At 34.3% G+C, this 72089-nt stretch overlaps 2 protein-coding genes across 5 annotated transcripts; one reads left to right on the top strand and one right to left on the bottom strand.

Moving 5' to 3' along the window:
• Positions 1-23160: 23160 nt before the first annotated feature.
• LOC18434374 (uncharacterized) lies at positions 23161-26252 on the top strand. Of its 2 annotated transcripts, none has more exons than XM_011625110.3 (8): positions 23161-24100; positions 24273-24449; positions 24544-24609; positions 24693-24761; positions 24852-24935; positions 25191-25382; positions 25503-25586; positions 25706-26252. In XM_011625110.3, exons 1-7 carry the CDS (start codon positions 23708-23710, stop codon positions 25584-25586), a joined length of 1065 nt encoding a protein of 354 aa, XP_011623412.2. In that variant the 5' UTR covers positions 23161-23707; the 3' UTR covers positions 25706-26252. The 2 variants fall into 2 exon arrangements, with proteins under 2 accessions (XP_011623412.2, XP_020522915.1); XM_020667256.2 differs by having other exon boundaries at positions 25503-25591.
• An 11252-nt stretch (positions 26253-37504) lies between these two features.
• Positions 37505-59401, bottom strand: DET3 (vacuolar ATP synthase subunit C (VATC) / V-ATPase C subunit / vacuolar proton pump C subunit (DET3)). 3 transcript variants are annotated; one of them, XR_966673.3, is made up of 12 exons: positions 59186-59401; positions 58876-58944; positions 58447-58574; positions 58209-58308; positions 56474-56541; positions 56101-56242; positions 44369-44485; positions 43524-43649; positions 42430-42513; positions 42257-42336; positions 37960-38116; positions 37505-37837 (listed from the first exon to the last, which is right to left on the bottom strand). XR_966673.3 is itself a non-coding variant. In XM_006844446.4 (11 exons), the coding sequence occupies exons 1-11, from the start codon at positions 59297-59299 to the stop codon at positions 38020-38022; spliced, it is 1125 nt and encodes a 374-aa protein (XP_006844509.2). In that variant the 5' UTR covers positions 59300-59401; the 3' UTR covers positions 37505-38019. The 3 variants fall into 3 exon arrangements, 1 of the variants encoding a protein (XP_006844509.2); XR_966672.3 differs by having other exon boundaries at positions 37964-38116; XM_006844446.4 differs by having other exon boundaries at positions 37505-38116.
• Between the last annotated feature and the right edge of the window lie 12688 nt (positions 59402-72089).

Raw genomic sequence — 72089 nt, 5'->3', positions numbered from 1 at the left:
TCTATAAAAACCTCACCCTTTTGTAAAACAAATGGTTAAATTTAAGGAAAAAAAAAAAGAAGAAGATACAATTGAGGGGCTATCTATCCCAAAATTTTAAACTTGAGGGATAATAAAGGATTTTGGGGAACCCAAAGGTCTAATAGGATGGAACATGTAAGGGGGTACAGGTTATTTTCCCTTTTTTTTGTAAAAATGTTATTTCATGAGTTCATAATGAAAGTACACTGACATATAATAGTGATATATGTTCATATGGTACACCATTTTAATATTGATCGTCCATTCCATAAAGCAGGTGATGGACATCGACCTTACATCTTCCTAAATATGGTTAGTCTCTATCGTCTTTTTTTTTTTTTTTTTTTTTTTTTCATAAGTTTCACGTTTGATTGGTGGAGCAATATTTTGACGGTGAAATTGCCTTACACATGTTTGTAAAGGTGAGAAAGCATATGCAAGAGAAAACCATTGTAAAACATTTCACCATTAAATGATCAAGTTTAGATGAAACAAAACCATAGCTCGACCTATGGGGAAGCATTTCCCAAGTTTGACTTTTACACACGGACCCAATAATCACTATTCACTAATTTCAGTATAATATATTTACATTTATAAACACTTTTCAAAAAAAAATTTGCAAATTTGTTTTTTACCATGGTTTGTTAACACGTTTAAAAAGCATTGTGTAATGAATTACATATGTTTGGTAACTTGTTTGGTACTTAAATATATTTTGTAAATATATTAAATCTATACATTCAATATTTAATAGTTATACGTAATATTTTTTGTAATATATAAAGAGTAATGATCCTAAGAAACCCTCCCACTCATATATATAGAACCCCAAAGGATCATCATTAAATTTGACACATATCTCTAGAAAAGTTATCACATGGTTGTGGGACTTGACTTTTCTAAGGATCTGTGTCAAATTTAATGGCGATCCTTTGTGGTTCTACATACATAGATGTGGGAGGGTCTCATAGGATCATTACTCATATATAAAAAATATACTATATCTATATAATATATATCTTATTTTATAATATATTGTATATTTTATTTATATAATAGATATTTATATTTATGGAAAGCATTTAATGGAACCATTTACCTTTGATAGAACGTGATCACAATAATCATGACCATTAGAAGTGAAATTAAGTGACTACAATTATCCCATTGACCAAGCTCAATTTTTTTTTTTTGACAATGTTATGTAATTTATTAATGCGAAAAGATTACAAAAAGATCAAATGAAAATAACATCTGAAATAACCAACTCTTGCATCCCACCCCCCTCTTGGCTAAAGCATCAACTATGTCATTCCCTTCCCTATAGATATGTTGGAAGGTAAATAACATTTTTTGGGTCAAATCAATAACTTTAAGCCATATTGATCTAAGTTTCCTAGGTGGTCTAAAAACTCCATTACCCCAATGCATCGCATTCAAAGAATCACATTCAACTACACTGCACTCTTGCAAACCACGCTTTGTAAATATTTTGAAACCTTGGACCACAGAAAAAATTTCTGCTTCATTCATTGTTTTGACATCACACAGACCTGCAAAATAGAAAATACATTCACCAAGATAATTCCTCAATACACACCCAATTCCTGCTGGTCTCGAATAACCTAATGAACTGCCATCACAATTAAGTTTGAGGCAACTCAAAGCAGGCACACCAACGCCCTTTATGCCGCACCTTAACAATAATCTGTGACACCAAACCTCTAACATTGATCTCCATATCCACCTTAGAGAAGCTCAAACTTCAAAAGAAATTTTCTCAAACTTTGTGATACATCCATGCTATCAAATTTCACATCAAATGGTTGTACGGAATTGTGACGACCTTGTATCAAAAGTAAATGGTCTCATTGTATACAATCCCTTATATTTATATTTATGTTTTTATTATTAATATATATATATATATTATTTTATATAATATTATATTTATATTAGGGAAATTATCCTATAGGACCCTCCCCTACCTAGGTGTGTAGGACATCAAACGATCACCATTAAATTTGGCACAAATCTATGGAAAAGTCAAGTCCCATACCCATGTGATAACTTTTCTAGAGATCTGTGCCAACTTTAATGGTGATCCTTTGGGTCCTACATACATGGGTCGGGGAGGGTCCTATAGGATCATTACTCTTTATATTATATATATTATTTTATAATATATAATAAAATTAGTTTATATAATAGATATTTACAATATAATATATATAATATATCTATATTTCTATTATTATTATTATTATTATTATTATTATTATTATTATTATTATTATTATTATTATTATTATTATTATTATTATTATTATTATAATCATGATCAGTATTATTATTATTACTATTATTATATAATATTATATTCATATAATATATATTTTATCATATAAATAGTATTTAAATAAATACGACTATACATTCATTTTTAGTTATATTAAATAACTCATGTTTACATTTAACATATTCATGAAATATGTTAAAATTTATTTAAATATATAAAATATTTAAATATTATTTATAAAATATATTTAAATTAAGTTACCAAACATATGAAAATAAACGCGTATTTACAAACATGGAGAAAGGAAAGTTGGCAAAAAATTTTGTTGCAAAGTGTTTACATATATAAATATTTTACAAAAAAAAATATTTACACACCAACCAAACATACCCTAAGCGAACATAAAAGGTACGATTATGGTACATATATTAAATGATACTATGGTGCATGGAATACTTCTCCTAAAAGAAAATGAACCTTGTTGGAAGTATAATGAGCATGATGTAGATGAAGGAGATCTATCCCTTTTGAGACATCCGATAAAATTGGAATGGTAACCCCTGCATTAGGATGAAATGCACTAATTGAGAAATGGTCCAAATGTTTTAAACAAATCTTTCTCTCTGTCAAAAAGTTCCATAAATAATAATAATTCAGACAAAAAGAATGTTCCCGAACTAGTAGAATTCAAGAAAACAAAATAAAATACGTTTCTATTTCTTTTTCCACTTTTTAATTAGTTCAACCATAGTTTTCAAATTCGTTTATTTTTCTTTTAGGAGATTAGAGCGCAAACTTCAATAACAGGATTCCAAAAGGTTCAAAAAATGGCGTTACAACAGCCAATTGCAACACTTCATAGACGAAAGGGAGGATTTCAAAATTGCGGAATGATCCTATAAGATCCATTGTTATATGACATGCCTAGAATCATCTCCACCCTCCGTGGTAGGACATCGAAGGTGGAGATAAGAGAGTTCTACACGTTTCGTGAATGTCCATGTCTCGTATGATCTCCAAATAAATCACGGTGTTATCTTTATATAATGGCTGAATGTCACCCTTATGTTGGCTTATAACACTTTTTACAAGCCTTGTAAAAATTTTCATTAATTTTTCCTTTTCTCACCATATGATATGGGGGAGAATTCCAGACTAAATTTGTGGTTGGAAATAGCATAGACATGATAGAAGAACAACGAATACCTCACGCCTTACTATAAAAAGTGAGGCTACACTCCTTAACTCTCGTTCAAATTGGAGTTTTGATTGCTAGCGAACTTTCAAATCAATCATCTCGATCTTGAAAATTATGAATTTTAAGGGGGAAAAAAATAAGCCTTAAAAATAATGTCTATTGCGACGCATTATCTAGACTATCCACCTTCAAGTATTCACAAGTCTACTAGATGTCCGCTATTTTTGGAGCTTCAAATTTAAAAATCAAGGACGGACATAAACTTCTAAGCTATTATAGGGGTTTCAGATACTAGATCAGCATTTTGTCATGAGGTTTTGATGTGGGGCTTTACTTTTTTTCGTGAAGCCTAGGACTCGTGCTAACCCCACCAATTAAGTATTATTATAAAAAACAAGTATAAAGTGAGGCATTTATTATGGCCTTTGAATTTTTGGACAAATATAGCCAAGATACTACCATGTTTGTCTACCGCTGCAATGGTGCAACCCACCGTCCCACATGTAAAAGGGAAAGTATATAATGAGACCATTTACCTTTGATATAAGGTGGTCACATTAATCTTGACTGTTAGATGTGAAATTGGATAGCTGCAATTATTCCATTGACCAAACTCAAACTTCAAAAGAAATTTTTTCAAACTTTGTAACACATCCAAGCTATCAAATTTCACATAAAATGGTTGTAAGGAATTGTGACCACCTTGTATCAAAGATAAATGGCCTCATTATATACGATCCCCATGTAAAGTATAAGGCTTATGTTTCTAACTTCCCAATTTTGTTAGTATGGTGACCAAGTAGAAAAACTGCAAAACATAGAAAACATTGGGTTGGTTTTATCGGATCCAAGATGGCATGCCAAGGCAGTTGTAAAATACCACAGTTTCTTCTTCTTCTTTTTTCGGTGGAGGATGACTAGTGTCCTTATGCACCATATTATTTGCATTACGTTCCCTAAAACACATGCGCACGAAATACTATATAAGTATACTTAAGACTCAGTCTTATGTAGTACACACCGTACGCAACACAAGCCACTCAATGTATACTATTCATGCACAAAGTGTAGTAATGTTGCTCGCATCTATGACAACCATTGTGCTCTTATGCACGTACAATATGTATGATGTTCCCCAAAACACATACGCATAAAGTACTACTAAGCGCAACTTAGTACTCAATGCACAAAAATCTACTGGTGTCTAATAATGGGAATTCAAATTTGTAAGGAAAAAGGCAAAATAAATTATTTGGAAGTTACTCATGAGGAGGTCATGCATTCACATTTGATAACTGCATAAAGAGTATTCAACACAAACGCTTTTACCAAAAATTTAGTCCTTAAGTCACGCCAGCCTATTTTCCAACAAAACATTCTCAAATTTTGGGCACTCACTTTTAAAGGAATGAAAACATTCACTAGTAAGTAGTAAAGCTTTTGACCTAATTTTATACCCAAATTTGTGCATGGATTGCAAATGATACCACGAATTTCATCTGAGATTTCGTAGATTTCGGCAGGAGGACCAATATTTCCAAAGTCAGAGTAAAAAAGGAAGCCCAATTTTCCAAAACCTTTCTCTCGTTCGAAGAAACATTGGCTTTGGCCTGAAAGACCGAATATTTGCCGAAATCCGAAACTTTGAAACCCTGGAGCCGCAGAGCCATCCCAAACGAGATGCACGTCTCAGTTCTATCAACATAGGCACGGTTTGATCAGGTAAGGGCAGGGCGACGATGAAGCCTGAACCTTAAATACTGGACTCATTAATTTAACACATCCTTAAAATAATAATGATGTGGGAATGGGGCTTAGGTTATGTTTGGTAGCACGCCTCATATTTTAGTTGCACATCGTCCTTGACGGCTTCAAAAACCTAATCATTTAAAAAAGGTTGCGGTTTTTATAAGGTTGCAACTTTAAACAATCCACCTTCAAATTTTATCATAACATGTAATTTTGTTATAAATTTTTTTTAATATTATCTTAAAATCTCTTTTCATACTTAATTAGAAAATTTTAAAATAAAAAAATGGTTAAAATCAAGTAGATCTATAAATATATGAAAATCTTGAAAATATACGGTTTAGATAATGTGTTGCAAGATGCACTATTTCCGGGACTCAAACTTTTTTTTTTCCATATTCATACATCTCAATGTCGAGATGATCGATTAGAGGTTTTTTTCAACATTAAAACAATATTTCCGATAGATTTTTGAGGTGCACCTGTGATTTTACATTTTAAGGTTGCAACCTTATATAAACTTTTCCCTTTAAAAAATGGGTAGGGGCTTGAGCCAAATGACATATCAGAATTAGCATAGCAGACCCCAATTAGTGCGGAAAAGACTTTCAGGATGATGATGTCTAGTTAGGATGATGATGTCTAGTTAGTGACCCACCATAACAATTTGGCTGGGGCCCATAATTTGCCACCTAGGGTGACATGCCCTACCCTAAGGAGTTTCTATTTTATGGTGTTCAAGCTCTAAACCTTGAGGGAAAGAAAATGATGTTTTAGAAAGCTTAAGCCTTTGAGAAAATTTTGAAATAAATTTTGGTATGTATGAGAAGGTTTATGCATAAAATAAGAAAAGATAATATTATCATATATTAATTTTTTTTTGAATTAATTGATGAGAAAATAATTTAGGAAGTGGGGAATAATAGCTCCAGCACCTTCTATATGATATTGATTGCTTATCTATGGAATGGACGGACACGTCACCTAAGATCAATGGTATATATTCAATCTCAAATGAAAAAAACAAGCCATATAAAACCCTATGAAACCCTAAAACCCCTTGAACACTATAAAAATGGATGGACCTTACCTAATATTATCTATACCATATCTCTTACACCAAAAATTTCTCTCTCTCTCTCATGCAAAACATAGGGGGCACACCCCACTTAAAAAAAAACTCTCACTCTCTCACTCTCTCTCATATAAACTCTATCTCTCTCTACTTTATAAAAAGGGGGCACACCCCATCTCTTATGTCTCTCTCTCTCTCTTGACCAAAGTAGGGAGCACGCCCCCACAAAGAAAGTCTCTCTCTCTCATCTCCCATCCCTCATGGCCTAAAGGGTTAGGGTTTAGTAAAGAGATGATATCTCTCTCAACTAGATTATCAAAAGGGTTCACTTAAGTTTGAGATATGTAATTAAAAGGGTGTTCACGTTCCATTGGTTTGACTTTGCCTAAACTTGGTTTTTCGGAAAAGATTGAAGGTTAACCATTGATCCCACATCATCGAAATGTGTTGACTCGGTGTAGGGTGTAAGAAGTCCGATTGAGGTAATCTTCGGAATTTTTTTTCTTTTCTTGCATATTTATTTATTGTGCCTTTTATTTCCAAGCATAGATTGTATCTTTTTTTGTTATTAAAAGAAAGGTTCTGAATGGCTTCAAGTTTTTAAAATTCTAATTGTATTCTTTTCTTTATTTTATTTGAAGTTGATTTATTGTAAAAAGACTACTTGCAAGTGATCGAAAGCTGTGGAAAAAAAAACAAAAACAAAAAAAACAAAAATGAATATATACTCCGGCTAGAATAAGCAAACAAAATACTCGAAAATTTTGCTCTAATTGTGAGTAGTCTAGGTTTGATGCGACTAGGGTGAGTGGGTCCCCACGTAGGTCTTGGCTACCTGTTAAAGGAATCAGTCAGGTCCTACTGTATGTGGAGTTGCTTCGAGGATAAAGATTGCAGAGGAGCGCTCATTGTTAAAGTTACACGAATCTCAACCACCTCGGCTCTCAAGGCTAGGTTTCCCTCGTGACAATTAATGCCGGATTTTGAGGGTTTTCAAAAAAATTTATTGGTTTCCCGGGCTTCTCCGGTCTGTTGTGTGTAAGAGTGTGTAAAGAAGCATGCAAGTGAAAAGAAAATAACAAATAAATAAACACACAATGCAAGAAAGAAATGTGAGCACTTGACATAAATCATGCCAAGTGAGGTGTGCTTCGAGTCGGATTTTAACCGACTGAGAGCACAATTGAGGTGTAGGGGTGGGCAACCCCTAAGAAGGTATAAGATTAATAAAAGTGGAATTGGGCACTGTCTGTGCCTACTTGAGCACATTCCAAGTCAAGGGTGACTCGATCAGGGCACAATTAGAGAGAGAGAGAGTGCAGGTGACCTTCGAAAGTTTCTATTTATTTTCTTGTTCTTTTTTTTCTTTTTCTTTTGATGAAAAGATAGTAATGGCAAATGTTGAATCAAAAGCAAAGAAATGAAACCACGAACTTTTTTTTATAAAGTTTTTTTTTTTCTTTTTTTTTTTTGTAAAGAAGAATAGGTTTTTAAGGTGAATTTTTTTTTTTTTTTTACTAGAGATTCGCTTCTTCTTCTTCTTCTTTTTTCCCTTTGTTTTGGGAAAATGAAGTTTCTTTAAAAAAGCAAATTTTGAAGCAAGAGTGAACTTTTTTTGTTTTTAAAATCGAATAGGCCTTAAAAGTTTTTTTTTTACTTTTTTTTTTGCAAAGCAATTTTTTTTTTTTTCAAGGTAAGATGTCCTTAAAAATGTTTAGTTTTTTTTAAAAAAGCAAGATACCCTTAAAAATTTTTAGTTTCTATTTTTTTAGACAAAGAGGCCTAATAGAAGTGCTGATTTTTTTTATTTTTTATTGAGATAGAATGGCCTTAAAAAAAAAAAAAAAAACTTTTCACAACAACAAACTTGTTTTTTTTTTTTCTGAAAAAGATTTTTTTTTTTTTTTTTTTTTTTTGAAACAAAGAGACTTCTAAGAAAAAAAAAAAAAGGGTTTTTTTTTAAAAACATTTTCTTTTTGAAAATGAGAAAGGCCCTAAAAAATTTTTTTTTTTTTTTTTACCAAGATTCCCTTAAAAGATTTTTTTTTTTTTTTTTTAAAGTCAAAGATGACTAAAAGATTTACTAATTTTTTTCTTATGAAAGTAATTTTTATTTTAAAATAAAAAAGATTAAAGATATATTGTTTTAGTGGATAAGAAAGATGACCTCAAACACCCACTTTCTTTCTTCTTCTTTTTTGTGTTTGGAGAAAGAATGTCCTTACAAAAATAAAAACAACTTTTTCATAACCATCAACCTTTTTTCTTTTCTTTTTTGGCAAAAGTGATTTGTTTTTTTTTATTTATTTGAAGCAAAGAGGGTTTTTTTTTTTTTTGTTGGAAATGGCAAAGGCCAAAAAAAAAAATGCCTTAGCTGAATTTTTTTTTAACTAAGAAAAAAAGGAAAATAGAACAAATAAAAGACCAAAATTTTATTTTGGAAAGCAAAATTACCTCAAAAGTGATTTTTCAAAAAAAAATAATTCAAGTGCTAAATTACAAGAGAAGAAATTAATCTATTTTTTTTAATGCAAAAATTCCTTATAATGAAATTTTTATTTTGACCGGAAATAGACCCTTTTTTTTTTTTTCTTTTTTTTTTTTTTTTAAAGAAAGGGACTTCTTTAAAAAAAAAAAATATTTTTCTAATCTAACAAAAAAAAAAATTGAAAATGAAAAGGCCTCAATTTTTTTTTTTTTTTGTTTCTCTTTTAAAGGAAATTCATTTTTCTTTTTTCTGTTTTTCTTTTTTTGAAGGAGAAGATGCATTTTTTTTATTATTTTTTTTTAAAAAAAAATAATAATAATAAAAAAGCTTTTTTTTAGGAAAGAAGAGAAAAACAATGACTCGAACTCTTATCCCTTTAGCAAGATAATAACAAGTTAACAAATTTTGGATGGAAAGAAACACAAATGTGTGATGGCCATGAGCAAGAGATCAAGAGGCTCTTTTTAGGAAGAGAAAGAAAATGACCACAATTTTATCCTTTGAGCAAGATAATAACAGTTAACAAACAATTTTATGGAAAGAAACATATATAAGTGTGATGGCCATGAGCAAGAGATCAACAGCCACTTTTTAGGAAGAAAAAGATAATGACTAGAATCTTATCCCTTTAACAAGATTATAACAAGTTAACAAAAACAATTATGGAAATAAACATAAAGGCCTTATAGGAGTGAAAGAAAAAAAATAGCAGAAGTGGCACGAAATAGGGAAGATTTTATTTTATTATTTTGGAAACTATATATATATATATATCTCACACACACAAAAAATATTAAGTGAGATGAAAACACAAGGAAAACATGAGGTCTGAAAATTTCCAGCCAATTAAAAAGAAACATACAAGACTGCCTGAAACACAAACAAAGTAATAGGAATGGAAGACCAAAACTTATAAGCAAATTGGAGTATGTAGAGAGAGAAAATATGAACAATGTCTAGGGGTCTTCGAGTGCCCCTGTTTTTTAATTAATTTTTTTTTCTTTTCAAAACTTCTCTCGAAAGAAGATCTGGATATGTTTTTATTTTTCTTTTTTTTCTTTTTTTTCTTTTTTTTTTCGTGCACGGATCTACCTCAAAATGCCCCACGGTAGGCGCCAAACTATTTACGATGCAAATCGGAAAGATCTTCATATGAAGATCCCTCAAATATGTACTACAAATTGATTTTATAAGTGATAAAGAGTGGGGAAAATTAAATTATGATATGAGGCCATATATATTAAAAAACGAATAGATCCGCACTCAGATCAGTGGCAGAGCCAGCATCGATCCAACAAGCACAAAATATTGAATAAAAAAAAAATCATAAATCTAACAAAATAAGAAAAAAATAGATGATGAAGAAAATACTTAGCCAGGCCAGTTGGCCCAAGGCACCGGAGGCCTCGCCCGTATCAAAACCACGGCTGTATACGTATGTCATATGTTGTTCTCTCTTCAAACTTTATGATGGTCTATGGTTCGAGGGTTTACTGGGATAGTGTGGTCCTAAGTGTTTAAGAGTATCACAGAATTTGTCAGTTTTTAAAATTGGGGTGTCTACAAAATTACTTTGAAACAAACTTTTCTTTTAAGCTCTTTTCAAAAACCTTTTAAAAAAAATGCTATTTGGTGGCATGAGCCTAAATTGCCAACCAATTTTAAGAGAAAAATCTCTCATTTCAAAAAAAAAAAGTTCAAAAAAATTGCTCTTTGGTGGTACGAGTCTAAAACTGCCAACCAAAATCCAGTTCAAAACATGTAGCCCCGTATGACGTAAAAGGTTGGGTGTATCCATTTCAAAATGCTCCTTGGTAGCACGAGTTTAAACTGCCAACTTCCAAATGAAATTCATTTTCATTCAAAATGTCTAACCCCGTATGACGTTAAAGTTCGGGTGTATTTAAAAAACGTCCAACCTTGTATGACATAAAAGGTCGGGCGTATCCGTCTAATCCCGTATAACATTAAAGATCAGGTGTATTCATAAAATGTCTAGCCCTATATGACATAAAGGTCAAGTGTATCTGTTTAACCCCGTACGACATAAAAGGTCGGGTGTATCTGTCTAGCCCCATATGACGTAAAAGGTCGAGTATATTTGTCCATTGCTGCATGACGTTAAAGTGCTTAGAGGGTTCAATGATTGCAGGAGTCAAACTATTAACTAAAACTTTGTTTTTCGAAATATCTTTCCCTTTTCAAAATTTTTTACTATATGTCTTGTGTTTTCAAAAACATTAATTTCCTTGTTAAAAACATACTTTTGCCCAAGCTCCTGGTTCTATTTCAAACCTCTCCTTATTTTCAAAATTTTCTAAAAATGTCTTCTAAAAAAAGAGTTGGGTACCTGCATATGATGATTATCGCATCGCTGCCTCATCTCTCTCTTCAGATTTGACCGAGAAAAGGTAAATCATTTAAAACCTTAGGAAACCCAGAAGAAAATCAAGCAAAATGTCAGATTTAAATATTTGAAATTATAAAAAACTTCTGAAGTTAAGTGGCATAGCCAGAAAGTTCAATTCGAGTTCCACGCTTGTGTAACTCATCGGAACATCTTACACTTAAAACCCTAGGATGAAAATACCCTAAGTGGGTGAGCGGTGAGCACAATATCTTGGAGGAAAAGGCTGATGTGCCCTCTGACCATGAAACATCATGATGAATTTAAAATGTCTATTTATCTACTTCTTTGCCGCTCACCTGTCCCTCAAATGACAGAGAGTGCCGAAGAGGGGCAACTGTAGACATCTTATTTTTAAAAACTGGAAAATTCCATGATTTTCCTAATCTTAGACAACCCTTAGGACCATACTAATCAATAAAATCCCTGAACCATAAAACATCATAATCCATGGTCCTCATTTCAATATATAAAAACATATTTTCATGCTTCTTTTAGGGTTAAACCATCTTAAGCTAAAAGAAAGTTGGAAACCCTAGACAGGTAGAAACCCTGAGCTTTGAAGGGACCAGAGAGAAAATCATGAGAAATCCTAGATCTAGATAAGCTCTAGCAAAACCCTAACCATTAAACCTACAACCTAGCCATTAAATCTGCAAGTGTAAGCTTAGATCAGATCCAAAAAAATCATTCAACCAAGTCAAGGCTTGGTCAACATTGAAGAGAGACAAGAAGATCCCCGGGCTAAACATAACCGAGTTCCTGATATGGGCAAGACCTCAAAGCCTCGGGTTTGTTGGGCAACCTGGCCCGATCAGGTATTTTTCTCATCCTCTTTTCCTTTATTTTTCAATTATTTTGTTAGATCTAAGATTTTATTTATATTTCATTTAATATTTCATACGTTTGGATTTCTCATTATGTTTTCCTTTATTTTTCAATCATTTTGTTAAAGCTATGATTTTATTTGTATTTCATTCAATATTTTATGTTTTCGGATCAATGTTGGCTTTGCCACTTATTTGCGAGCAGATCTGCTCATTTCTAAGGAGATATAGTCTCATTAGAATTCGATTGACCCCACTCTCTATCATATTTTTAATAAGTTTGTGGTGTTTAGATTCGAGGGATCTTCCTCTAAAGATCTCTCCAATTTGCACGGTGAACAAGTGGGCTCTAATTGATTGTTTAGAGCCTCAGCTCTATGTAAGCTCTTTCCAAAAAAAATTTGGGATAAAATTTACACAGGTGCCCTTATACTTTTCAAGTACGGCACACCTTAAAACCCATTGGAGAAGGTTGTTTCGATCAGTGTTATTGGAATCGGACTAGCCACTGAACTGGGCTTTAATGCAGTCAAAACCGATCAAATCACTAGTCAACATTTTGGAAAAATAAAAAATAAAGAAAAATATATATGATAGTTTAAAAATATAAAATGTACTAAGAAAATTTGCCCAACTTTATTTAGTTGGTTGAATCAGACAAAACCAACTCGTCGGACTAACAAAAACTGATCAAACATTGATTTTGACAAATTTCAACCAAATATAGTTTTATTTTGGACTAGACTAGCCAAGGCACCGATAAGCTATACAACTGGTTACCACTAGTTCGATGCAATCGTGATAGTATGGTATCAATGTTGAAATACCCTCAAATTGATCATCTCAACCTCAAAATATACGGATATGAAAAAAAGAAAAAAGAAGTCATGAAAATAGTGTATCTTTTAATATATTATTTAGACCGTCTATTTTTTAAAAAAATAATTGTTTATCGATATGCTCGTCTACACTATTTTTTGGAGCTTTAAATTTCATAATTAGGGGTGACAATAGATCTTCACACCCAATAATAGGCTTTATGGCACTAAAACTACATCTTTCGACACAGTTTTGAGATACACCTTACTTTAGTGGTTCAAAGTCGATGCATTATATAAGCCTCACACCAGTTTTTATTCTTTTAGATTCTTCTATTTTTAGAATGCCAGCTTTACATTAAAATAGTATTGTTTGCATATTTATCCTTTCATGACCAGGTTCAATACAAAAAAAATGACATAAGATTATAGCGGCATGTTTGATTGACCAAACTTTTAAAAAGTAGAATATCCTAGTTGCATCAATAGTGACTAGAAACATGCACAAGCATGGAAGAAGGGCAAGCTTCCATGCTGCTTTAAAATCAGCGTGATTTGTGGAAGCCGCCCCCTTTCAAGCTAAATGATAGAACTGGCAGCTTCTACTACAGCCCCATCTCCCACAATCACATACCTTAGGGAGTTTTGTGATTATGGTTTGTAAATTTTTTTTGGGTAAGTGATTATGGTTTGTAAATGTTAATGGTTTCATTGTAAGCAAATACTTCTATACGTTATAAAATTTTAATTTAAACGTCATGCTTGTTCTGAATTGTGATCGTTAATGGTCTCATAGTAAGCAAATAATACTATAAGCTATGACATTATAATTTGAAATGAAAATTATAATTCTAAATGTCATGCCTGCTTTAAAAATGTTCTATAGTATTTGTCGTTTAAGTTTATATTTTGATCCATAAATTTTAAATTAATTAATAAAAATAATTATGATTATTATTAATATTAGAGACAAATTTATATAGAGCCGAGGCTCTAAATAATCAAATTAGAGCCTACCTCAAAAATTTCAGTAGAAGAGGTTGTTTTGATGTCTACATATCCTCAAATTGATCATCTCGACGTCAAGACGCATGGACGGGAGAAAAAAATGGATTTCAAGTTTTGAAAATAGTGTATTTTGTAATGTACTCTTTTGCCGTCAATTTTCAAGATTTTCAAGTTTTCATAGATATGTCGATCTACACTATTTTTGAAGGTTTAAACTTTATAAATAACGATAAAAATATATTTTAAGGCTATGACAAAGATATCCAGTATTAAAACCACATTTCTCGACACTATTTAGACGTAGGCTCTAATTTGATTGTTTAGAGCCTAGTCTCTATACAAACTGCACCCTTAATATTATTATTAGTACGGTTTTTGTTATAGTTATTTTTATTATTTATTATTACTATTGATAACAATAACAGCTGAAGACCTCCCTGAAAAGTGACAAAATATTTCCCCTTTCAATCAAACAGTGGTCCACGGTCTTTGGAAGCAGCCACCCTTACAACATAAAGCAAGAGCGGCGATATGGAACTTGAAATTTTTCGAAGTTGTTCTCCTTTAAAATAAAAAGTCAAAATATTTTATACTCATGTAGGAGTATACTGTCTATTTATTCCCTTAGATAAAACTCCATCTAGGATTAATTTTAGGACCCCGGATTTTGGGGATGTAATCTGTTCAAGTCATAGGCTAATCCCAACAAAAAAAAAAACATTTTGATTAAGCTCTCTATGTTTTTTTTTTTTTTTTTTTAAAATCTCATGATTGAACACAGACCATCCAATTTTTAGAGAATGAGATCTAAGAAAACTCAAAATTCTAATTTTTTCTTTTGAAAATAATTATATAGTAGTTCTTAAGTGATTCCAAAAGTTCATATTAAAAAATATGTTGGAAATTTTGGCCTTTTATGCCCTTTTATTCAAGATATCTACTTATTATGGGCATAAACGCATTAGTTAATAATATCATGGTATTGACATGGAAAGAGTTATACCTAAATATAAATAGTACTAGGTCATTAGCGGCCTAATTAATTCTAATGGGAGTTTCAACTTGTAGGTGACAACTTGTCAAAACTCCGAATACTTTTTAAGGTGATTAAAGATAGGAGTTGCAATTTGGATATCAACTCCTATAGACCATTAATTATTAAATAAATGAGTACGGACTTTATAAAATAGAGGGTTTCTTAAATAATTTGACGAAAAAAATGAAAGAAGATTATTTTCTCGTATTGTATACCCGTCACCATGAGAACTGACCTAATTTGGATTAGCACCCCACGCTTCTTGTATAGTTTGGGGACAGATCCAAGTATCGGTAATCCTATCAGTGGATTCTCTTTTTTTTTTCTTTTCTTTTTTTTTTCCTAGTTTTTTCCTCTTTTTTTTTTGTTTTTGTTGTAGGGACCAAAGAAGTATCCCAAAATGGATATTCTGCCAAGGGAGTAAATTACACTATGCTCATCGAGGAGCACAGTAAACGTGATCATGAAAAGGCCAATGAACAGGAAAACTGGCCTTGTTTTCTCCCATAAGGAGATATCCCCCAGCATGTGGTCATACATGCCGTGGGTAACAAGTAGTAGCACTTCATATTGTGGAAAAGGGGTTTGATACACTACCATCCTGACCACCTAGCCTTGAGTCCATACCTAACAAGAAGCGGCACTCATGTTGTCGCATCCTGACCACCTAGTCTAGAGTCCAACCTAACAAGAAGCACCACGTTGCCACTAAAATTAAGTCGTCCTTCCTGTGTAATTTCGAACTTTCCCTTTCAGAACTTTCCCTTTCATTTTAAAGCTACAATTTCGGTGTGCAATTAATTAAGATTTAGGCCAGATGCATTGAAGGGATTGAATTCTCAACTATCCATCGTAGAAACTTTTGTTAGATGATGAAAATATTATATGCCGTATGTACACCACCGGTCATCTTCCCTTCTTTTCCTTGTAACGAATGGTAGCGACTATTTGCATCTTTCGTGTATGGCAATAGTAAAGTGTGTGGATAAGTACTTGGTATTTCACCTTTTTGATGAATTTTATATATCTAAAAGAAGGCATTAAATGTTAAAAGAAAATGTATATAAAGTGTCTATTTACTTTTTGTACAATCAAGTCATAATCATTCATGTCCCTTAAATTTCAAAATATATGGTTGTAAGAGTATCACTTAATGCACACAAAGTTTCAAAAAGAGGTTTTTGGACTTCATGACACATCTGAAGCCATCCAATTTGGCATCTAATGAGTGGGAATAGTTGTGACCTCCTTGTAATAAAGATAAATGGTCTCTTTATAGACAATCCTCTATTATAAAAATATTTATCTTTAGAACAAGAAGAAGATCACATTGGAATCCTACCGTTGTTAAATGGAGCAACTAGAGGTGTATCACAAATTTCAAGAAAACATTTTGGATTTGAGATATTAAATCCAATGGCTGTGGACGCTTAAAGGTACACAAGCACCATTGAATGGTTTGGATTAAACCAATCTCATCTAATGGCCAAAAATAAATCTCGTTTTATATTTTTTTTTTTATTTAAAATTGATATTAAGCTGAAATTTGGAATTAGCTTTTTTTAATACATAGAATTTAATAAAGTAAACCTACGCCCAAAAATTCAGATAAATACTTTATTTAAATAAAAAACAGAATAAATAAATATGATATTAATTTTTGGCCATTAGATTGGGACTCATCAAATCTGAACCAAGCACCCTTACAGTCTTGCTTTGAACTTTGAGAATGGTAAATTCTGAGTCACCCAATTTCATATCTTATACTAAAACTAAATAATTTTATCATATATTGTACATTTTTCCTAAAAGATAATTCAAATTTCCACAATTTTCAATAAGTTTGGGCTCATTTCAACCTCGAACAAAAGACCAATACATTAACTTCTAAAACATTCAAACCTAACTGAAGACCAGAGACAAAGCTTTCACACGAGAACAGCATTCTATATTAGAATCAAATTCAGCACAAATATCACATTTTTGGCATGAAGAAAATATCCATAAATAAATAGAGCAGTCATGGAAAGAAAATATCTCACAAATAAATATAGTCATGGAAAGGGCACCAGTGACTAGTCAACTAGACGTAGGTGAATGTCAGAATATGTTCGAATGAGGGTAAATGTCTCTAGGATTTTGTGTATACGACTCATTGGATTATAAAATACATATGCACCACCCTGTTATGCTTGATTACTTCCCACAAAAAGTGAAGTTTCTTGATTTATTCCAAACATTTTTTTTGGACGATATATTCCAAACATTTTATGGTAAAATATTCCCAACTATTATTTAGGTAGGATGATGATGGGATTCGAACCTTGGAACTTTGTGTCACCATCTTAAAATATAACTATGTAAATTATTTAGTGCCAAACGTGATAGTAAAAAATAGGTAATCAAAATATAACATGAATAAAAAAATTGGAATTGATTGGCCATCAAACCGGTGAGGAGTTTGGTCCAGTCTACATCATTTTGACAGCCAATCTAGCACATTTGAATAGATTTTCAAAAATAATGATAAATAGAAATAATAATTTTAAAATTTGAAATATATTAAATATGTCAAACTTTTTTTAATCAATAGAATCTTGTTTTAGATTAGATCGACTAAGGCACTGATCAAACTTAAGGGTTAGGGGCCTGAACCCGACCGAGTTGGCCTAAATTAGACATAGACTCAATTTGGGTCCGGGTCAAGTCCAAATAAGTCTAAGTTAGATGATGTCAGGTCAAGCGATGCTTATCTTTCATAACTCTCTCTCTCTCTCTCTCTCTCTCTCTCTCTCATACACACATTTTGCCTCTAACTCTCAACAATAAAAAATAAAAACTTAAAAGAAAATGATCTCTACCCCTTAGTTGAAACTTACATCCATATTAACTCATTGGGTTTACCAAAATCCCTTGTACCCCCACAAGTTTAAAATTTTGAGACTGTTAGCCCTCTAATTATGCTTTTCTTTGTTATTTTTATAAATTTGATGTCTTTATTTTATAAAATGCCAAACCCTTCCATTAGTCAACTTCCTTTCCTTTCTAATCCATTGCCTAAAACCAATCTTATCTCCGTAGATCCCACTATATAAATTTAGACATGGAAAAAAAATGATTTTTTTAAAAAATATTATGACCTATTTTACAACTGCATCAATATCTTTTGAACTTGGAAAATGATTAATCAAGATCTTTATTAGTATTGTTAATGGATTATTATTATTTATTAATTCATTTAATTAAAGAAATTTCTCAAAATACCTAGAGATGAATTATTTAACAATTAATATATTGTTGTTATTATAATTATTTGTATTTTAATTATTATTAATTATGATTGTTATTATTATTTTCATCATCATCATGATCAATATAATTTGTATATCAAGTCACAAAAAACAAAAACAAAACAAAACAAAAATGAATGACCAATTGAGAATGCCATTTTGTGATCAAATTTGTAAAAGAACAAAGAAAAACATAATTAGGGAGCTAATGGTTCTGAAGGTTTAAACTTGAAAGGGTACAAGGGATTTTGGTGATCCCAGGAAGCTAATAGGGATGAAAATTTTGGGTCTCCTTAAAAATCCCTTTGACCTTCTAGCTATAAGATATTATATATTGGTACATATATGGAAACTTATGTCACGTAATATATAAAAAAAATATAATGAAATACTAGTAAATTATATAATATACAATATTATTATCATAAAACAAATACTGTATCTAAAATATTCAGGTCGGGTCGAGGCAACATAGAACCGGGCCTAACATGACCTAATGTCGGCTGGACTTGGACCCAACCTGCCAGGTCCAAAAATAAGACCCAGACCTGTAACCAAATTAGGTCGACCCGTCGGCTTGGGGTCGACTCGACCCGTTACCCATCCCTACGGACAGTCCAGTCCGGTCTTGGTAAATATGTTCACAACTATACTCTTGGCTGAAACTCTTGGCTGGGTTAAAGCCAAGGGTCTTTTGGCTTTACATAATTGCAATTGCAGACCATGAAAGCTACCCTTGCTCATCAATTACTTCGACGACAAGACTAATTTATAACTCAAAACAATTAAAGTGCTTTGACCTAATTCATTCCTAGCAATTTACATTTACCAGTAATGGAAGTTCTTATTTGTATTATTTGTTTATTGAGATAATATTTCAGCCGACATGTAATCCCAATTCAAAAAAACTTATATCGATATTTAGGGGGAACAGAAAAAGGACAAAAAAAAAAATGGGGTGATAAAATTCTCATTTAGATTAGATTTGTATGTGTAAGGGTAGACAAAAAGTCTGGTTAAGGTAGACAAGGGAACTGGAAAATCAAGTGGGAAGTCATATTGGCCATCAGTTGGGGTGCAATCCAAACCTAAGAAACTCTTAAAAAATGAGAATATTTTTTAATAAATCAAACCCAATTGTTTCCTATTGAGCAAGTGCATGCATATTTGCATATAAAACAAAGTGCATATGCAGTTTCTATAAGGCTTGGGCTTTAGGAAAATAAAATAAAGCCTCACCTTGATTCCTCATCCAAAAAATATTTTAGATAAGAAACTTTCATAATGAAATTTCTAATACTGATTATGAAATTTGAAGCTCAAAAAATAATACCGTTCTTGCGCATTGTAGTACTCATTTTTAGGGCGAAATGGATGGTCTACATAATGTGTTAATTTTTTTCACAGATATAATAGTTAATACCGAGATGGCTTCGATGAATTTTGAAGTGAAGCTTCACTTGACCATTGTCTTTCATATAAATAGTTTTTTTTGACAAATGATGAAAGTATTTATTGTATAAAATAGATATCAAATTGCATTTTTGTTAACCTCTTTCATCATTTTCATTGCATGTTACTATTGTTCGATTTGGGTTGTAAATGCTTTGTATTATTTTATTTTATTTTTTCTCTCTTTTTTCTGGTCACGGTAAAAATATCTGACTAGACCTGCAGTTTTGGCTCTATTTATTGCTAACAGCTTCACTAGAAAAAAGTATAAATTATTTGTCAAAAAGAAAAAGTATTAATTATAGGCTATGCTTGCCATTAATAGTAAGAATTTATTGATAAAATAACGTAACGGACCTGCTCTTTGGGCTATTTACTCTGGGAAAAGGATGGATCAAATAATGTGGTGTGGTTTTTCGTTCCATTTATAGTAAAAAATTAATAAAATAATGAAACATGGCTGCTTTCTTTTTGGCCGTTTATGTTTAAAATGGAGCATTTTGAGCTAGTAAAAAATACTGGGTCCTGGCGTCCTGCTTTTTGGCTATTTCTGGTAAATTATTAATAAATTAATCTAAAACCCAAATTAATATAAAAACCATGCTTATTAACGGTATCTGCACTTTGTCCAATTAAATATTATTTGACAATTAAAGCCACAGTTAATCGAAAACTAAGCAACACTGAACATTCGAAATTTCGGCTATGATTTCGGTCAATTACGGCCCTTAAACATAATTTAAGTCTATATATTGATCCACAATTTTTTGAATATATCGAAAATACCCTATTCATCAATGTTCATAATAAACAAATAAAGGAGGTAAATTAAGAACAAAAAAAAAACCTATCGACTTTCAAGACAACCTACCCGCAGTAAAGTTTTTTTAAACAATTTTTACCTCAAATTAAATTTTTTTAGTAAATACCCCTAAATAAAAAAAAAATCATATTTTTTTAAAGAAAATGCCCATAGTACCGGACCGCCCTCATTTTATGCTAGACCGCATGCCCAAAGTACCGGACCACCCTCATTTTGTGCCAAATCACATTCCCAAAGTGCCGGACTGTATGCTTCTAGAAGCCAAGTGTCGGACCGCCCCCATTTTATACCAGACTGCATGTCCAAAGTGCCAGACTGCCCCTATTTTATGCCAGACCTCATTTTGTGCCAAACTGTCCCTCATTTTGTGCCAGACCGTATGCTTTTCAGGGTATTTTGGTCTTCATTTTACCGCTTTTATTACTTGAAGGGTATTTGCTATGAAAGTTAAATTTGGGGTAAAAAGTGAGAACAAAAAATTTGTTAGGGATAAGTTGTATAGGAAATCTATTCTTGAGAATTATTTGTAATTTTTTCAAAAAAAAAAAGGTAAATACCCAATTCCATATTCTCCGAGAGGAAAATTATTTCATGCAAGATGTTCCCTATTTCTAAATATAATGTCTAGAAGTATAAAGCATCCATTTTCATGCAAGATGTTCCCTATTTCTAAATATGATGTCTAGAAGTATAAAGCATCCATCTTAAAGATGGATACAAGTACGTGGTTCATCTAAAAACAATTGAAACTAAAAATCTAAATATTTGTTTAATAAAATTATTATTTTTAATTTTTTAAATTTATTTATTTTTCATATTTATTATCTCCATATTAAAGACTACATATCTTTAAAAATTAAGTCCAAAAATCCATCTCAAAAATAAAAAAATCCATCTCAAAAATAGATTTGTTAATGGGCCCGCATTTCTACATGTACAGGCTTGAAATGCTAACCGCGTCGTACTCGAGTTAGGATAATTCCCGTAATTCATTTAAAAGACGTAAGGGTATTTTGGAAATATCCAAGCGGAAATCAGGGTTTGTTCGCCGGAAATTTAGGGGGTGCTTCCTCTTAGCTGGTTGGTACAAAACCCCCCTAAAATTAGGGTTAGGGTTTCTTGCATTTCATATTAAATTTTTAACCCACCATTTGACGGTGTTAGCCTTGGGTTGTACCTTCCCATGATCTCCTTTTGACCATTTTACCCTTGATGTCACCAATCGGTAACCGCCTTTTGACAGCCGCATCACATCCTTAAACCCTAAGCATACCTTCTACGATTTTGACCAAAGTTGCTCATGCAATCCATGCCGAGATTTATGACGTGAAGTCTCCCAAGTGTAGACGGAGACATTGGACCTGAATATGATAGGATCAATGACAGGTGTTTTGGTTGGTTCAAAATAAAAAATAAATTTAATTAAAAATTATTAAAAATTAATAGTTGATTGGTTAGGTCTTTATATTTTATTATTAAATAAATATAATAATATATTTCATATTTTTAAAACTAATCCAATTGATTGTTTTAAAATATGAACAATACAGATCGGAACTAGTGGGGCCAATTTGATTATTGCAAAATATCAAACTAACTGGTTCAAGATCAGAGTTCTTATAAAATAGTGGGAACTAGTTAGTTCTCTGACAAAACCAACCATTAATTCTATCTGATAACCAGCCAAAACGGCTATCACCTTTTATTTTTTTATTTTTCTCAAATGTTTTTATTTTTTATTTGGCCAGTTCACCTGGATGGATTGCCGATTTAGATCGCTTATCTGCTTATCCAAACCACTTTTTCGAGTACATAATCCAGGTCACCAATCTTTCTTTTTTTTAACCTTGGTTTTGATCGGATCATGTCCACTTCCATGCTTGATCCAACGAGACCGTACAAAATGGATTTTGCTTACGGATACCAAAACAAAATGGATTTTCTTTAGTCTCTCCAATAAAATGAAACTTTGAAGTTCCCACGTCATGAAATTGGAAACCTTGCATTGCCACCGAGTTAAGGGTGAGCAAATATAAGTAGTAAATGCAATGCGGTAAAACCCAATGATTTTTTATTCAAATTGTCAATTTTGATGAGAATCGGTTGAGATTGAACCATGTTTTAAAATGGTATAGATCTTGAAACTGAAATATATTTTAAGATAGAATAGGTCTCGCCCTGGTTCCCCCCCCTAACACTCCTCGTGTATATATATGGGTTTTCTAACAATAACACCCTATAGAATCCCATAGATTATATTTAGAAATGGTTATGAGCTACTAAAATTAATATAGTTGTCTTTTTAATTATTCAATATTTTTCAAATGAATAAGGGCAGTTTTATTATTGTAGAGGATATTGTTGATAATTTCACTACAAGATAAAAATAATTACATAGTAAAATTCTAAGTACTTTATTATACAAATATATACATTAAGCTTGTCTAACAATTTTTTAAGTCCCCTTGAATCCCTACCTTGCCGACGTGAGTTTTAAAACGCACGAGGCATTGGACGACTTAGCCACATTTAGGTACTTTCCACACCGAAAAATGGAGTGAAGGGCGCATATGTTATTTCTTGAGTTTATGGAGACATTTACTTAGCAAAAGAAAAAAAAACCTTAGGCGAAATAAAAGTTGGGCCCATTAAATGATCCACCTCCCAGAAACCATTTTTATATGTCTCGAAGTTCGAGCATGACATGGCAGAGAAACACACCACTGAAAAGACCAGTCAAATGTACACAAAAAACATGGAAGACGCTGCTTCAAGAACCTGTTGCAGAGAGAGAAGAGAGAAAGAGAAGAGAGAGAGAGAGAGAGATTTGTATTTTTCCCATCTTTTTCAGACGTCCCCCCCCCCCCTCGTCACTCCCCCTGATCTTTATATATACCTGCTTTCTTTGTCTCTGATCCCTACCTTCTCTCTCAAACCAAAATCATAAAAACCCAAGAACAATCTCTCTTTCTCTCTCTTCACCATCCCCTGCCTTTAATTCTTCATACATATCACCCTGCTTTCTTCTCCAATCCCCACCTTTCCACCCTAACAATCAAAATATCTCTCTCTCTCTCTGCAATTCTTTCCTTGCTCTGCATTTTGAACCCTCTCACATATTCTCTCTCTGCATTTCCTGTTGCTTCTTCTCTCTCTCTAGCTATCTATCTGTGTCTCTGCTTTTTTGGCTTTTAATTCCTGTCATAAGCCACAATGTCTGCTTTCTCACACCAGCCTTTAATGGACTTGGCTTTCATATCCAACTGGAATGGCAAATTCTCAGGAATTGAGATGAATGCCTGTTTCTCTAATGGGGTTCAAAACTTTAACAATTTGCAAGTGTTCCCTTCCAGTGATGAGCTAAAGAAATGGGGATTTAACAGTGGTGATTGTAACCAATTTAATGGAGGTTTCGAGAGCCATTTTACTGGGGAGGTTGGAGAAAATGTGGAGACACAGATGAAGATAGGAGCCATTGCTGAATGTGAAAGCCGTACCGATGCAGAATCGGACAAGGTCATGCAAGAGACCAGCTCTGATCAAAATAGCATTGAGAAAAAGAGGAGAAAAAGCAATGGCTACTCTGTGAATTCTAGCCATAGCAAGGTAAAAAGATGGTGATTTTGGCTGCTTTTCTAGTTGGGGTTCACTCTTTGACAATCACAAATGGACAATCACAAATGGCTTCTTTTATAATTAATCTTTTGAAATGAAAATCTATTTTTGAGCTTTTCTCACTCTTTGTGAAATATTGATGTTTCTGTGTTTTCTTGTTTAGGAAAATATTGGAGGTAAAGGAAAGAGATCAAAGAGTAACAGAGAAGAAAGGAAGCCAAGATCTGAGCAGAGTAATGATAAGAGCTCAAAAGAAGGCGGAGACGATCCAACGAAGAGTTATATCCATGTTAGGGCTAGAAGGGGCCAGGCAACTGATAGCCATAGCCTTGCAGAAAGGGTAATTAATATCTCTCTCTCTCTCTCTCTCTCTCTCTTGAATATTTACTAAAAGAGTGCATCTCCGATCAATTTTGCTGCCACTGTGGATGCAGGTTAGGAGAGAGAAGATTAGTGAGAGAATGAAGCTTTTGCAGGGCCTTGTTCCTGGTTGTGACAAGGTAAGCTTGATTAACTCTTTTTTATTGCTATGAAAATCATCGTTTTACATTAATCTTATGGCTTAATTTTTCTCTTGAAGCAGGTGACGGGTAAGGCACTTATGCTGGATGAAATAATCAACTACGTCCAGTCGTTGCAAAAACAAGTGGAGGTAGTTAGCATTACTAAACACTATCACTAATGCTATCTGATTATTTATTCTTTTCGGTTTATGATCCTCACGGTGTTGTTTTCTGTGCAGTTCCTCTCAATGAAGCTTGCTTCCGTGAATCCCATGTTCTATAACATTGATATGGAAATGGAGGTCTGCATGGAAAAACCTGAGGTATTATTCCTCTCCCTTTCTCCTGCTGCTGTCTCTCATGAATTTAATTATATAGGGCTGGCAATAGGCCGTGCGGCCCGGCCTGGCCCGAAAAAAGTAGACACTGGGCCAAAACAGTGGTCCAAAGACCAGGTGAGGGTTGGGGCCAGCCCTACGGGGATAAGGCCCCGACCAGAGCGTAGGCTGCCCTGGCCGATGCCGTCCATTGTCTCCCTCCAATATACCATGACCTAACAGATGGGTTCTGAATTGCAGAAGTTACAAAGCCTGAATGCACCGTTACCTTTATTGCAAGCAAGCTGCCACACCCAACCCACCATTGATTATGAGGCCATTACTGCTTCATTTGCAAACACAACTGCCTTCCCCACAACGACCAATTACTCTCTGTTCAACAATTCTGGTTCCATTTTACTTCACGACCAAAGGCCAACTGCTTTCTCTGAGGTACAAAAACACACCAATTCCTCTTCCTCCTTTTTTAATGTAATGCACATATTAAACTTTGAAATACATGGAGGATTACATAACAAAAAGTGGATTAAGAAAAGAAAAAATGAATTTTAGGATAATGGCAACAGAGGATGGAGTGTGGAGCATCAAAGCCAGAGATTTGATCATGGAGGGTTCAACCAAATGGGTTCATTCTAAGTAAGGTTCAGTCCTCTCTCTGTTGAGCTTTCTCTCTCTCTCTCTCTCTGTGAAACTTTTTCTCTTCCATTTTTTTCATGTTGGGGCTTACTGATTTGCTTTGGTTTTATTGTTTGCAGTGCAAAGTCTCTGCAGAAAAGGTTACTCTGATCCAAAATCCAAGGGGAAGCCTGTTCTGTTCAAGGGCACTGAATGAGGGGAAGGGAACTAGAGGGAAAGAGCGAGAAACACGAGATAGCGACCCACCAAATAAAACGATATCTTATCGAGATCCCTCTGCTGCTGTTTAATTGACTACAGAGTCCTCCTGCTTGCACAAATACCAATACCCTGTACTGGCTTGTTCAGACCTATATTATCATCTCTCAACTTTAATTCTCTCTCTCTCTACTTTCTCTCTCTATAGGTTCTTGATATGACCAGATGTAATTGCTGGTCGTGGAATCTTCGCTGGTTGTTAATAAAAGGGTGTGAAGGTGATGAACAGAGAGACCCAGTAACGGTAGTGAACAGAGCATCTGAGAGTAGAAATTGATGCATTCTTTGCCTTGCAGAGATCTTCTGAACCTCCTTTGTTAGACCCAGTCCGCATGATCTTTCAAGGAAAATATATATACTCTTCTCCATTTTTATATATATTTATATATGATGATGCATTTCAGAGCACCTGTCTCGTTTTTTCTTGGACTCAAAACTGTGCTTCTCTCCTCTCATTCCTTATTCGTCAACAGTGGTTCATTCATTAGGGCTGGCCTAGGTCAGGTAACCCTGTCCCTAGCCCTAGCCTTAGCCCGGCCCTATTTCCGTTGAGCCGGCCCAGGCCCCCTTCTCCTAGGGCCAGCCCAGGCCCAGGCCCAGGCCCAGGCCCAGGCCCAGGCCACTTGATATTAAAAGAATAAAAGGTAAAAAGGATAAAAAAAAAAATTAAGGGCTAGGTGCTTTAGGCCCGGCCCTAGGGCCACATTTTGTGCCCAGGTCTTAGGTTTTTAGGGGGCCGGGTTAACCCGTCCATTGCCACTCTTGTGATTTGTACTCCATGGTATGAAAACAATTAATTAGGACAATGTAATCATGAAAAGATAAGAACTTTGATGGTGCTGGAGGACCAAATTGTAGAGTTGATCCTATGGCCTTAGGGGATATTTTTTACCCCAAGAACACAAGAAATCGTCGATATTCATCTTTGAGAACATTTTAAACGGAACTTGATTTGATCTCCAAGGTAAAAGCTCGAAATCAAATTTTATCTCAAGGATTGAGTTTTGGAAGGTCTATGGCACATAGGTAGGTTCAAAGGATTTGTTCCCCCGCATATACAGCACCAAAATAAAATCAAATAAGTGTGCAAGCTATGCTCCTGCAGCAGCATATTGTGTTTGTACTCCCTCGGTCACAAGACTTGGGAGATTTTTATTTTTTTGGTTGGGAACTGCCTAAGAATCACTACATAATTATTTTAAAAAAAAAAAAAATGAATTTTGAGTTCTTTTAGTGCCTAGTTCATGCTTTGGACTGTATTTTTTTTTATTTTGACGTGCTTAGAAAAATTGAACTTTGCTAAATTTTGAAATATTATTTGTTTGATTATTCCAAATATAGAGAGCTCAATTCATTTTTATTTTTTATTTTTTCTATTTTTTTATTTACTAAGGTTAGCCTATGTATTGAAGAGGTTACATCCCAAGCTTTGAAATCTTAAAATTAGTCATATAGGATATTATCAGAGGGGTAAATGGACAGTATGCACCCAGGGGACTTTAAAATCTTTTAGCAGATCAAACTTAATAACCCCCGGAATAAGTGCTAATGATTGTGATAAAGAACCAAAACTCCAAATTAGTTGGCACGACGAGTGCCGTTGGTGGGTGACAAATAAGTTCCCTAATTTTAAATTAGTAATGTCCGACAATATGCAAGTGATTGATGTAGATTTTAATATGATTGGAAACTGGAGAGCTTATATGTTTTATTTTTTTAAAAAAAAAAATAGCATTATTATACTTTTCCACGCTCATATGTATATTAAATTTGATATAGATTTTTGAAAAATTAAGTCACACACTCATATGATAATTTATTTTTTTTTAAGAGTTGTATATCAAATTTTAAGATTATCTTTTGAAATCTTACCATGGTGTGAGAGAGTCTTCCTTCAAAAAAAAAAAAAAAAATTATAATTATATTCTCTGATTATTAAAAGGATCTTCAAAGACTTTTAGACATTTGAGTCAAGTCCCATCAAACATATTTTTCTGAAAAAGACGTCTATGGATTTTTCCTACTCACTGTTCCCACGTCACCATTATGCTCCCAAACAAACAACAAAACTCGGTAAATAATCCGCGCGCAAAAAAAAACCTTCGCAGTAATTTACAGAAAAAAATCGGCCGTAAGACTCGGCACTTCCCTTAAATTTACGCCACTTTCCTAAATATACCCCTATCAAATCCAGTGATCTCCATTTGCGCCTTAAAAGATTTTTACTAAAATGCCCTCATGTATCGCGGTAGAGCTCCGAGAGTTTAGGGGTGTTATGGGAAGAGGGAAATATTGCTTTTATCTACCTTGAAAGACAAGTCAGCATCTAAGGCTTTTCAGGGTTTACGTAGAGAATAGTTGATAACGTGACACGTGGCAATGAGAGAGAGAGAGAGAGAGGGAGAGGGGAAGTTTGGTGTTATTGGAACAAGTTCCTCAGAAAGCGCAGAGCAGCGCTCGTGCCCCGAAAATAGCATGATTACTGGCCACCTTGGGCACCACGTCGCTGGTTCAAGACAAGACACGTGTCAGTGATGGATGATGCCATGCATGTCATGTACATCATGGCAGTGCATGCCGCAAGCAGCGGGAGACAGTCCTGCATACGGCATGTTGGCTCTGATGGAGCCATGCATGAAGCATTCATGTATTGCATGATCGTGGAATGAGGAGTTGGCCATGCCAGTATGCCGCGTCGGATTCCGGCCAAACCCAACACGTTTCGTGTTGTCATCAAAACGAAACTCTGTAGGTTGGGTGGTGGGGTTCGAGGGCTGGTGTTGGAGGTTAATTATTGGTTTTCACTTCATTCTCACTAACATCATTTTAATAATATTTTTTTAAAAAAAATTAATTTTTAGACTGTTTGAAAAAAAATGAAGACACATCCGTCTTTTATTGAGAAATTTGAAATAAGAGCCTTTAATAAATGAGTAAGGATGACTAGTAGGTTTGGAGTTCCTAAACAGATGAGATAAGTGTAGATAGGCTTGACAATGGATTGGCCCCTGTCGGCCAAACCCTAAAAAAATAAGCTTGGGCCACACAAATTGGGGCCAGACGGCGAGCTAGGGCTAGCTCTAGCATTGTTCAGCCCATCCTAACTCTCCTTTTTTTAATTTTTGCATTTATTTTTCTTGATTTGTTTTTCTCATCCCGGTTAGAGCCCGGCTAGGACTTATACGGACAAGGGATGGACCTAACCAGGCCGGGCCCACCCAGGCCGTGCCCTTCCACCTGAATGGAGACTTGTTGCCACGTCCAAACCTCGGGCTCATGTGCCAAATTTTGCCATTATTGAAGAGAGAGAATGAATGAAGAACTAGGAAAAAAACAAAAGAGGTGACATGATACGGGGAGGGAGGAAATAGTGATAAGGGCCTAAAGAAAGGGAAAGAAATGTTGTTATCAAGAGATTAGAATTGAGAAAGAAACATGTAACATGATAAGAGGAAGGAGGGAAAATGATGGGGAGTTGGAAAAGTTGAAAGAAAGACACAGAAAATGCCACTTACAGAGAGAGAGAGAGTCTTGTAGTGTAGATGCCTTGGTTCACACCCAAAACAAAACCCAACATTTTACCTAAGCTTCCCCATTGAGTAAACTGCGCCGTTTGATTTTTCTTGACTTGATTTTCTTTTATTTTTAGAATGAATTACGTATGGACAAAAAAATTATAGTAAAATACCAAATGAGTCAATTTAGGGTTAAAATTATGCGGAATGTCCGTCGACTTGAAGTTTTTTATTTTTTCAAAATTGCCCATCGGTTGAGCATCCTCGGATTGTATTTTAATTTTATTTAGTTTTTTTTATAGTAGGGTTGTGCGCTAATGTTTAGGGTAATACCCAATTGGTCCCACGCTAGCATCGGTGGACCACCTTCTGTAGCGCTCTTCAAAGCGGTGCGAGGTTGGCATCTTCGGACTGCAAAGATTGACTTTGTTAATCATTCAAAGGTGGTTTGAGCTGCCCACTGCCGCCCCCCTTCTTTACTGCTCTTCAGCGCGGTTCGAGGTTGGCTTCCTCGAATCACATTAGCTCATTTGTTTGTTAAGAAATAAGATGGTTGGAAGATACCAACTTCAGATTGGATCGCCTTCTAGACTTGGCATTGGCCCTCACACTAGGGCATTACCCTTCTAACGAAAAATCTAAAAAAAAATAATATTAAAAAACGATATGAAGATGGCATCCTCAATTTCAAAAATAAATAAAAAACCAACCTTCTATGTGATTTTCACTAAAAATCGTATTATCTTTTTGTGTCCGTACATAAATTACTATTATTTGTGAGGTATCATATTACCGAAGCCTCCTTGTATCATGAATATTTAACGATTTCCTACCCCATCTCGCAAATTCAAGAATAAGGAGACAACACCACGCCCCTCTCTCTGTCTACATATGGGAAAGTAGAGAGAGAGAGAGAGTAAAAAGAGGACACTTTGGTCAAGTTTCAAAGGTACTTTGAACCCAAGTCCATAAATCTACTGCCAACTCGAAGCCTAAAGAGCAAAGAAAGGTAAACACTTAAACCCCTCCCTTTCTCTCTCAATCCGTTATTCAGCAGTCCCTCTCATCCATAACAAACCCAACAAACTTGCTTCTCCCCCCCAATAAAAGAGAGAAGAAACAAAGAAAGAAGGGGCATGAAAGAAACCCCACAAAGCCCCACACATCTCAGAGTTACCTGAAAAGCAAAAAGAAAAAATGGAGACGGGTGGTTTTAGGGTTTGTGTGGTGAGATGGCCCGACAATTAGACAAGGAGGAAGGCAGCTCAAGACAAATAAGTCTCTTCTTACGCTTCTTGGAGTTATGGGTTGGGTTGGGTTGCGTTGATTAAATATGTGTGTGTGAGAGAGAGAGAGAGAGGGGGGGGGGGGGGGGGGTGGTCGGAGTGGCGCGGTGGGCTGGGCCCGGGAGCGCTGAAGAAGGGCGGCAGGGACCCGCGGGGGCGCGTGGGTCAATTGAATGGGTTTGTCCTAGTGTTTGGGGGTCATGGGGCACGGTATGTTGGGCAAGTGGTCCTAAGAGAGAGGGAGGGGTGGAAGAGGGAAGGCAACATACTTTTAATACATGTGGGGAAGGGAGAGAGAGATAGAGAGGTCCGACACTCTTAGGGTTTTAGAGAGCCAAGGCAAGATAATTTTATAAAAAGGTCGTGAAGCGTGAGCGTGTGAGAAACACCTAATACTGGTGTTTAAAATAAAAAATCAAACCGCCCTCAAAAACCCCGATAAACGTTGAATTGGGCAAACTGCATTAAAAAATATAACAAATTTCAAAAATAAAAATATGTTTTAAAGAAATCTACTTGAATTCAAGGGTATTTTTATATTTTTACAAAAATAGGAAAATATAAAAATAATTATTAATGACAAAAAAAATTCCGATCTTTATCAAAAAAAATTAAAAAATACATTACAAATAAAAACCCTTTTTTTTTTTTGTATTTTATATTTTTTTTTTGAATTTTTTTTAAAATACCTAACGGTTCTCGAAGACCACAAATGACGGGTTTTGATCTAACCGGACAGTTAAAATTTGAACCTCCCAATCATTCCTACCCTTACACCAACACACATACAAGGAGAGAGTGACTGAGAGAGACTTTCAGGAAAGTTGGGAAGGGGCTAAGAGAGAAGATAAGATGCTTTTAAACTTGTTTGGAAAGTAATTAAAAGACGACAAGACACAGGCACGACGAGAAGAGGCTTAGAAAGAGAGAGAGAGAGAGAGCAGCACGCTTTAAGAACATGTTACAAAGTGAGAGAGAGAGGACAACATTCTTTAATGCATGTTGATAAGGATTAGAGATAAAGACGATAAGACTCTTTAAAGCAGGTTAGTAAATAGAGCGAGAGAGAGAGAGAGGAGATATTTCGAGATACGTTGAGAGAGAGATGTTAGAGAGAGAAAGAGAGGAGATCTTAGAGAGAGAGAGAGAGAGGGGTAGGGGAAGTTAAGAGAGAGGCACACGTTACGGCGTGTTGGTGAAAGGGTTGAGAGAGAAAGAGAGACATTAATGGTGTTCTCATCAGGTGATAGCTACACACGAGGAAGGGGCTGAGAAAGAGAGAGGGCGAGACACGTTAGAGAGAGAGAGAGACGTTAATGGCGTCGTTATCTGGTGAACGGTAGACATGGCCTGTCCCATTGGCCCTTATTAGCACAATTGAGGGGATGCATATAACCTGAATTATATTGTAGAACACTGTACAATAATGGTTAGGTTTCAGATTTTCCAATCCTCTCCATCCTTTCATTGAATTCAATATAACCTGCATTGTAGACAGGTTTTTTTTGCCAATTTTCTTTAGAAAAAAGTTTATACAAGGTTGCAATTTAAAATGTAGAATTACAGATGCACCTCAAAAATCTATTAGAAAATGTTGTTTTAATGTTGAAAAACCCTCCAATTGATCATCTCCATATTGAGATGTATGAATATATATTAAAAAAAAAAAAAGATTTTGAATCTTAAAAATAGTGTATCTTGCCACACATTATCTAAACCATCCATTTTCAAGAATTTCATGTGTGTATAGATCTACTTGATTTTAACTATTTTTTGAGATTTAAAATTTTATAATTACAGAAAAAATAGATTTTCAAATAATCTTAATAATGTTTTACACCAAAATTACATATTATGATAAAATTTGGAGGTGGATGGTTTAAAGTTGCAACAGCACACCCTTTTCTTTGACCTTACACCAAAGCTTTCATATGATCTTCATCATATGTAGCTTACAGTGCACTTGTTATATTCTCCAATCTTTTTTTTGTTTTTTTCCTTGTCTTTTGCCCTTTTCCTCTTCCCCTTTTCCCTCATCCACCACTTTCCCATTTGCTATAGAACCTGAATTTTGTGTTCGACAAATTGGCCGGTCCAACTTCGAATCAGCCAAGTAAACCGGAACCGGCTTTTAGCCAAGGCAATTTTAGTCAATTTAGGTGGTCCAGCCAGTTATTTTAATATAATAAAATAAAACTATCTATAAAATCCCAAAAAAATAAGGGATTTATTTGTTATATGTTTTTTAATATTTTGTTATCATTTTAAAAATGATTGGAATGTGTTTTGGCACTGAATATTTATTTTTCGTATTTCTTTTTTTTAATTATTTCTAAAATATCCCCAGGCATAAATCGATTTTTTAAAATCTATTTTTTTTAGTTCTTTTCAACTTCATTGGGATGTTTTTTATTTAATCATGCTTTAAATATATGTTTCATATTTGTTTAAGATTTTTTTATTTTTTTTATTTATTTAAGACTTTTTGGCCTGCCCGGGTCCTACCCGGATAGGCAAGGTGAACCGGCTGGTTTCCGAGTTACTCATACCCGGCGCTTGGCTGGTTTCTAGGTCCGGTTCGAGGAATCGAACACTGCGTGGATTACATGCAGTCCATTGTATGATTGTTAGGCTAACCGATTTTTTTTTCTTTCCTCCATTTTCTTGATGATCATGCACATAGCATGCAGTGGAGCACACCGTACTCCTGCAAAGGACACAGTTTGGAGTATATTTCAATTTAGAGTTTCTAGATCCACTTTATAATCAAGTAATGGCAGAAAAAACAGAAGGAAAATTTTGATTTTCTAAACATCCCGATGGGGCGATCCAAAAATTAGAGGGTCTCTATTCAATCTTAGGACGAAACTTCTTCTTTTTGGGTTGGATTGGTCCCTATGTTGAGAAAGTTCCCAAAATTAGGAATAATAATACTCCTTTATGCAGGGTTTACCAGGGTAGTGAACACATAATATGCTCCTACATAATCTTTTGGCGACCCCGACTTTAGGTCCGGCACTGTACTTACTGGTTTATCCCCTTTGCTCTTGACCCCTCTTGCCGATCTATATATGGGTAAGAAAGTCATGTATTGCAATAGAACCGAAAAGTATAATTTATTTTTAGAAGTGGCAATGGACCGGGACCTAACCCGCGTCCCGTGGGGTAGACCTGATCGGGGTTACTGTATGGGTCCAAAAATTGGACCTGTCGGGTTCGGGTCAAAATCTTGTAGCCAAACACTATTTGGATTTTAGGTCGGGTAATATTTTTTGGATCCCAATATATAAAATATATTTAAATACAGTTAAATACATAGTTGTTTTAATTTTTGAGTTCATTCCAATCAAATCGGGTCTGGTCTGGGTCCCATATCATTTTTTTTGGGTTTGGGTCCAGCTGAACCTAAACCCGACCCAACCCGTTGCCACCCCTATTTTTTTTTAGCCCATGCACTTAGCTATGTAAGTTCAGGATTATTTTATTTTTTTTTGGGTAATTATAAGTTGGAGCCTTTGAGTACATAAGGTTAAAGCTTTCCATTTTACCTCCTTCAAATGCTTAAGGGTGCCACCTTCATGTAGGCCCATTTTTAAAAGATTTCAGGAAAGGAAAAGTTTATATAAGGTTGCAACCTTAAAAATGTAGAATTAGATATGCACTTCAAAAATCTATCGTAAGAATGTTGTTTTAATGTTAAAAACTTTTTAATTGATCATCTCAACATCGAGATCTATGAATATGAAAGAAAAAAGATTTTGAGTTCCAAAAATAGTATATCTTGGAACACATTATCTAGACTGTCTATTTTCAAGATTTTCATATGTTTATAGATCTACGTGATTTTAACCATCTTTAGAGTTTAAAGTTTTATAATTAGATATGAAAATAGATTTTGAAATAATAGTAAGAATTTTTACACCAAAATTACATTTTATGATAAAATTTGGAGGTGCGCCTTATTTGGATTGTTTAAGGTTGCAACCTCATAGAAACCAGACCTATTAGCATTTATGGAAAACTGGAGACGAATAGAATTTTCGAAATATTATTACATGAACTTTCTAAAAGAAATGGCAAAGGATAGACTTTGCCTATTAGATGGTTGTCTAAAGGTGGCATGACAATGCCCAAAATTTGATATAGAGATAGAATGTCTTTACCTATTTCAATGGTTGTGAGCAGCCCACCCATGGATTGATGCAGTAAAATTTGAGGAAGCACTAAAATCGGTAAGAACAAAAGCCAAAAACATGCAGTGGTCAGTCCAAGGCCGAGGCCCTAAAGAATCCAAGTAAGGCCCACCTTCAAAATAGTGTCGAAAGATGTTTCGATACTGAAAATTTTTTTGACGGCCTGAAAATTTATTTTTATTTCTAATTATAAAATTTAAAGCTTTAATGTAGTATGAATCAAGCAGATCTATGAACACTTGAAAATCTTAAAAATTGATGATCCGAAAATGCATTACAAGATGCACTATTTCTAAAGTTTGAAATCCATTTTTTCTCATGTTCATACATCTTGATGTCAAGATGATCAATTTGAGGACTTTTGGTCATCAAAATAACCTCTTTTAGTGAATTTTTTTAGACGCACCTTAATTTGATTGTTTAGGGCCTCACACTTATATAAACTTTTTCCTTTAAAGAAACTTAGGGTTTCTTATCTATATCTCAAGCTAGATTTCCAAAAGTCTAAGCTTTCTCTCCTTCTATTTTCTAAAAATAATGTAAAATAATCCCATCAAGGCCTCATACACCTCTTATATATTATAATTTAGTGACCAAACAAATAATACGTTGGCCCTATCCTAACTTAACTTAAAATTAGTAATCACAATTTTACCCTTGTGAACAGTACCCACAAGCAGTACTCTGAACAATAATTGTCAATAGTACTAATGAAGTAAATAAAAATAACAAAAATCCGAGAAATAACAAAAATCCGAGAAATAAATCATAAAACTAAAACTATAATATACATCCTTCAAATTTTAAAAAAATTTAAAAATAAAAATAATTGTGTTCTCCATCAAGGATCCACCGGTGGGCAGAGTGGTAGTATCTAGGAAATGGAGTTGGTCCAATGAGTTAGCGGGGCTGATACCTCGACATACGGTCCCACCTTCCAATTACACCCTGAACATATGAAAAAAGAAAAAAAGATATATAGATCTCTCGAAAACTAATGAGAAGATATAGTGGGCCATGTAATAACTACAGAAGCTGATTCCATCAAATGGTACAATACGAGGCAGAAAATTCTGTAGAGAATTAGATCTCTTGAGTTTGAAATTATTGACATTTCTGAGAGATTGGAATAGATGTTTGCTCACATCTATAGAGTCGCTTTGTAATAAATTGTGATGTTTATATATATATATATATATATATATATATATATATAATCATTCACAGTTTATATGAGTCCATGTAGAAATGAGTCACCTCTTAAAAATCTATTTTTAAGATAGATTTTTGGACGTAATTTTAAAGACATGTAATCTCTAACATGAAGATATAAATAAATAAATTTCGAAAATTAGAAATAATAATTATATTAAGAAAACATGTGGACGGTTAGTTTCAATTGTGTTTAGATGGACCACCTATTTGTATCCATCCTAAAGATGGATGTTTTAACTTGGAGCCGCATATTGTAGAAATGTGGTCCAGCCCACATGAAAAAAAATTTCATATACATATATATATATATATATATATAGAGAGAGAGAGAGAGAGAGAGTTCAGTGAGAATAGCTCTCTAAACAAATAGCTTTTATTTAACTCTCACAATAATTTTGGTTTTAGAAAATGGGAAGTACTTGACGAGTATGGTCCCTACAGTCCAAGGTAATCTTCAAGATTTGGAACTTCCTTCTCTTACGTTTGGCCCAAGTTTGGACTGTCTTTTGGTCTGGTTCCTGAGAGAAAGGTTGAGGGCTCATGTTTGCCTCCAAGTACCACCTAAGCTGAACCATCTCCAAATCCCATTGCCAAAAACATTCGGCAGGTCACAGACATTGTAGCTACATTTTCTTGACCAGCTGGGCTAGAAACGTTAGTCATCGTTAAGAAAGAACCAAACTAAGGATAGCCATTCGTACATGACTGGAGCAGTGTTCTAAAAGCCGGAATCGGATGTTGGATTGGCCCTCTATTATATAGACCCAGATCCACAATTCTGATCGGATCGGTTATGCCTCTCCATTCAAAGGAATAATAAAACATTAAAAAACTAAAAACGTTGGATTGTCTGATTATTTGACCTCAGGCCTACGTTAGAACCTGGGGATTCCTCTCGTCCCAATTGGCAATTCTCGATCAGGATTGATAAATCTCAATCTGGATCAACAATGGGGGTGGAGAAAACAAAAAATAACATTATTCCCAAAATTTGGTCCTCCAAAATATTTCTCTATGTTTCAAATATCCCAAATTCAGTTGGACCGACCTTCTAGCCCAAAGTAAATATACAAGAGAAATAGAAAAGATTGTATGTTCCCACGAGTACGAAATGTAGATTTGCTCTCTAAGGCAAAAACCTCAATAAAGTGTTATCAAGTTAAACCAAATTTTTGAGATAAAAGAAATCACAGTCTATGATTACTTTCTGGATGGTGCATTAGGTACTAAAAACTTTGTCCTTTTATTTCTCACTCTAAAAATACTCATTTGGTGATATTCTAAAATGGATCTCCAGAGTACAACTCAAGAAAATCCTTGGATATAGTTTATTTCCTTGGAAGGAGGTTATTTCCGATTTAATGTAGCTTTTTGCTATTAAGCAAAGTATTAGAGAAAGAGAGAGTACTGAAAGAAAGGAAAAGTTCTGCGAGTCAGTGGATTCACTAGCCTTTTGACTCGCAAACGTCCATTTTTAAGATGGACCTCCACATATGTGATGTACGGTGCAACAACATACAAAATCCGTTTCCCATGATGTGCGGTAGAAGATCAATCACAAGTTCCCATGAAACATTCATCTGGGTACGATTGATTCTATCATCAAGAATGGACAAAGGACGCCACTCAATTGGTTTCTACAGTCGTTTCTCAACACTACAATCCATCAATTAAAACCTCAACAAAGATAAATACATTACCCAATTTTTCAGATATTGATACTTCAAAACCCACAGCGATAGGCTCTGATTTAAACCTCCAGAGTCCAACCGGGCACTGACACCCTATCATAAGCCGCCACAAAAAATTCAGAAAAAAATAATATAATAGAAAAAGAATCGGGCAAGCAGTGCTAATTTACAGTGTTAAATGAACAGTTCCACAAATTCTTGGAGCTCTTTATTACATACCAAAGTCGATCGATCCCTCGAACTTAGGCTTTTGAAATGGAGGATGCAAATAACGATTAAATCAAATTGATTGTGAAGGAGACATAAGGATATGCATCTGCCTCGCCTACAAGCCCAAGGAGCCCACCTTCATCTTCAGACTTCCAAAGGGCACTGACAAACACCAAAATTTCAGTACACGGTGTTATATATATATATATATATATTATAAACATATATATAATGATAATGATACTGATTATTGTTCTTGTTCTTATTTTTTAATGACTCACCTCATATTAGATGATTTAAAGGGTGTGGTTTACATAAAGTTGCAACCTTAAACAATCAAAGCATGGTGCACCTCTAAATTTTATCATAAGATGTAATTTTGGGGTCAAAATTTCTTAGGATGGCCTGATAATATTTTTTCATCTCTAATTATAAACTCCAAAAATGGTTCAAATCAAGTAAATTTATAAACACATGAAAATATTGAAAAATGGATGATCCAGATAATGTGTTGCAAGATGCACTCTTTTGGGACTCTAAATCTTCTTCTTCTTTTTTCTCCATATATCTCGATGTCAAGATGATCAATTAGAGGGTTTTTCAAGGTGCACCTTAATTCTACATTTCAAAGTGGCAATCTTATATAAACTTTTTCCTAATTTAAAAGTAAATTGTTATGCAAGTATGTGGTACACAGTGGGACATCCACCGCTCATTTCCAACAACAGATAGTGGAGATGAACCACAATATAAAAGATGGATATTCACCCGCATCCAATTAATCTCCACCATCCAATGTCAGGAACAAACAATCGACATTACAGATGTGTACCGTCCATCATACCCCATTGGCAGTCACATCCGCATATAATTAGAGCCAAATAATAACACGTGGTATACATGATATCAACAAGTACATATGCAATAAAAATGGTGGGATACTGTCGAGCAAAAGAAAAACAAGAAAGACCAAATGTGGTTTCAAGCTATTCTAAACTTCCAATACACAAATGGTTGCCTGTCTAAGCAACTCCGATGTATATGCGGCCCAAAACATGTACATGAATGATGCTCATATATGTGGCCCATGACCATAAGTAGTCGCGCATGAGTGAAAATGGATATGCCTAGAGTCTTCTGGATCTCTGGGAGCAAGAAACAAGAAGTGTTAGTATCTCACTTAAGGCTCATCTCCCTCCAGTATCTGGATGGCCCTTAATTCAAGCTTTGATGCACTCGTAGAACTCCAGAAAACCCTGACATTTACTCTCACAGACTCCTTTTCTAATGTTAACAGGATTTCATTGATTTAAAATGTGTGTGCATGTATTTTTCTTCTGTACAAAATAAGTCTGCACATAAAAGACTCGAGCTGCGTAAGAAATTGAAATAAGAACTCTTTAACACATCCGTCTATGAAGTTAGGCCTAAAAAGTTGTTATAATTAAAGGGGTTTGGGGTTTCCTTCTTACACAAGGGAGTCCACCAGCTCGTGAGACTCCCTCCAGATGTAGCAAAACACTCTGCTCATAATGCTAAGACTAAAAGATCTCATCAAAAACTTTTTTGAGCTTCCAAGGGCAAGGTTCTCTACGACTCGCCCAAGTTATTACTGTAGTGGAATCCCTCTTCAACGAATAAGTTCTTCACGCTAAAATCAAGGTTTCTGAGGCAGAATAGCAGCGCCCAGGCCGAATAGCACTACCCCCTAAACAGTCTGAAGTTGAACTCCGCAAATTCTCAAAAAATGGAAGTCAGAGAGAGAGGGAGAGAGAGAGAGAGAGATAGATAGAGAGAGAGAATTCTCCATCATGTCCAACAAGATCAGAGGATGATCCGAGATTGAATTACCAAGGCTCTTCAAATCACTTTCATTAACTGGGACTCCCAAAGATAGTAACCAAGAATCTAACTGGAGCAGGAACAGATAATCTGCCAACTAAAAAATATGTAGCGAACTTCGGAATCGATCAATAAACCCAATCTTTATCTACTGTTCATAACTCTCCTTAATCTATTTCACAAGCTCTTGGATCAACAGATGCATACCCTCTTAAAACCTCCTCAGAATGGGAGTTCTCAGAGAAAACCGAATTTGAGATAGGGACCCATACCCAATCTATGAACATTCCCCATTACATTAAAAAGGCTCTCCAGGGGTAAATAGATATTCCCTGGTCCATCTGATCAAATTAAGTGAATCACCCTCTACAATGAAGGATCAAAGGAAAAAACCAAACAGAACCTTAAGACAATTCATACCTCATGACAGCCCTCATTTTAGCAGTTTAGTCATTTAAACACATGTTGGCTGGGCCTGCAAAGTCCGAAGTATTCTTCCAAGGCTACTAAAATTCAATCATGACCATGGATTCCCTAGGGATATGCGGATGCCATCGAAATTTTCAAGGAGTCCAGCAAGCACTTGGTTTAGGTTTCTAGACTCTGCTCTAAGTCACTAGTATCGGACTTTCAAACCAGGTCTGCTAGTCAGAAGACACATAACTCCTTTAAGGACAAGGCTCAACAAAATCATGGCTCTGCAGAACCCACCTGTCTAATTCCCTCAGCGCCATTCTGACCATATTTTCCTTGAGCAGTGTAGACCAGAGGTGGTTCCTATATATATACAAGGCCTTATTGATCAACCTTGCGAACCTGGTCACAATGCCCAGAGAAGTAGGCATGCAGATATGCAGAGATCCTTGTATCTGACCAATATTTATACTCACTTTGAACTTTTTTCGCTTATCTGCCAACCAGGCAGGTACATAGAATATGGGAATAGCTGAATGGAGTATTAGCAAAGCGTAGTTATGAAGCTCCACCAGACGAGGACATCATTGACTCTCCCACAATGCAAGCCTTGCTCAAATTCATTGATCAGCAGATTGCATTTCCAAGGTTCGATGCTACACAAAGAAATTGCTAGATGGCTATTCCACTTTATAACGTAAATTGATGGAGAAATCCTCAACTCTTGAAGCCTTCCCTCAGATGCAAGGACAGAACTTGTGTATGATGATTTCAATCCAAACACTTTCCTGCAGCATCTCAGGATCATCCTCGTACTATTTATCATCAGAATCGCAAAATACAATGATATGATTTGCAAACTGAAGATCTGCAACTATCTGCATTCCCCAAGCAACGAGGACTTCTTCAATCAGGCTTAAGCAAATTACTTCATGAACCAACTGATAAGGCTTCTAGCACGATGAAAAAGATAAAGGACGATTGAGATTCTCAGAAACTCTCTCCCTCTATGAAAAAATCAATCCTCCATAGGTGCCTCACTTTTACTTCTAAACTAATGCAGAAAGAAAATAGTGGGTGCACTTGTTGAAAGCCTAAGGAAACTTGAGAGCTTCCAAAGAAACATTTTAGCAATTCATCCAACAAAACTGAGGACAGGAAAAAGACCATTCTAACATCCCTCAATGTGAACGATCAAGGAATCCCATTCTCTCCAACAAACTAGTACAAAAGCCTTCATCAGAACCATTATAATCCTGCTTGTCATTAGTTTACTTTTACAATGAGTAGATCTTTGCGTGTTCGTACTGGGTGAAGAGAATGTACTTGTAGCATTTAACGTCTAATAAGGGTATCATAAATGTTTTAACATGGAATTCTTCATTTAATAGCATATGTTCTAAATTTCCACTGAAATAGAGGATAGTAGAGTAAAGTACAAAGTAACAAGTGCAGCAATTCATTGAGAGCTTCCTACAGGTTAACTCTCCTCTAAGCATCCTTCTCTGAGCAGAGAACTCTTTGCATCATGGGCATCCCCTAATAGGTGACAAGGTACTTCTTTCCCACTCCACTATCTCCAATGCTTATTCACATGAATTATGCAGTTATGAATAGTTAAATACTTTTCTAGGCATGGAAGGTGCAGAGCATGCTCTTCCATCATTACATCCAAATCACAACAAACCTATGGCTCCTAAAATTTCTGTCTTTGGATGTAAAGCACATGAAATCAGTTTAGTCAAAGTCAGAGGCATCAAGCTTTCTCATGTGTCTGTATAATCGTCATCCGAGGAAATAACCAGGGCAACATTCTTTCCTTGTTCCTCTTCCATAACCCATACTGGCATAATTCAATAGCCAGTCTTCCAAAAAGCAATCAATAGATGGTTTATTATGATAGACTTTTAAGATTTGTAACCATTAATTGTTCAGTAGTTCAGCCAAATCTAATGATCAAGTATCAGTACACCCTATGGGTCCAATCAAAGCATGAGAGTACTGAAACAGGAACGAGGGATTTGAAGCCCCAACCAAAAATTTCACCTGTTTCTGCTACCGCAGTGCCCTTCTAAAATACTACGAACTTTCTTCTCACTCTTGGTTGGTGGAGCTAAGACCGCGGCCTGAAATTAACACCGAAGCAAGAACTGGTTATCTTGCAGACTCTGACATGAATTTGACAAAAACGTTGTCATGTTAGTAAAGAATCTAGATACCAAGAAAGATGGAGGCAAGCCATATCTCAGAATGCTCTCTGCAAAGACACGAACTGCACAGAAATGCATCCAGGAGCTGAAAACCTGGCAAGAAAAATAGATTCACAAAATAAGTTGATACAAATAAAACTAAAAACACATTAATAAGCAAAAATAATCTCAACAAATTGAATCCGAAGTTCATTAAAAAAGTCTATTCCTAGAATTGGGGGTTGTGATCTTTGCTTTTAGTTTCATGGTACTGATCAATTGCTTTTTCTTTTATGAAAGTTGTTATGATATATTTATAAAGCAAAAATAGGTTTGTCTTCATAATGGATAGCCATCTGATACATTGTAAATTCAGTGTAACCCTGCATCGCATAGCAGAATGCTCATGATTTTTAACAAAGTACCATAAACTTTGCATAATTTGGCACACATGCACATTGGAAAAGATTTTTAACAAAGTATCATTTGCTTATTAATGTGAGCCCATGCTTATTAGAGACAATTATTTTATGCCAAATGAAAGATTGCACCTTGCAATAAAACCTCTGTAATGTAATATATATAGCAGTGAACTAAAATTGCCATTCTGCATGAAACATGCCAAACATTAAAAATCCTTCAAGCAGGCAATGTAAGACTTCTAAAATTCTTCCAAAATATGTTTAACATGTTTAACTTGATATGTAATCCATTTTGCAGAACACAAACAAGTGGCTCTTTATTAACATCAAATTGTCTATAGGAAAGATATAATCTCCAGTTGCCACCATGTGCTTCACCAGACTTAAGGAGGTTATAGTTAAATGTTAATACACTACACTCATTGCATTAAGAAATGAAATCTGGACTAAAATTGAATTGAAGGAAAATAACTATTTATTTCATGGCAGGAGGTGATTCCGTGCTTTGCAATATAACACAAAGCAACAAGGTCATTCATATCATGTCGAAAAGAAAAACACAAGGCAACAAGGCCGACCGTGTCCAATGTTCTATCACCAGAACACTGTCAGAGACATCACTACAAATACACCCAAATCAGGTATGATAGCACTCAAAATCTATGAAACTATACATCATTGTGTAAGGAGCAGAAAATTTACCTCCCCGTAACTAGCATAGCACCATTGTAGAAGAGAGTGGCTCATTGTTTCCTGGTCTTGCAGCAACTTCTCCAATTCCTGTTGTCGCTTATCTTGTGCTTCAGGACTGTATTCGAAATCACGAATCTAAATAAAATGAAGCATTAAAAGGAGATTCAGTTATCCTAACTGGGCTAAATGTTTCATAAAAATTCTGAACAAAATGGAAGTAAAATATGATGAACTACATCATTTTTTATTGGGTGTGATTTGTATAAGGCTGAGGCCCTAAACAATCAAAGTATGGCGCACCTTCAAATGGTGTCGAAAGATGTTGCGGTACTGGAAATTTTTGGGATGGCTTAAAAATTTATTTTCATCTATAATTAAAAAATTTAAACCTCTAAAGGTAGTGTAGATCAAGGATCTATGAACACTTGAAAATCTTGAAAATTGACGCTCCAAAAAATACATTACAAGAAGCACTATTGCCAGGATTTAAAATCCATTTTTTCTCATGTCCATACATCTTGAGGTCGAGATGATCGCTTTGAGGATTTTTGGGCATTGAAACAACCTCTTCTAGTGAATTTTTGAGGTGCGCCTTAATTTGATCGTTTAGGGCCTCACCCTTATATAAATGTTTTCCTCTTTTATTATAAAACTCTCATTTGGAAAAATGTCAGCCAAGAATTCTGAGCCATGTGAGAATTTATATACAAATAATAAAGATGGTAAAGTTGGAATTTTGGTATTCCTCAAAAGTCAAACCCGGAGAATCATTTCTGAGGATTGTCAAGGTTATTTTCTAATATATAGAATCATCCTCAGTTCGAGAATAAGCAGAAATAAGAAACCTAACCTACCTGAAATCCCCTCTCACGTGCACTGATTCTGAAATTGTCTGCAACTTTACGAAACAGCATTACAGTGTAGAGAGCATACTCATTGTCCTCATACAACTTCTTAGAGGACCTTGGCACCTGAGAGATTGCAAATAAGCTGATTCATAAATAAAACAAATAGGAACTAAGAAATCAAACATTTGAAAGCATGCTAAAAGGTATCTTGCCAAAGTGACAAAAAATCATTTCTAGCAATATGGAACAACAAAAGAATTCAGTTCAGCTACATATGCTAAAAGAGTGGTTTAATCATCATAAAACTCCCTCATAAAATTTCAACCATTTCACATTTTCCATGATTGCAAGTATCTTAGAACTACAATCGACTGTTCTACTTCCACGCAAACTATCTAAATCTGTATTCTTTTAAATTTCATAATGTTATTTTAAATTCCATAACGACTTCCTCTCTTAAATTCCTTTAGCCTAATCAAGAATTAGATTTCAATGATCCAAATGTAATGAACAGAACTCATTTCTCACTACCTCAAAATTTGGAAAGAAAAACTCCTTTTAGAGGCAAAATGTGAGTTTGTTGGGTATCTGAATTGTAGTGTTCAGTTAGATCCAAACCCATTAGCTAGTTTAACTGCTCTCTGCTAACAATTTTTTACAAACTTTTGGTTCAGTAAGGGACCCAGCTACATACTGTAAAGTCAAATATCGAAACTGGTCCACACGCTAGTAATTACCAGCAAATCAATAACGTTTTCGGAAAAATTAAGAAAAATATTAAACAAACTTAGCTGTAGTCCCAAGTACACATATGAAATTGGTTTTCCTCAAATGGAACTTCACTTGATTTTCTTCTAGATTACCTATCAAAATGCATATACTCCTCCAGATCTACTTCTACAAGCACACTAACACAGTCTGCAGGTAGAATTTGTATTTAAATACAGGAAGAGATCTATAGAAATCATGGCCAGCTAATTGCAGGTTCACAAAATGCTAATGTGACATACAATATGACTCATTTGTAAGGGATTGTATCATAGTTGTTGGAGGAGGGAGCAGGTTTAAGAGCGGGATCAGTTCGGGGACGCCGAAATGCCATATGGTGGAAGCTCCATGGGGTTAGGATCGACGTCCGTACATTCAACAAATTAATGAGCTACATCCGAGGATAACTGGGAGCATGATCCCATGTTACTGGGATCGAGGTCTTGACTTGGAAGGATTTAAGCTCTACTTTCCATAAAACAAGATCAATTAATAGTACATGATAAAATTAAGATGAGCCAATGCCCGCTCGATCCATTATCATACACCTTAGGTTATTACCAATGCCATAGTTATAGTACTCAAATTTACTACAATAATACAATTTACAACATCATAAATACCATAATTCGAGCTTACCATGATGTGATATGCATGACAGTGTAACATATTCTTAAGAAAAAAATCTGTAATACCGAGGAGCAATAGTTTAGTTAATAGTATAGCTCCTCTCCTTGGAGGGATCCTACAAGCATGTAGGCAGAGATCCCATTTTATAGGGAGCGAGCTCCCTACATCTCTAAACCTAGCTCCCTCTAAGATCCCCTAGAAGAACCAGAGGATGGGATTCCCAAAGTGGAACGGTGGCCTTACCCCAAGGTTCCCTCAACTATAGAATGTATACAAAGAAAACATTTATCTTTATTACAAGGAGGTCACAATCACTCCAATTCATTAGATGTAAAATTGCATGGCTTGGGATAGTCATGGAATTTGAGAAAAAAATTGAACTTTAAGTCTTTTCAATGACACTTTTACAACCACCCATTTTAAAATCCAAGGGACAAGAATGATTGCGACCTCCTTGCACTCTGTGTGTGTGTCTTTTCAATGACACTCTTACAACCACCCATTTTAAAATCCAAGGGACAAGAATGATTGCGACCTCCTTGTACTCTGTGTGTGTGTGTGTGTGTATGTGTGTGTATGTGTGTGTGTGAGCCAATGGGCTCACAAGAAAAAATAAGCCCAATGGCCCAGATTGAATTTGGGCTGATCTAACGAACACAGATGCCCAATAGTGTTTGAATTTTAATTTTTTTTTCTACAAATCCAAATCACTTGAAATTTTAGAAGTGTGTTGATAAAAAATAGGTGAATATTCGAAAAATATTAAAAAAATATTTTACATGAAAAAAATACCAAAATATCCTCGTAAAGTTTTAAGGGTATTTTTGTCATTTTTACTTTTGCGGATTATTTTTTTATATTTTTATTAGGTGCGGCTTGATGAGAAGAATATTCACCTAAAATTTCAAGTGATTTGGATTCGTAGAAAAAAAAAATTAAAATTCATACTCTCGGCCGTCATATCGGCCAAGATTCAATCTAGGCCATTGGGCTTATACCATTATGTGCGCTAGTGGGCGCACGTCTTACGTCTTTCTTGACCTCAGCGGCTCTCCTGGCCTTAACGGTCTCTTAGACTAGGTGTCTCTAGCCTCAACTCTCGAACCAACTTTCTCTAATGGGAAATTTAATTAGGTTTCTAGCTAATAAAGTCTGATCTCAAAATAATAATAATTTTGTTAGCTAAATTGTTAAGGGGTTGGCTCTGATACCACGCCAAGATCATCCCACAATTATTATTTATTTATTATTTATTTTATTTTATGATAACAATCTAAGATATCCTAGATATATTAATAAGCTAATAAGAACAAGCAATGAGAATGGAGATATCTCAATCAATATCCAAGTAGCATAAGATTGGTATACTTTAATACTGAATACTGCTCTAAATTGCATTATAACACAGCATTTATTAACAAAGAATGGAAACAAACTTATACAGATTCCAGACTGTATGATACAGACTTCAGACTGTATAATACAAAATAGAAACAGGGATTACAGAGGTTATAGACAACCTTATACAGAGATTACAGACTGTATAACACACATTCTAACAGACTGTACTATCAAACTATTTACAGACTTATTACAACAAATTACAGAAAGAAAGAAAGCTTACAGTTACAGAAGCAGTAGCTGCAGAAAGCTCTCCACTCGCTTGGACAATAACTAGGTAACCTACTAAGGTTACAATCACACATATATTTTAAGGGAAAGAGATATGAGAAAGAAAGAGAGAAAAAGAAGATGGAGAAGAGAAAGAAAATGGAGATGAACTAGGAAGGGACTTCTGAAGTCCCTGATGCTTCTCTGATGTGTTTTTTCTCTGAAGGATACTTGCTGCTATTTATAGGCTTGGATGTGAGTCGGACTTCAAAACCAATTAATTGTCTTGCTGGCTGCTTTACAGGTGGATGCTTGAGATTCGTTTGTCAATAAAGGTAGATGGACAGGTGGATGGCAATTGATGAAGGGAATCTGCTTTATAAAAGGGATGGACAAGTGGATGGCTCACAAAGGGAAGGAATCTTTTCAGTGGCCGTCTTCTGTAGCTGATTTGTCGGCACTATTGGTTGTGGAATCCACGTGGCATTGTTACTTGTCGTATAGTGTCGGTAAAGGATAAAGAGGAATCTTTGCACAGGTAACTGTCTTTTTCTTGAAGTGACTTCTTTTTGCTGGGCAACCGGGTTTGGGTTTTGAGTCGGGTCTGGTTAATACAGAGTCTGTTTCTGTGAGCAACCATGAGCAGACTAGTCTTCAGTTTCTTCAGATTCTTTTCCTTCTTCATTGTGAATTTGCGCTGTCTTTGCTTCTTCAGTGAAAATTTGTAATAGTTGCTGTTCAAGCTCTGCTTTTGTAGCCTTTGGGTTTTGCTTTCTCATAAGGGATATATATTCTGCTAGGCTATTTGGGTTGATATATGAATATGATTTGTAGGCTAATGGAATTTGTTTCATTTGAATATTACCAGGCTCCAAATTATGGTAGACAAAGACTTCCCACCATTTGATTGAAATTATTTTCCCAACACATGGAATGTATTCATAATTTTGGATATTATTTTGTGAAATTGCATATATCCATTTAAGGATCCAAGGGATCTGATACAAAGCAATAAAATATAAGTGATAATCGATGTTGGGGTCTTTTCCATTATATTCAATAAACTTAGCTTGGGATAATTGCAGGGACTCTGGCATTATTTGGGATCCTGATCCCCATACTGCAAACCAGTTTCTGAACCAGTTTGGGAATGGGTCAGATACTGGCATTTTGAATTGGATAAACCAGGTATGAGAGTTATACTGGTTTTGGATTGACAGGACTTTATGCCATGCATCAATGTATTCTGAATATCGGTAGTATTTATTTGGAAATTCTGGGGATATCAATTTCTTTGATCTGGAAGGGTCAGATCCCCATTCGCTGAATTGTAACACTTTTCTTATTTGTAATTTTGAATATGATATTATTTTGGAATTTTTCTAATAATAATGAGCCAAAGTAATTGAACCAGTTTCAAGTAATATCATCTCATACCACTCTCTGGTTTTTATCCCATTAGAGGGACTGAGGTTATTACAAAGATAATATTTAGCAACAGTATTTGGGTCATCATTTATATGAATATCTTCTATAATAGAATCTACAACAAAAGCAATTTCTTCATACTGGGATCTTCCAGTAGAAGTGGTTTTCTTGAGTATTGGAGATTGTAAAAATACTGGTGTTTGAGGAAAAGGTGAAGGCTGGCTGGAATATGCTGGATAATTTATAACTGGACAATTTGGAGTATGGTGTAAGGTTTCTTATTGGTGATGGAGAAGAGGTTGCTGGTACTATATCAAGCGAGATATCCATTGGTGCTTTTCCTTTATTAGTATTCATGGTTCTATTTTTATTAAACAATATTAAAGCTTAAGAAGGTTCTTCTGGGTCAGACTGATCTGTTCTGCCCCCCCTACAAAAATTCACGAGTTAGAAAATCAGGGAGATGATTAGCAGAGCCGTGTAAATGTTCTATAGTAAAATCGAAAGCTGAGAGGATTGCTTGCCATCTAACAAATATTTGTTTAGAGACTACGTTTTGCACATCTTTAAGAAGAATGTCTTTAGCATCTTTACGGTCAGTACGAATAAGAAAGGTGGTATTTAAAACATCACTCTGAAACTTCGTAACACAATGAACTATAGCTAAAATTTCTTTTTTAACAGTGGAATAATTCTGTTGAGTAGAATTCCATGCTTTAGAAGTATAACGAACTAATTGTTCTGTAAAATTTATTTTTTGTTTTAAAATTCCTCCTAAGCCTAATTCGGATGCATCACATTCAATTATTTTAAAAGCATTTGGTTATATTTTAAAACCATACCCAATAAAAAAGATTTATTAGATAGATTAATAAATGCTTATATCTTTTCTAAATTTGATTTAAAATCCGTATATTGGCAAATTCAAATAAAAGAAGAAGATAGATATAAAAGAGCTTTTAATGTACCATTTGGACAATATGAGTGGAATGTTATGCCTTTCGGATTAAAAAATGCTCCATCAGAATTTCAAAGAATAATGAATGATGTTTTTAATCCCTACTTGAAATTTATGATAGTATATATTGATGATGTATTGATCTTTTCTGAAGATATACCACAGCATGTAAAACATATAAATATTTTTATAAAAGCCATAAAACATGCAGGATTGGTAGTCTCTGCAAAAAAGATGAGTTTATTCCAAACTAAAATTAGATTCCTATGACATAATATATCTCAAAGAACAATTATACCAATAGATCGATCCATACAATTTGCTGATAAATTTCCAGACATTATATTAAACAAAAAAGAATTACAAAGATTCTTAGGATGCCTCAATTATATAGTAGACTTTTATGAAAACTTAGCCCTAGATGCAAAACCACTATATGATAGGTTCAAAAAGAATCCTCCCAAATGGACTGATATCCATACGCAAGCAGTAAAACGACTTAAACTAAAATCTAAAGAATTACCTTGTCTGTCACTTCCAGATCCAAGTGCTTTTAAAATAATTGAATGTGATGCATCCGAATTAGGCTTAGCAGGAATTTTAAAACAAAAAATAAATTCTACAGAACAATTAGTTCGTTATACTTCTAAAGCATGGAATTCTACTCAACAGAATTATTCCACTGTTAAAAAAGAAATTTTAGCTATAGTTCATTGTGTTACTAAGTTTCAGAGTGATGTTTTAAATACCACCTTTCTTATTCGTACTGATTGTAAAGCTGCTAAAGACATTCTTCTTAAAGATGTGCAAAACGTAGTCTCTAAACAAATATTTGCTAGATGGCAAGCAATCCTCTCAGCTTTCGATTTTACTATAGAACATTTACACGGCTCTGCTAATTATCTCCCTGATTTTCTAACTCATGAATTTTTGCAGGGGGGCAGAACAGATCAGTCTGACCCAGAAGAACCTTCTTTAGCTTTAATATTGTTTAATAAAATAGAACCATGAATACTAATAAAGGAAAAGCACCAATGGATATCTCGCTTGATATAATACTAGCAACCTCTTCTCCATCACCAATAAGAAGCCTTACACCATCCCCCAAATAGTCCAGTTATAAATTATCCAGCATATTCCGGCCAGCCTTCACCTTTTCCTCAAACACCAGTATTTTTACAATCTCCAATACCTAAGAAAACCACTTCTACTGGCAGATCCCAGTATGAAGAAATTGCTTTTGTTGTAGATTCTATTATAGAAGATATTCATATAAATGATGACCCAAATACTGTTGCTAAATATTATCTTTGTAATAACCTCAATCCCTCTAATGGGATAAAAACCAGAGAGTGGTATGAGATGATATTACTTGAAACTGGTTCAATTACTGTGGCTCATTATTATTAGAAAAATTTCAAAATAATATCATATTCAAAATTACAAATAAGAAAAGTGTTACAATTCAGCGAATGGGGATCTGATCCTTCCAGATCAAAGAAATTGATATCCCCAAAATTCCCAAATAAATACTACCGATATTCTGACTACATTGATGCATGGCATAAAGTCCTGTCAATACAAAACCAGTATAACTCTCATACCTGGTTTATCCAATTCAAAATGCCAGTATCTGACCCATTCCCAAATTGGTTCAGAAACTGGTTTGCAGTATGGGGATCAAGATCCTAAATAATGCCAGAATCCCTGCAATTATCCCAAGCCAAGTTTATTGAATATAATGGAAAAGACCCCAACATCGATTATCACTTATATTTTATTGCTTTGTATCAGATCCCTTGGATCCTTAAATGGACATATGCAATTTCACAAAATAATATCCAAAATTATGAATACATTCCATGTGTTGGGAAAATAATTTCAATCAAATGGTGGGACGTCTTTGTCTACCATAATTTGGAGCCTGATAATATTCAAATGAAACAAATTCCATTAGCCTACAAATCATATTCATATATCAACCCAAATAGCCTAGCAGAATATATATCCCTTATGAGAAAGCAAAACCCAAAGGCTACAAAAGCAGAGCTTGAAAAGCAACTATTACAAATTTTCACTGAAGAAGCAGAGACAGCACAAATTCACAATGAAGAAGAAAAAGAATCTGAAGAAACCGAAGACCAATCTGCTCATGGTTGCTCACAAAAACAGACTCTGTATTAACCAGACCCGACTCAAAACCCAGACCCGGTTGCCCAGCAAAAAGAAGTCACTTCAAGAAAAAGACAGTTACGTGTGCAAAGATTCCTCTTTAAGACAGTTACCTATGCAAAGATTCCTCTTTATCCTCTAAAAGACAGTTACATGCGCAAAGATTCCTCTTTATCCTCTACCGACACTATACGACAAGTAACAATGCCACATGGATTCCACAACCAATAGTGCCGACAAATCAGCTACAGAAGACAGCCACTGAAAAGATTCCTTCCCTCTGCGAGCCATCCACTTGTCCATCCCTTTTATGAAGCAGATTCCCTTCATCAATTGCCATCCACCTGTCCATCTACCTTTATTGACAGACGAATCTCAAGCATCCACCTGTAAAGCAGCCAGCAAGACAATTAATTCGTTTTGAAGTCCGACTCACATCCAGGCCTATAAATAGCAGCAAGCATCCTTCAGAGAAAAAACACACCAGAGAAGCATCAGAGACTTTAGAAGTCCCTTCCTAGTTCATCTCCATTTTCTTTCTCATCTCCATCTTCTTTTCTCATCTCCATCTTCTTTTTCTCTCTTTCTTTCTCAAATCTCTTTCTCTTAAAATATATGCGTGAATGTGACCTTAGTAGGTTACCTAGTTATGTTCCAAGCAAGTGGAGAGCTTTCTGCAGCTACTGCATCTGTAAACTGTAAGCTTTCTTTCTTTCTGTAATTTGTTGTAATAAGTCTGTAAACAGTTTGATAGTACAGTCTGTTAAAATGTGTGTTATACAGTCTGTAATCTCTGTATAAGGTTGTCTGTAACCTCTGTAATCCCTGTTTCTAGTTTGTATTATACAGTCTGTATCATACAGTCTGAAATCTGTATAAGTTTGTTTCCATTCTCTGTTAATAAATGCTGCGTTATAATGCAATTTAGAGCAGTATTCAGTATTAAAGTATACCAATCTTCTTATGCTACTTGGATATTGATTGATATATCTCCATTCTCATTGTATATATATATATATATATATATATATATATATATATATATATATATATATATATGGGGCCGATCCTTGGGCCCCTTCTTTGGCAAGGGAGTCGGCCCCTTCTTTGGCAAGGGAGTCTGTGATGGAATTTGCCTCCCTCCAAGTATGCCTCCAGACAATTTGCAAATCCGAACAATGACAGAAAATTTCGTCAAAAAGGTGATCAAGCCTCCACGTACACGGGGCTACAATGGAGGTCCACGAGATGACATTAACGAAGTCTCCTTCGATGATCAACAAGTTGCCCATGCCCTGTTGAAATTTCTTAGGCCAGTGAGAAGGGCCTCTGCTGCTGCCTGGTTAAAGTAGGAGCAGCCTATGGAATGCGCGACGGACCAGAGAGCGGCCAGCACTATTGCGGAAGATCCCTCCAACTCCCAATGGGCCGGGGTTGCCTAAGGAGCACCCATCGAAGTTGAACTTTATTTCGCATAAGGCGAGAGAGGACCAGAAAGAGGCTGATGGATTTGAGAAGGCCTTAGGTGAAGAAGGGCTTCCAAATTTGATGGAAATCTGTGAGGGAGAAGTGCTTGAAAGGTTTTGCGTTGGTAGCCCAAAAGATGACAAGGGAACGCACTTTTTCCAGGAGGGTGTCGGTATTTGAAAATCTCCCCTAAAAGTTCTTTGGTTCCATTCCAGCCAGAGGATCCAAAGGATTGCAGCTACCGAGGCTCTCCATAAAAGAATGCCTAATTTGGAACATGGAGGAGAAGGGTAGAAGAAAAAAGCTTGGGAATGGACTGCAGGGTGGCCCAGAACCACCCGTAAAGCTTGAGAATAAAACCCCAGAGGTGGGAAGCGAGCTCACAATGCCAAAAGGGTTGAGCGTTGGTTTCGGCTTCATTTAGGCACATGATGCACCGGTTGGGGATTTGCACACCCCTTCTTTGTAGATGATCTACAGTTAAGACTCTTTCATGAGTAGCCACCCAATTAAAGAACTGAATTCTTATTGGTATCATTGAGGTCCAAACTTTAGATGCTGGAAACAAATGGGAAAATGTAATCTGAGGAGACCTAAGAAGGGCATGTAGAAAGATGACACTAAAAACACACCGGAGAGGAAGGGGGTCCATACTAACTTGTCGAGGCCAAGAGGAGGGAGAAAGAAAGAGTGGAGGGCCTGCAATTCAAGAAAGGCTGGCATATCTACGTCATTTGGAGGCCTTCTGAATTTTGGATACCAAATCCCTTCATGGGGAGAGGAGGGCTTGAAATTCTCGGCAATGGGGGATAAAGGGTTGTGTACCAAAAGGAAGAGGGTAGGAAAAGCCTCCCTTAGAGGGGTATGACCAATCTATATGTCCGTCCAAAAGGCAATTCTGCTTCCCTCTCTCGGACAAAAGTGAATGTTGGCTAAGAAGCAATGAAGGCAGGATAGGAAACCCTTCCAAAGACTTGAGGCATTGTAGGGGACCCTGCAACTTCTTGCCATAGATGACCCCTTTGGACTGCATATCTCCACCACCACTTGCTGATAAGAGCAACATTGGTGGCTCTAATACCTAAACCCCCTCGGGATATTGGGATACAAACTGTTTCCCAAGCTACAAGGTGATATCTCCTTTCATTCCCGACCAGAGGAAACTTCTCATGAGTTGTTCAACGCGGTTAGCCATTGAGGCCAAGATCATGGAGATGGACATTTGGTAGATAGGGATGCTAGAGAGGATAGCCTTGATAAGGATGAGCCTCCCTGCCGGGAAAGAAATCTGCCTTTCCGCCCCGCAAATCTCCTGTCAAACTTGCCGATTATGTGGGCTCACTAACTAGATTTAGATTTGCCGATAAACACGGGTAATCCTAAGTAGCAAGAGGGCAAGGATTACGCTTTACAGCCCCAAAGGTTGGCAAAATGGGTAATAGATTCAAGACTCATGGCTACCCCCCATGATGGTGGTCTTGGAAAGATTAACTTTAAAACCCGTGGTCCATTGGAAGCACCTTAGGAAAATCCAATTTTGAACCATATAGTGGAGAATCCAATTATCAGATTTTGAACCATACAGTGGAGAATCCAATTCATCACTGTGTTGCTTACTCTGGCAGTATTCTGAAGCGAATTTCATATATACCTGCAATAAACTCCAAATCCCCTAAAATATGGATAGCAAGTTCCTGAGACACTGCTCTATCATCCCACCAATTTTGAGGTCGACTGATGTCATAAGGCCTCTGCTACCGCAGTGTGGCATTTTACAACCATATACAGATATTACTGAACAAATGCAAACCGCAGCGAATTAATTTGAGCCCCCTATTGGTATTGAAACTGAACAAAACTTAGTAATAGGTTCCTGAGACACTGCTCTATCTACCAAGTTTAATCTCAAAATGAGATAGACTGGGTGTCTGAGTTGACCACGATGAGGCATTCTGAGACCATATATTGACCGCAATGAACACTGTTGGATTATATTTGAAACCTAGGTGACTCCAAAAATCACCCAAAGCAGACATTTACAATAGAGACAAACGGGCCCACAAATGCCGGATGAAATTTGCAACTGTAAGGCAAACTTTAAAGTCTCAGTGTAAACTAAATTAACCTATGAAATCAAAATTTATCATGGAAAAGAAAGCTTGACATAGATTTAGCATCATTTCAGTGAACATTGTGTCAATGTCCAACCCCAAGAAATGTTACATGCAAGTAGAATGAAGTCATCTACAATTCAAGCCCAGATTCATAACTTCTAAGAACAAGTAATGGCACCTAAGAAAATTAGCCTTTAATAGGCATCAAACAGAAATCATTTTTCGTAAACAGAGAATATACTTTTAGCCATAAATAACAAAATAAATATTTTTTTCTCTCAGTACAACCAAATAACAACTGAAATTATTAATACCAATAAAACATTGCACTACTGAATAAATATACATACAATTGGAGTTCATTGGCAAAAAAATACAAAAAAATTTAAAAGATAATGAGAAATTCCAAAGGGAGCTTCAGGTTTCCTTATTGAAGATCCTCTCATTAAATACACTAACATCTCTAGTGAAAAGCCACACAATTTATAAAATCCTAAACACTGCATTGCAAAGGAAGAAAGAAATTTAAATATATGAATTTAGTGCTACAAAACGACCTCTTTAGCTAACAAACAATAGTGATATCATACCACAAATGTAGTAAGAGTCTCATAGCTTGATAACCAGTCCTTCTGAGAATACTTGGGAACGATTGCAAGTAGTGTTACCAAATGTTCAGATGTTATAATATCCTCTGGTTTCACTATATCAGAGAGATCACGCACAGCTAAGCTGAAATAAACAAAAAATTCACTCTCATTTCATAATTAACTAAAAAAACACTACAACATCAAAAGAGGCATAATACACGAAAATAACATCCAGTTAATATCAATGGGTGCAAGAGTGAACAAGCTCTTCGTGCATCTCCTAAAAAGCAGTATGCTGGATCCTTGTAGACTTGGACATCTAGCTTGTGTGAGCATTCATTTGCATGAGAAAATACAACTAATTCAGACCTACCTCCCACTTTGCTTTCTCTTGATCGCATTCAGCTGACTGCGAACATTGTTGAACTCCGCCACACGCACCTACACAAATCAAGCTTGTGAACAAGAAGGCAGACTTAAGGGCATATACATAAAGTTATTGGTTGAAACAATTTTGTTTTACTTTTTTACTTTTTTTATTATGAGTAGCAAACTAAAATTCTTATATCAGTTTGTATAAAATGCCCTCCAAACATTCACCAGTCTCTCATATTATCGGAACTCTATCAACGGCAATCATCCCCATTCAGTCTTATATCTCTCTCGCAACTCATTGTAATGATGTTGTCATGCCTTTCTACTGATTCTTTGTTTTATTAGTCTGTTTAATTCGTATGTCTATATAGATGCCTTAACTCTTATGCAATAAGTCATAACCAATTCATAGTGAGTGCAAACCAGATTTTTTTTTTTTTCTCTGAAAATCTCAAAACCAACCAAACCTGATTTTGTTACATCATCAAGATTGCGTCCATACCTCTTTATCTTAGTTATGGACAACTTAACTAGACACTTACAAGATGAAGTACCGTGGTGCATGCTGTTAGCAGATGGCATAGTTTTGATCAATGAGACCCGAAACGGTGTCAACGCAAAGTTAGAACTTTGGAGGGATGCTCTAGAATCTAAAAGTTTTAAAATTAGCCGGATTAAGATGGAGTATATGGGATGCAAGTTTAGTAATGAGAAGAGACGAGGAAGTAGTTAAGATCGATATCTTGGGTCGATAATCCAGGAAAATGGAGAGATTGAAGAAGATGTCGCACATAGAATTAGAGATGGGTGCACAAAGTGAAGATGTGCAATCGAAATTTTATGTGATCGCCGCATGCCAATGAAGTTGAAGGGCAAGTTCTATAGGACAGCTATGAGACCAGCTTTGCTCTATGGGCCAGAATGTTGGCGGTCAAAAAACAATATACTTATAAAATGAGTATAGCGGAGATGAGGATGTTGAGATTGATGTGTGACAAAACAAGAGAGGATAGATTCGAAATGAATACATTCGATAAAATTTAGGTGTGGCACCAATAGGCGATCAGATGAGAGAGAGTAGATTTAGGTGGGATGGCCATGTCTGGCGCAGACCCAGTACAGTACCTATTAGGAGGTACGAATTAGTTCAAGTGTAAAGCTCAAAAATGATAAGGGGTAAGCCTAAAGGACATGGTTGGAAGTAGTGAGAAAGTTATGGGGACTTATGGCTTCTCTAAGGGTATAGCCCTTAATAGAGCATCGAACCAGGATTTGTATAGTCGGCCCCAATTAGTTGGGAAAAGGCCTTGACGATGATGAAGATCATAGTTTTGAAAACTATGATAGTTTGCTATTCTATTTTCAATTTTTAGACTATCAAAACAAGCAAGTAATAAAATTAAAATGATCTTAAAAAAATCAATTTAAGGATCCATTTACTAGTCAATGTCGAAATTTATGGATAGCTTTGTTCAATCATCATACTTTTGAAATAATGATTTTTTTCCAACTTAAGGATAAAAATTATAACTTTGTTCCATCATCACACCTTTAAAATGTGTAACATAGCTTGCCATTCTATTCTCGATCTACAGACTCTCAAAAAAATCAAATAATTATTAAACCATCAAAAAATATGTTTAAAAAGTATAAAAGATCAAGTTAAGAGATTGATTACTAGTTAATACTGAAATTAACTTAAAGTGTCATAACAAGGAAAAAGTAGAAATTACCTTAAGATCATCTTCAATCCTGGACACATGAGCAAGAATATTGTCGACAATCTCTCTGAGAGGTGACATAGTGGGGTACTTAGCTTCATCCCACACAAACCTGGCATCAAAAACCAGATTTAAACTAGCACTCATCATTTGCAAGCCAATAAATATAACCAAAAAATTTCAAAAACAATGGAAAATGCCTAAAAAGCAATTGAATGAATAAGAGATTATTTTATAGAAGCAAATTTACCTTGTAATATAAGAATCCACTGGAACTCCATCAACTGTGAGAGTGCCGGTCTCTACACCTGAACTCCTCTCCAATTCTTCAATTTGACGCCTTAGTTTATGCGAAACACCTTCCACAAAACTGTTCGACTATCCATATATTCACCAATTCCCCACAATAAGTACAGATAAATAATCAATAAATCCAGCATTTTCTTATATGATTTAATTCACAGAGAAAGAGATTCTACCGTAGTTACTCATTCACCGGAACAAAGGACAGAGAAAGAGAAGATTGACATTTTACCTTGTTAATTCATTCACTGGAGAGAGAGAGAGGGAGGGAGCAGAATTATGCCATAAGCAGTCACTTACTGAATAAGAGGGAGAAGAGCGACAAAGAAAGAGAATAATCAGAATATCAGATATCTGAGAACCTATTCTTTCTTACCTTTACGAGATCATCGCTCAATGCGAGAAGAGAATCGAGGGTACCAACCCTAAGGTCTGGTATATTGAACTGCATAAATTACCCATTCTCAGTTCTTACAGCAAATAAACCCTAAATCACATCAAAAACCCCATCAAAAAATTCTCAGTTCTTACAGAAAAATAAACCCTAAATATATATAAAAAAATTAAATATTCAATTAACGATTTTCTCTATCTAAATGCAGATCTACCAGGAATCAATTCGCTCAATGTATCTCCCTCTCTAATTCCCTCTTTAATTCCAGATCTAGAGATAGAAAGTATCATACCCTATAAAGAGGAGTGTCAAAGGCATGCCTTGCGATCGATTCCCGTAATCTACTCCATAAAGAAGACGCTGAGTTCTCAACCGGAAGCGATATCACCCAGTAACGCGTCGCCATGGTTAGGGTTTCGAAGGTTCAAATTATGAAGGAAACGCAGACACAGAAGAGAGAGTCGAGCTCAGATTCTCTCGCCTTGCACTGAAAATCAACAAAGACGATGAGCAGCACTGAGTTTTTTCTGTGATTTTACGGACTGTGGATCATGGTTAGACTCCCTTGCGAGCAATAACGGGGTCCTATCATTTCGGAGCATTTCGTAGTAAAATTTCGTTTCGGCTTTCGGAGCAGTATGAAGATGGGTGACTGGAGACGATGGCTTGAAAGTTTGAACCGAAATTTCGTTCTGTTTCGGGGGTCGGAACTCCGACTTATTTCAGAATTCGGTGCGCACTAATTTAACGGTGGGCAGGACTCAAGAGGTGCGGATTTTTTTTGTTTCGAGGGGGTGAAATAATAAAGGAAAAATTGCATAAAGGCTGATTATTCTACAATACCTTTTCAAACGATCACCTGTTAAATTTAATGGTGATCCAATGAGGTCTTACATAAGTGACGAATATTCCTATAGAATCATTGCTCTTGTATAAAACCCCAAAACATACTTTCTATTAATTTACCCCACCAAACCTTTTTTAGTATTTGCCCTTTAAAATCTATGTTTACTAACAAAAACCCCAATACAAAAAAAAAAATTTCTTTTTTTACGAAAATTCCAATACATAACGAATCCTTTTCGGATTCCAATAATAAAAAATGCTGGACCGCACTTGTACAGACTGCTCATTTCAAAACTCGAGATTGCCACTTAAAAACACCGAATTGCCCCTTCAAAATGACCTACCACCATTTCAAAACATTGGTCTACCCCTTCAAAATGCTGGACCGCTCTTTTAAAACAGGATTGCCTATTTTTCGAATAACATAATCCCCGAACCTCCACATTGAAAAGCCCAAACTACCACACTGAAAAGCCAGACCGCCTATTTGAGCAAAATAATTGCCCCCTTCTAAATGTTGGACCCCAAGGCTCTTCCAAATGCTAGACCGTCCTCTCCAGCGAAAATTATTTTGTTAGATAAGAGAAAGGTATTTTTGTCAAAAAAAAAAATGAACCTTTTTTTTTTTAAGGTAGTTGGTAAGGAACATGGTTTTTAAGATGAAGCTGACAGGAAAAATTAGGTTGGGGTAAATTGATTAGAAAATCCGTTTTGGGGATTTTATACCATTTTTCCAATAATAAAAGAAAATAGTTTGATAGGGGCTTCGCTCGATCAAACTAACTAAGGAAAGCCCAACCTCATAACTAATAAAAAATTACAATATAAGCATTGAAAAACCTTTAAGTAGATCATATAGGCTTGAACATTATGGTTGTGAAAAAAAATAGGATTTCAAGTTCTAAAAATACTGTATATTGTAACAAATTATCGAGACCGTTCATTTCGCTCTAAAAATAAGTATTTATAGATCCATAAGATCTGTATATTTTATGAGTTTCAAAATTTACTGTTAATGTTGGAAATTGATTTTAGAGCCATTATAGAGATTTCCCTTGTCGAAAGTGCTTTTCGAGTGTAGATTTGAAGTGAGGCTTATTTTATTTTTACAAAGCTTAGGCCTTATAGAAACTTCATCCAATAATAAAATATGGATAAAACAAAATTATACAGAAAGGAGGTTAGAGGGGGTGGAACAGGGCTATAAGAAAACATGCTTAAAGAAAAAGAATAAATATTATAAAAAAGGGGAATGGGACTAAGCCTTCAGGAAAAAATAATAAATATTATATAAAAAGGGCTTTTAGGGGAGTGGGACTAGGCGGGGTCCTGGCGGGATACTCAATTCCTGATGTTATTCGCTGGGTTTAACGCACTGGTAATTATAATATCACTTTATGTGGAATTATGAAATGTTAAATTTTTTGGTTCTGGTATTTGTTATGATTCATAATATAATTATAGTTATGGGCATTATTTTTATTTCGAAATGATTTCTATTTAACATTTCTTAAATCATTAAAATCGGTCAAAATTACATGATTATTATAAATTTTAAACATAAAATTCAGAATGGACCAATATTTTTATTTTATTTTAGTATTTACTATTCACAAGTAAAAATACTATAATCAATAAATTATTACACTATGAATATTTATTATGGTGATTCATAACATGATGGTAATTGAAATTTAAATTCAACAAAAAGTCACGATCAACATTATTATCTATAAAATGAGCATTGTTATTATCCAAAAATAATTTATGAGTAATGCTTCATATATATATATATATATATATATATATATATAAATGCTTCATTTATAAATTAAAAATGATCTAGAATCTGAATTTAATATCAGCCATTATTCTTATTATAATTTTGCAAATCTAACTTTTACCGAAAAGGCGAACATGTTAAAATTCAGAATTTTGCACTGATATTGCATTGTTGTATTTAGTAAAAATAGTTCACATATTAAAAAATGAATTAAAAATTTATTAAAACTATAATTTATGAGTGAAAAATATTCTCATATTTTGTTACAAGTAATCTTGACCGCTATTTCTACATAATATAAATCAACATTGAGGGTAGAATACAATATATGTCATTCATTTGGATGAGATGCCTAATAAAAGAGTAAAGATTAAGATAGTTAGTTTATTAGGTTTTACTAAGTTTGGAGTGACAAATTAGAGATTAACATTTTCAAAGACTAAAAAATATATGATAGTTGATTATAAAGGTATTATAAATATAAGATTTTTGTTCTAAACACCTAAAGTCACGAGCGATAACTTTATCTATTTATTTCCTTCTTTTTTTTTTTTTTTTGACAATATTCTATCATTTTATTAATAACTTTATCTATTTCTTCATTATCTATATTGATACTGATATAGGGCAAGTTTATTTTCCTTTACAATATTAGGGCACATGCAGAGTGTGCATGACACACACACCACATCACGTTGTGATGATCATAGTTACACATACACACACCCACATCACGTTGTGATGATCATAGTTACACATACACACACCCACATCACGTTGTGATGATCATGTAACTAACAAAAAGTGGCTCATCGGAATCATGCATTCTTTAGAAACTTGAGAGAGATATTCAAGATAAGGAAATTGATATTGTATGGTTATAAATGTCATATAGCTCACAAGTTTGGAATCATGCATTGTCTAGAATCTTGAGACGAGTATTCAAAATATTGAAACTGATATTGTATAGTTATATACCTCAAAAATATAAGCACAACCAATATTAATGAAGATTGCACAAGAAAAAGTTTTATGTGAACCATTCTTTTTTTTTTGATAATTCGGTGGCGATGACAAGCTAAAAAATATAAGCACAACCAATATTAATGAAGATTGCACGAGAAAAGGTTTTTATATTAACATCTTTATTTTTTAAGTAATTCAGTGGAGATGACAAGTCCCTACCCGTTTTCTAAAAACTTAGTGGTTTTTTAAAGTATTAGGTGAGAATGGGAGCTCAGATTTTAACTGGGCACAGGTTGTGCCATCCACCACAACCCCAAATTTATATGAACCATTTGGTCATGACTAACTACCATATAGTTCATTGTAGTGCCAATCATGATACTTTCACCATATATTCAATTAATTGAATTTTTGCATCAATACGCTCCCTCCATCGTCATCTAAGGCAATCAATGATCTCACCGTTATGGAGTTATATTAATCATATAAATCATTGGAGTTATATTAATCATATAAATCATATTATGCAAGAGATAGCTCATAAAACATTTTAAAATTGATACGAGAGAGAGAGAGTTGTACAAATATAATAATTACACTGTGAATGTTCTTTGTATAGGTGTAAACTTCCAACCGTCCCACAAGATGATAGTTTTTAGCAGGAAACTGGTGCGATATCTTGAAATCAACTTTCAAGCCATCTTATGAAATTAAAAGGTTTTAAAATGTTGTGAATCAATTAGATCTATAAACACTTGAAAATATTGAAAACATATAATCCAAATAATGTGTTACAAGGAGCAATATTTTTCGGGCTTGAAATTTTTTTTTCTGCAACCATATATCTCAACGTTGAAGGATAAATTGGAAGCTTTAGGTGTGTCTTACTTATATAGTATGAAGTTCACAAATTAAATAAATTTGTGAAAATATTAATTGAAAGGTTGAAACATCTTGCAATATCATTAAATGGGTCAAAATTATGATAATTTATATTTAAGGGTTTTTTTAAAAAAATTATATTTCAACTAAGTGCCTCTTAAAATTTCAAAATTGCCTCTATTCGTGGTTGAGAAGCAAGATTTTTCGGGTGTTTTGATAATTTTATCCCTTAGCATAGAGACAGGAAAAACTCTTTGAATGTAAATTTATCAAAATATCCCCGGTTGTTAAGGTCTTCCGCTTAGAATAGGGGCACTTTGAGAGCTTTTTAAGTTTTTTTTACGAGAAAATACTTGATTAAAGTATAATTTAAAGCAAACCTTCAAATGTGAATTGTAATTAGTAGTATTAGAAAGGGTTTCTACCCCTTAATTGATATTCATATAACTTTTGTCTAGTATGTTAACCCAATACATTGCTATTAAGAAACTAGCTTAAAATAAATAATACTCTCTAAAGTTTTAGAATTGTCATAAAGTTATAAAGTTTGGATATATACTAATTTAATCACACGTAATCATATCTTAACTTGGTTTTGTTTTAAAATTCAATTTTTTTCAATGTTAATATATTTGTATATTATTAAATGGGAGCATCATTTATTTTCACTTGTTTTTTAGTTAATTGATTACTTTATGCTTATCAAAAACTCCAATGAATATCACGAGGTACCTTAAATCCTTATATTTAATTTATGGGTTTGTCAACAAGGCCATTTATCTTTTGTATGTGGAGGTCATAATTATTTTTGTCTCTTAAATTTCAAAATGGGTGGTTGTAAGAATGTCATGATTGTGACTTCCATGTACAAAAGATAAATGGTCTTTTTGTAAACAATCCTTTAATTTAGTTTAAGCCAAATACATGGCTAGCATCACTGGAAAAGAAAAGTATTAATTATATCATGTTAATAGTATGTTATTTAATTTTACATCATTGTGTTTTATCGCTATAATGAATAGCATATTTTATATTTTATGTAAATATCTCGATTTTTTGTATTTTTTATCCTCAAATTATCTTCTAATTGGACACCGGATGTCTAAATCGAGACTTTTTTAAGTGGGAGATAGGTTTGGGTGTTCGACAACTCCTGTTGTTATTATTATTTTTGTAAGTAACCAGTTAAGATATCCACGATCTAAACCCCTCTCATATAACCACAACTGAGCAAGTGCACCCAAAGTCAAAATCTGTCTTCTTATGTTTTTTTTTTCAAGGTTTAGAAAACGTTGATTTGGATTGGAATCGTCCAATCTGGATCAGTGCAACCGGTTTGGTTCATACCATATATCGAAACCAGTGTTCGCAAAACCGGCTGGTTTAACCACTAACCAGCCGGTTAGATCGGAACCGGCCAGCTACCGGTTCCGATTTTGGTGGTCACCCGGTATTTTAAACTTTAAATATAATACTACTTCAAATTTAAATCAAATAAATTAGAATGATTTATTGGTTAGCTTTGATGATTGGTTCTTGTATGAATTAGGGTTCAAATCCCATCCCACCATATGCCATTTACAACTTTGTTGATAAAAATAAAGGCTTATATTATATCTAACATAATTTTTTTGGTCATTGAGACTCCTTTTTATATTGTCCTATCTTTTCAGAAAATTAAAAAAAAAAACCGTTAAGCACAAATCAACTCGTTAAAATCCATTTTTTCATTAGTTTGCAACTTCATTTGAGTGTGTTTTGTTTTAATCACATTCTTTATATGCTTTTTATAATTTAGTAGATTTTTTTGTATTTTTTTAATCGTTTAGGACTTACCCGATTAGAGCGGTTGAATCGGCTGGTTTACCAGTTAGGCCGGTTAAATTACTTCCAAGCCCATATCCGGTTAACCGTTCCGATTTGAATTTGTGAATACTGATCGAAACTAACTGGTTCCCACTAAAAAACCAGCTTTTAATTTTAATAGTTTTAACTTTTCCTTTCTATTCATTTTAAATGTATATTTGAAATTTTTATTAGAAGAAGGTCTTTCAATTTTTTGTACTTCAAATATGTATTTCAAATTTCATAAAAAGGGGTGGACAGACCCTCTGTGTGGCACACCACTCTACATCTTTATTTAACCTTTTAAGAAATGGGAAAAAATCAAATGGTATTTTAACCTTTGTTTGTTTAAAAAAAAAATACACGACATCAATTTACTCTCTCATGAATTGTTTCTCTCTCTCTTCTCAATTAGTCTTTATGTGTTGAGCGAAAGAGAGTGCGCGTGATTTTGATCAAGTTATCGATTAGTATAATAGCCCTACTGAATACCCAATCTGATATGGAAATACTTATTAATAGAAACTTGTTTTAACAATAGCAAATCATTTTTTTTATCAGAACCATCCATTTTTGTGCCATGCTATGGATGTATTGTTTTAAAAATCTACTTCGTTGAACGAATATCAATATCTTATTCAAGAAACAATTGACGTAACCAGTGTTTTAAAAAATGCCGAGTCGAATCGGACTCGGGAATTGGTACAGTCCGTACCGGTTCTGGTATTTTACACGGAATCGCCCGATTCCAGAGAGAACCGGGCGATTGTGTATAGTGAATCACCGATTCACTATACCGAATCGGCGAGTCTCGTAAAGAACACGGGCTGTACTGTGTTCTTCACGGGTTTCTTCAAATTTTATCTTTTTTTGATCATGTTTCTTTTTTTTTTGGCTATATGATCGAATATTCAGGCTTTATGCAGCTTTTTTCAGCCTTTTCATGCATTAAATAGTGGAAAAATTTCAATTTTTTGAATAATGAAAGTTGCGGGTTTTAGGGTTTCCGCTTTTCGTTTTGTTTCATGCCAAATAAGGCATGAATATGTGAAAAGTTTGAGGCATATTGATCGTAAATGTGTTCATTAGAAATTTCTATTACGAATTTGTGATTATCTTTGAGAAAAACAAATTAATTTGGAGATTGAAGCCGCGGGTTCACGAAATCAGGTAAGAACTCTGGGTTTTTTTTTTTTTCTCCATTTGATCAATTTCAGTCCATATTTTGAAAATAATCAGTTAAATTTGTAGGGTTTTAAATCTTTATCGTGTCTTTTATCATTTACCATATTCAATTTTATTTAATTTACTCAATTACAGCCTGAGTTTTTAGAAGAACACAGTGATGTCTGCAAAAAAAAAAAATCTACTGTTTTGTTTTTTTTTTTTCCGCCTTTCACTCTATCGTTCATGATATAATACAAATAATGTGTTAGATTTCTAGGGTTTTGAATCGTTATAGTATTGTTTATAATCAGATGTATTTAATTTGATTTGATTTATTCAATTTGAGCTTCATTTTTTAGATTCAATGACTGTTGTTTGTGAAGAACTGCGTTTTTTTTTTTTTTTTGCTCAATTTAATTGATTTGATTTGATTTATTGATGATAATATGTTCATAATTTAGGGTTTTGATCATTATAGTGTTGTTTATCAAAACATGTACTTAATTGGATATAATTTAGTCGTTTTGAGGTGGATTTTTTAGTTGAAATGGCTGATGTAAGGTGGCTCTGTGAAGAACATATTTTATTTTATTTAATTTTAATTTTATTTTATTTTATTTTTTTGTAATCCATGATCGAATTTTTTGAAAATTTGTGATTTTTTCGAAAAGATGTGAAAATCGTGACAAGGTTTTGATTATCATGAGGTATTAAATCATATTTTTAATTTTTATTGTTTGAGTTTCTGTACTCTTTTTTTTTTTTTTTTTTTATCCATGATCGAATTTTTTGGAAACAATGATGATTTTCCTAAAAGATGTGAAAATTATGACCAGGTTTTTATTATCATGAGGTATTAAACCATATTTTAAATTTTTATTGTTAAAGTTTTTGTTGAAGAAATTGTATGTTGATAGATTATTTATGCAAAAAGATGCATGTTATTATATTTTGAATGCAAAATTGTATTTTTTTTAATTTGTTGTTAATGCATTTTTTAGTTGGAATGACTGATGTTAGGTGGCTCTATGAAGAATTCTTTTTATTTGTTTTTTTAATGCATGATCAATTTTTTTTGAAAAATCGTGATTTCCGAAAAGATGTGAAAATAGTGACCAGGTTTTGATTATCATGAGGTATTAAACAATTTTTAAAATTTTTATTGTTAAAGTTTTTGTTGAAAAATTTGTATGTTGATAGATTATTTATGCAAAAAAATGCATGTTATTATATTTTTAATGCAAAACTGCATTTTTTTTAATTTGTTGTTAATACATTTTTTAGTTCGAATGACTGATGTTAGGTGGCTCTGTGAAGAATTGTTTTTTTTTGTTTTTAGTACATGATTAATTTTTTTGAAAAATCATGATTTTCCGAAAAGATGTGACAATAGTGACCAGGTTTTGATTATCATGAGGTATTAAACGATATTTTTAATTTTTATTGTTTAAGTTTTTGTTGAAAAAATTGCATGTTGATAGAATATTTATACAAAAACATACATGTTATTATATTTCTAATGCAAAACTGTATTATACTTTTAATGTAGTTTTGCATTAAAAATATATTTTCAATTTTTAAAATATCGAGTCCCAACAGCAACAGGGTAGGGATAAGCACGACAGTGTAGGTGAGCATGAAGGATAGACAAGCTTCGGGGATTTTGGATTGGGAACACAACATAACACTAACACTCAGGGATTTAGGTATAGTCATACGCCTGCTAATATCGATGATTCGTTTTTAGATCGAATCAATGAATTGTCAAACGAATTCAATCAATGGCACCAGCGTGACCAAAAAGAAAAACGACGTCATCTGTCATTTTATTTTTAGATCGTATGCTACTAATTGTATGCTTTATTGTAGTCCATGTATGTTGATATATTTATTCCATGATAATTTTATGTTTATCCTTTTGTGTGATGTAAATTAAATGGTAAATAGTAGTTCATGCAGGGAAAGAACATATCAATATTCGCATATTCATGCAAAGAAATGAAAATTCTTAATGGAGTACCCTCATTTCTTAATGAATTCCTAAAATACAATATTTATAATGAAGTTTAATAATGTTTTCGGATTTTTTTGAAGCTTTAATTTGACCGATTCAGCCGATTTCCGAACGGGATCGCCGATTCGCTGATTTGAATCAGTTTTTGAGATGCCCGATCTGGGTCACCGATCCGCTTTTTAAACCGTAACACATGTTATTTTATAGGTTCATAGGTTTTAATGGGGCACCATAGATGATTATATATCTCTCTACCAATAGTTGAGAGAATCGGATAAGTTGCAAGTTTGGCTAATGTTTGGGAGTTTAGACAACGAAAACCAACATTCTAATTATGTAAAAAATAAAGCGACAATCACTTAATTTTTCAGTTTTATCCTTTAATACCTTTTATCACTATGTCACTATTTAAAATATTAAATGGCACATACCAACCTCAAAACATCAATTTATCTTTCTTTACATCTCAAACAACACTAAATACATGAACCGATTTCATAAGAGCAAGGAGCTCAGACCTACCTCAAAACCATTATTTCCTCCCTTATCATCTCTAAAGAGAAAAAAAAGAAAAGACTCAAGAAATAATGGCTGGAAATATAGCCGTAATATTGATCAATAGACGTTCAAACATGAAACAACATCTCAATATTCACTTATTTTTACAAGATAATGAAAATTCATAATGCATTGCCTTAAAAAGATTTTGATTATTTTTTTGAAAATTGTTAAGGTCGAATGTGGCTGATCTGACATATTAACCAATCCGAATTGCTGATTCACCAATCTAGATTGGTTTTCCAAATGGCCGATTCGGGTCACCTATTTGTTTTTTCAAACATTGGTTTTATTAAGTGAGAGGCGAGTTTGGTTGTTAGGCGTCCGAATGCACTCAATTATATTTTCTAAGTGAGAGATAGGTCCAAACACTGGTGTTTGAAACTTGCCCAAATATATAAAAAAATGAAATACTTATAAAACTAATGTCAAAACTTATTTCCTACTCAAAAGGAAAATTTATCAAAATGTACTTAAGAGATGGACTATTTAATATAAACGTGATCAATTAGACTAGTTAAAAATAGTTGATAAGTTAGGTATATTTTGATAATTTTTTCCTTTAAAGATGGTTTCATATATTACTTGGAAACCATAATTTTTTGTTATTTGCTTTTTGTTTGCTATATTGACATTTTAGATAACGACATGTTTAATGTGAATTCACATGGCTGGTTTTGCTTCGAAATTATATGCATTATATTATACGGGTTAATTAACGTATAAATCTATTTTCTTTTAGGAAATTTTAAAGCAATCTTATTTTTTCTTAGAATATTGTAAGTCGTAAAGGCTTCTTCATTTTTTATGGATTCCTTGAAACCCTTAAAATTGATCCCAAGAAGAGGCCTTCTATGTAGATTTTGGTTTTAATGAAAACCCTAATTAGGTAGGTTTGTTTTGCTTTTAATATGTGATAACAGGTTGCTTTACGCACATGGGCTTGCACCTCTGTTGTTTCCTAGGGTAATTTTTTTGTTAAATTTTTTCTGCCATGGAATAAAAATTAGTTGTGATATTGTAGGCTTTGGTGCCATGCATGGGGTATTTAATAATTCAAAATGGCTGTTTACTTATCATCTATTGAATGCACAAGTTTGAGGAGACAAAAACAAGATGGAGAGAAAAGTGTTGATCTCGTCATGGTGACGTAGTCCCCTTAAACTCTTTGTTATTTTTTTTGGCATAATGTTGGAAAATGGTGGGGTAAAATATACTACGATTTTTAAAAATCAAAAGTTTGAGCCATTCTTATTTTCGAACACGCATGAGCGCTATATCAAGATGATATATGCCCCCCCATGATATTGTATTTGATATGCATAAGAAGGGCAATTCGTCATTAGATACAGTAAAACAAAGATGTTTTTTTGATTTTCCAAAGCTCTATGCACCCGATCTTAGAAACCCACAGTAGACACTGAAGTCTATAATAATTTAGAGAGAGACATAGTGAAAAACGAGTAAAAAGAAATATGTTTTAAATGTCATAACTTGTGAAAAGAAAAATGAAGGGCAGAAAAGGGACTTTGGATTTTCTTTTCAACACAAAGAGGGGCAAATTTGTTCATTGCCTTTCTTAATAATTCTTAAAAATGGCAAATTACAGGATTTGTTTTTTAAAGGGTGCGGTTCGTATAGAGCCTAGGCTCTAAACAATTAAATTAGAGCCTACCTTCAAATAGTATCGAGAAATGTAGTTTCAATATTGGAAATGTTTGTGATAGCTTTAAAATATATTTATATATTTATTTATAAAATTTAAAGCTTCAAAAATAGTGTAGATCGACAGATCTATGAAAACTTGAAAATCTTGAAAATTAACGGTCTACAAATGTGTTACAAAATACACTATTTCCAAAACTTGAAATCTAGTTTTTTCTCATGTTCATGCTTCTTGATGTCGAGATGATCGATTTGAAGACATTTGAACATCAAAACAGCCTCATCTAGTGAAACTTTTGAGATAGGTTCAAATTTGATTGTTTAGAGGCTCTGCTCTATATAAACTTTTCCCTTTTTTTTAAAAGCCCTTCTTGTTATTGCAAATGCATTAAACTATCATGATAAGTTGTTTTTGATTTGCCAAAATGTTTTAATCTCTTACGGGAGTAAATTGTATATTTACTCACTCCGTTAAAACCCAATATAGGGGCCCAAAATTTGGGGATGTAATCTTTTTAACCCATAGACTAACTTAGTAATTTATTTATTTTTCGAAATGAGCTCTCTAATTTATATTAAAAATAAAGTCTCAAAATTGAACAATGACCGTCCCATTTTTGAAGGTGAGATCTAAGTATAAAAAAATTCAATTTTTTTTTTTGAAAATAATAATCTAGTGATTTTTTGGTGGTTCCCTTAATTTAAGACTAAAAAATCATGGTCTTTTTGACTGAGGAAGTGGATACATAGTATATTATTCCATAGGAGCATATATATGCTATATTTTGATTTTTATGTGTTTTATGCTCCCATAAGACTACGCTGCATAATTATTCCCTCCTGCGGGATATTTACTTGGGAAAATTTTTTCAATTTGAAATTTTAGGAACTATATAAAAAATAATTAGATTCGATAATTATCTAGAAAAGGAAGATTTTTAGATTTTGAGTTTTTAAGCACTTAGATCCCACCCTTCACACACACTGGTCAGTCTCATACAATCTTAAGACATATTTTTCCAAGCCTATAGAGATTGAGATTTGGGATTTTTTGTTTTTTATTGTCTCGAAATTAGGAATCCTCCAAATATTGCCCAGTTGGGTTTTACTACAGGGAATAAATAAACAGTATGCTCCCACGTTCGCATGAAATCTTCGGGCCAAAGTGTATTACCGTGAAACGTATCACCATCTATTTATTCCCGGCTGCAGGAAGAGGTGCCGAGAAAAAAAAGTAGATCGAAAAACTAGCAAAATAGAGAGAGAAACAAGAGGAGAGAGAAACGAGGGGAAATAAAATTCGGTTTAATCTGGAATGGGCGAATTAGATCGGGTAAAGACCCAGAGTTTAATAGTGTTCATCGATTTTTTTGTGGAACTGCTGATTCTACCGATTTTTCTCCGAGTTCCACTGATTCTTCGTGGAGTCAAGTTGAAAAAAAGATGGACAAATCTTTTTAATTATTTTTT

This window comes from Amborella trichopoda, chromosome 6 (assembly GCF_054954075.1).
Source record: "Amborella trichopoda isolate Santa Cruz 75 chromosome 6, AtrichopodaSantaCruz75HAP2 v2.0, whole genome shotgun sequence".
In the NCBI taxonomy this organism is placed as follows: Eukaryota; Viridiplantae; Streptophyta; class Magnoliopsida; order Amborellales; family Amborellaceae; genus Amborella; species Amborella trichopoda.
The sequence above is the reverse complement of the archived record's forward strand: the minus strand, read 5'-3'. Positions and strand labels throughout refer to the sequence as shown.

Excerpts from the sequence above, each read along its gene's own strand:
- LOC18434374 (XM_011625110.3), top strand. The coding sequence starts at position 23,708 with ATGTCTGCTTTCTCACACCAGCCTTTAATGGACTTGGCTTTCATATCC. Across the intron at positions 24,450-24,543 it reads GCCATAGCCTTGCAGAAAGG|GTTAGGAGAGAGAAGATTAG; the intron begins GTAATTAATATC and ends CTGTGGATGCAG. Across the intron at positions 24,936-25,190 it reads TCTGCATGGAAAAACCTGAG|AAGTTACAAAGCCTGAATGC; the intron begins GTATTATTCCTC and ends TCTGAATTGCAG.
- DET3 (XM_006844446.4), bottom strand. The coding sequence starts at position 59,299 with ATGGCGACGCGTTACTGGGTGATATCGCTTCCGGTTGAGAACTCAGCG. Across the intron at positions 42,514-43,523 it reads GCTATGCTAGTTACGGGGAG|GTTTTCAGCTCCTGGATGCA; the intron begins GTAAATTTTCTG and ends TTTTCTTGCCAG. Across the intron at positions 42,337-42,429 it reads GCTTGCCTCCATCTTTCTTG|GCCGCGGTCTTAGCTCCACC; the intron begins GTATCTAGATTC and ends TGTTAATTTCAG.